Source organism: Manihot esculenta, chromosome 14 (assembly GCF_001659605.2).
Source record: "Manihot esculenta cultivar AM560-2 chromosome 14, M.esculenta_v8, whole genome shotgun sequence".
In the NCBI taxonomy this organism is placed as follows: domain Eukaryota; kingdom Viridiplantae; phylum Streptophyta; class Magnoliopsida; order Malpighiales; family Euphorbiaceae; genus Manihot; species Manihot esculenta.
This window is the reverse complement of record NC_035174.2, coordinates 19,136,629-19,208,717: the sequence shown is the minus strand read 5'-3', so window position 1 is coordinate 19,208,717 and position 72,089 is coordinate 19,136,629. Positions and strand designations below refer to the sequence as shown.

At 39.6% G+C, this 72,089-nt stretch overlaps 1 protein-coding gene across 1 annotated transcript; it reads left to right on the top strand.

Moving 5' to 3' along the window:
• Nucleotides 1-35,619: 35,619 nt before the first annotated feature.
• Nucleotides 35,620-60,291, top strand: LOC110600552 (protein ACCELERATED CELL DEATH 6). The gene is made up of 6 exons (XM_043950123.1): nt 35,620-36,392; nt 36,951-37,456; nt 42,872-42,946; nt 44,406-44,864; nt 58,077-58,222; nt 60,099-60,291. The coding sequence occupies exons 1-6, from the start codon at nt 35,798-35,800 to the stop codon at nt 60,250-60,252; spliced, it is 1,935 nt and encodes a 644-aa protein (XP_043806058.1). The 5' UTR covers nt 35,620-35,797; the 3' UTR covers nt 60,253-60,291.
• Nucleotides 60,292-72,089: the final 11,798 nt, after the last annotated feature.

Sequence of the window (72,089 nt, the reverse complement as noted above, 5' to 3'; positions counted from 1 at the left end):
GGACTACTGGTGACAAGTCCATCCTTGATGTGATTTGTCTGTGATGTGATGCATTCCATTATAGCATATGTTTTCAATGTTTTATTATTCTGCTCACTGGACTCTAGTAGCTCACCCCACTCCCTTAATCCCCAAGTTTGCAGGTATGGGATAGGCCAGGATGTCAAGAAGAGTAAAGTTATGTTTATGTAATAGTTAGATGTGGACATGATAAATTGTAAAGTATTGAATAGTCATATAATAATGATATTGAGGATTAGAATTGTGCTTGACCCTATGTGTATGGTTATCCCCTTTGATACATGATCTATAAAAATATTTTTATGATGTTCATGCTTAATGTATGATATGTTACCCCATTGGAGTATTTGATGAGGACTCCAATGTGGGGTGGATGTTTATACTCATGAGTTGTGCATGCACAGGTTGAGTTTGGTACATGAATGAGAAAAGTTCAAAAGTTTTTTTATGAATATGTTGATCATGCTTGGGATTAAACATGTATACAGGTTGTATGTTAGGCTTGCTACGGGTCCCGGCGGCCTTAAGCCGATCTGGATCCTAGCGCCGGTAGCGGTTCGATTTTCGGGTCGTTACAGATTGGTATCAGAGCCCTAGGTTCATATGGTCGGACCTAGAGTGTCGGACTCATAGGTGTTCTAGAAGGTCAAACACAATAGGAAAATCATGTCCACTAGGATAGGATGTAGAGTCCTGTCTTGAATGATGATGTGTAATGCCATGATTTTATGCATGTGCATTGATGATATGATATGTATGTGATATATGTGATGCGGGTTCATGTGTTTCCACATGAACCATTTAATACTAATGTTTTACGTGATGTGTGCTGTTTTTCAGTAAGCAAGATGAGAGGAACTCGTCGATCTGCACGATTGACTGGAGTACCACCCCAGGACGAGGGCACGGATGCCCGTCCTCCTGTATTGCCTAGGGCAATGTCCTACAGGTCTGGCAGGGAGAGGACATCAAGGGACCCTAGAAAGTCTTTTGATGTGAGCAGAAGGGGAACATTCAAGGTAGAATGTCAGGAGATGTGGGGAATGATATGGATGTGGACCAGAGGAGGGATGGCAGTCTTGGAGTGAATATGTCGGAAGAGGGTATGGGAGAGTCTCAAGGAGGCACTCAGGCCTCGGGATTTGTTCAGCCACCCCAGTACCCACCCTTTTCACAGAATCCTGGGTATTCAATGGGAGGTACATCGGATTACCCCAGCTTTAACCCTTATCACTCTCACATACCATACCCACCTTTCTACCCACCATACCCACCTTTCTACCCACCATACCCACAGTACCCTATGTACCCACCCCCATCTTTCTACCCAGGTTCAGCAAACCCTACCCCAGGGGATGCTGCACCTCCCCCACCACTAGCAGAACCTACTGTCCCAGAAACCCAAGTACCTAAGCCTAGCTCATCTGGAGGGAGCAAGGTCAAAATGACTGATTACATGAAGCTGGGTGCTCCCCAGTTTGAAACAGGTGATGACCCGTTTGAGTACCTTGGAAGGGTCAAGATGATTACAGATAAGATAGGAGCTGATGACAATAGAGCCATTCAGATGGCTGGGTTCACACTGAAGTGCAAGAAGGCCCGAGAGTGATTTAAAAACTATATGAACCCGAGGTTGGATAGCCTATCATGGGAGGAATTTGCCAATGAGTTTGCAGGATGGGCTTTCCCTGACAGTTCAAGGGAGCTGAAAATGATCGAGTTTGAGCAGTTGAGGCAGACAGAGGAGATGAGTGTGGATGAGTACACAAACAGGTTCTTGGAGTTGTTGCCGTTTGCTGGGCAGAATCTAGACACAGACCAGAAGAAGTCAAGGAGGTTTATCATGAAGCTTCATTCAAGGTATTCCTCCTTGATCTAGTCAGCAGAGAGGGAGAGTTTCCATGCCATAGTGGATATGGCTCGGAGGATGGAGGCTAGTGTAATAATCGATGGAAAAGTTAAGCAGTCAATGGCACAGCCTTCTAGTTCCAAGACCCCAGGTGGGGGAAGGGTAGACCCTTCTTCTTTGAGTTCAGGCAGTAAAAGTTGGAGCAGTACCACCAAGAAGCCAAAGAAGAACAAGTTTTGGAACAAGATCAAGTCAGGTCTGGGATTAGGAAGTGGCTCGAGCTCAGGTGCAGAAAATGCAGCATGTATAAAGTGTGGGAAGCCACACAAAGGAGTATGTCGGTTTGGGACGACAGCCTGCTTCAGATGTGGGCAGTAGGGACACATGGCACGGGAGTGTCCTAGAGCAGCTTTTATGGCACAGTCTCAGCAGACAGCTTCTGGTAGTGTGGCTCAGCCAGTAGCTCCAGCCGCGACTCAGGCCAGTGGCAGAGGCAGAGGGAGAGGGGCAGCATCTTCTTCAGCGGGTTTTTGGGGTGAAGGTCCATCAGCTCCAGCACGGATCTTTACGATGACTCAGCAGGAGGCAAATGCATCAAACACCGTGGTGTCAGGTAATCTCATCATTGGTTGTTTAGATGTTTATGCCTTAATGGACTCTGGTGCTTCTCATTCTTTCATTGCTCCGAGGGCCGTCGAGAGGTTGGGTTTGATGGTCTCTGGGTTAGAGTGCCCCCTGTGGGTCAGTGGACCCAAGTGTGACTCGTCAGTGGCAGAGTCAGTCTGCCAGTGTAGTCCAGTTTTCGTTGAGGGGAGATGCCTTTCCACCGACCTTGTGGTTCTAGACTTGACAGATTTTGACGTCATTCTAGGGATGGATTGGCTATCTACCCATGGTGCTACCTTGGACTGCAGATACAAGGTAGTCAGGTTCAGATGTCAGGATGGATCAAAGGTTGTCTTCAGAGGAGATCGGAGGGGTACACCTAGAGGTTTGATATCAGCCCTACAGGCTCGTAGGTTGCTCAAGAGGGGTTGTCGGGGTTTTCTAGCTCATGTGAGAGAGCTGGATAGTCATGTCAGAGAGCCCGCCTCAGTGCCCGTGGTCAGAGAGTTTTTAGATGTGTTCCCAGACGAGCTGCCAGGTTTACCACCTGCTAGGGAGATAGAGTTCGAAATAGAGTTAATGCCTGGAACAAGACCGATCTCTATCCCTCCCTACAGGATGGCACCAGCAGAATTGAAGGAGCTTAAAGAGCAGTTGCAAGAGCTGGTAGATAAGGGCTTCATCCGACCAAGTACCTCACCTTGGGGATGCTCCAGTGCTGTTTGTGAGAAAGAAAGATGGATCCCTTAGACTTTGTATCGACTACAGGCAGTTGAACAAGGTCACTACCAAGAATAAGTACCCATTGCCAAGGATCGACGATCTATTCGACTAGCTAGCAGGAGCAGGTTGTTTCTCCAAGATAGATCTGAGATCCGGGTACCATCAGCTGAGGGTAAGAGAAGAAGACGTGCCGAAGACAGCATTCAGGACCAGATATGGGCACTATGAGTTCCTTGTGATGCCATTCGGGTTAACCAATGCCCCTGCAGCATTCATGGATCTCATGAATAGAGTGTTTAGTCAGTACCTGGATCACTTTGTTATTGTCTTCATAGATGATATCTTAGTGTATTCCAGGAATGCAGAGGAGCATGCGCATCATCTGAGGTTAGTCCTGTAGACCTTGAGGGAACATGGCTTGTATGCCAAGTTCTCCAAGTGTGAGTTCTGGCTGAGGAGCATTTCATTCTTGGGGCATGTGGTGTCAGAAAATGGAATAGAGGTGGACCCCAAGAAGGTGGAAGCCGTAGCTAACTGGCCTAGACCCACTACAGTGACAGAGATCAAGAGCTTCTTGGGTTTGGCAGGTTACTACAGGAGGTTCGTTCAAGACTTCTCTAAGATTGCAGCTCCCATGACCAGACTGACTAAGAAGAACCAGAGGTTTGTGTGGACCGACCAGTGTGAAGAGAGCTTTGAAGAGCTAAAGAAGAGGTTGACGTCGGCACCGGTGTTAGCTCTGCCAACTAGTAATGAAGACTTCACAATGTATTGTGATGCATACCGTGTGGGACTGGGTTGTGTGCTGATGCAGAACGAAAGGATGATCGCTTATGCTTCTAGACAGCTGAAGAAGCACGAGTTGAATTACCCTACACATGACCTAGAGATGGCAGCAGTAATCTTTGCATTCAAGATGTGGAGGCATTACCTTTATGGGGTTAAATGTGAGATCTTCACAGATCATAAGAGCCTGCAGTACATCTTGAGTCAGAGAGAATTAAACCTGAGGCAGAGAAGATGGGTAGAGCTGCTTAGTGACTATGATTGCAAGATCCAGTACCATCCGGGTAAGGTGAATGTTGTGGCAGACGCCTTAAACCGGAAATCACTTGGCAGTTTGTCCCATATTTCAGCAGAGAGGAGACCAGTAGTGTGGCAGTTCTTCGAGCTCATTAATGAGGGCTTGCTGTTGGAGTTGTCTGGTACAGGTGCTTTGGTAGCCCAAATGAGAGTGGCACCCGTGTTTCTGGAGCAGGTGGCTCAGAAACAGCACGAGGACCCAAAGTTAGTGAAGATTGCCAGGACTGTTCAGTCAGGCAAGAACGAATAGTTCATATTTGACAGCAAGGGGATCCTCCGCTATGGGAGCAGATTGTGTGTAACAGATGACGTAGGGCTAAAGGGAGACATTATGAGAGAGGCTCATAATGCCAGATACAGTGTTCACCCTGGAGCCACCAAGATGTATCAAGATTTGAAGAGAGTGTATTGGTGGCCAGCTATGAAGAGAGAAGTGGCACAGTTCGTGTCAGCCTGCGAAGTATGTCAGAGGGTGAAATTGGAACATCAGAAGCCGGCTGGAATGCTTAACCCACTATCTATTCCAGAGTGGAAATGGGAGAACATAGCTATGGACTTCGTAGTGGGGTTACCGGCAACGTCCAACAGATTGGACTCCATATGGGTGATTGTGGACAGACTGACTAAATCTGCTCACTTCATCCCTGTCAGGAGTGGCTATTCTGTGGACAAGTTGGCGCAGATGTATGTTGATGAGGTTGTCAGGTTGCATGAGGTTCCTATTTCAATAGTGTCTGATAGAGGACCCCAGTTCACCTCCAGGTTTTGGCGAAGTCTGCAAAATGCTATGGGTACCAGGTTGGATTTTAGCACTGCTTTCCATCCACAGACGTACGGACAATCAGAGAGGACCATCCAGACAATAGAGGATATGCTCAGAATGTGTGTGCTAGATTTTGGCGGTTCTTGGAGGCAGCATCTACCTTTGGTGGAGTTTGCCTACAATAACAGCCATCATGCTAGCATCGGGATGGCTCCATATGAAGATTTGTATGGAAGGAAGTGCAGGTCACCTGTCTGTTGGGAAGAAGTTGGAGAAAAGGCCTTGGCAGGGCCTGAGCTAGTAGAGATCACCAGCAGAGTGGTGCCCATAATCAGAGAAAGGATCAAGACTGCTGCAAGCAGGCAAAAGAGTTATGCAGATGTCCGCAGAAGGCAAGTAGAGTTTTAGGAGGGGGATTTGGTATTGCTCAAAGTGTCTCCAATGAAAGGGGTGATTCGGTTCGGGAAGAAAGGTAAGCTAGCTCCACGGTACATCGGACCCTTTGAAATCTTGCAAAAGATCGGGAATGTATCGTATAAGCTGGATTTACCTGCTTCAATGGAGAGAATCCATCCGGTTTTCCATGTTTCCATGTTAAGAAAGTTCATGTCAGATCCGGGCAAGGTTCTTAGTGAGCCTGATGTGGAGATCCAAGAAGATCTCACCTATGTTGAGCAGCCAGTACGGATCCTAGATACCCAGATCAATAAGCTAAGAAACAAGGAAATCCCGATGGTGAAAGTCCTTTGGAATCACCACAACGTCGAGGAGTGTACTTGGGAGACACGGGAGTCCATGCTCCAGCAATATCCTCATCTCTTCTAAGGTGAGTTTTATGTGCTTTGTATGTATGTTCATGTTTTATGCTATGCATGTGTTGTTTGGTGAACATTCGGGGACGAATGTTCTTAAGGGGGGAAGAATGTAATACCCGGCTAGACTCCGGTATCGGAATTCCTACCGTCTGGTAGAATCTCGGATGTTGAAAACCTCTAGAAGGGTAAAATCATGTTTTTATAAAATGTTTTAATGTATTTTATGATTTTAAGTAAGAAGGAAATTGAGTTTTGAATGAAAAAGACCATGGAGGCAATTCCAGGTTCGGCCGCCAAACCTCAAGTTCGGTCGCCGAACATTGGATAGTTTAGGGGGACAAGTTTGGCTTCCGAAAGCCGAACATTGGATAGTTTAGGGGGGCAAGTTTGGCTTCCGAAAGTGGCTCAGGTTCGGCCGCCGAACCCCATGTTTGGCCGCCGAACTTGCATGAGTTTTGGAGGCACTTTAGGCTGCCGAAAGGTGGTCTGACAGCCCCTATATAAGGGCTCCATGGCCGAAACGGGCGAGTGTTCTCCCCATTTTCGGCCAACGGTGAGTCCATGCTCTCCCATGGTAGATTTTTGATGTTTTCCTCCAATCTTTCAAGTTTTAACAAGTTTTATCTTGGTTTGAAGATATTTGAGCAAGTTTTGGAGCTTGGAGACCAAAGAGTTGAGTTCTCCCCATCTCCAAGCTAGGATCGTCTCTCCTCTAGATTTTTAAGAGGTAAGCTTAGATTCTATCCTTCTTGTATGTTTTAAACAAGTTTTATGAAAGATTATAGGGTAGAAATGCATGTTTAGGTTAATATTGAGTTTTTGGTTAATGTTGTGTTTATGAACAAGGTGAGTTTTATATGAATGTTTGATGTGTTGTAGTTGGGGTTTAGGATAGTTTGAAGCTCCTAGGAGCTTATGTATGTGTGTGTGCATGTTGTGGAAGTGTTGGTATTGAGTTGAATGGTTTGGGAGGCAAATGTGCTTGGTGGAGGCTGAGTTCTGCCCTTTGGAAGAACTCAGGTTCGGCCTTTCGGCCGCCGAACCTGCCTGTGGAGGCAAGCCTTTGGCTGCCGAACCCTGCCCCCGAAAGTGGACTTTCAGCTCTGGAAGGGAGTTTCGGCCACCGAAGGTGCCGCCGAACATGCATAAGTTTCGTCTTTGGAAGGAACCTTCGGCCGCCGAAAGTGCCGCCGAAGGTGCATGACTTTCGTCTCTAGATGGACTTTTGGCGCCGAACCTGCCGCCGAAAGTGCCCTATTCAGCCTTCCTTTGCATGATTTTTATGATTGTTTTGAGGTGTTTTAGGGGGTTTTTGGGGAGTATTTTAGAGTCATATTCATGTATGTTTGGTCCCTCATTTGAGTCCACCTGTGTAGGTTCGGACCCGAGGAACCGAGGACCCCAGCAGTGAGTTAGCTGCTTCAGTGTCTTGTCAGAGCTAGCCAGAGGTGAGTAGAATGACTCCTTATGTTTCAAAGTAAAATAATGAAAGTTTTAGCATGATTTACGCATCATGAATGCCATGTAATATTCTAAGTTGTTTGCATTAGAATTCACGAATATTTTGCATTGCATTATTTGATCTTGATGTGGATGGATGTTGGATGATCCTTTAGTCCTCGTATGATATGATATGATGATGATACGATATGGAAGATCAGTGAGGCCCATTCTACGCCCCTGGCACAATGTAAGAGAATGACCAGTGAGGCCCATTCTACGCCCCTGGCACAGTTGAAATGTTATGTTATGTTATGTAAGAGAAAGACTAGTGAGGCCCATTCTACGCCCCTGGCACAGTTGGACTATGTAGAGGACTACTGGTGACAAGTCCATCCTTGATGTGATTTGTCTGTGATGTATGCATTCCATTATAGCATATATTTTCAATGTTTTATTATTCTGCTCTCTGGGCTCTAGTAGCTCACCCCCACTCCCTTAATCCCCAGGTTTGCAAGTATGGGATAGGCCAGGAGGTCAAGAAGAGTAAAGTTATGTTTATGTAATAGTTAGATGTGGACATGATAAATTGTGAAGTATTGAATAGTCATGTAATAATGATATTGAGGATTAGAATTGTGCTTGACCCTATGTGTATGGTTATCCCCTTTGATACATGATCTATAAAAATATTTTTATGATGTTCAAGCTTAATGTATGATATGTTACCCTATTGGAGTATTTGATGAGGACTCCAATGTGGGGTGGATGTTTATACTCATGAGTTGTGCATGCACAGGTTGAGTTTGGTACATGAATGAGAAAAGTTCAAAATTTTTTTTATGAATATGTTGATTATGTTTGGGATTAAATAGGTATACAAGTTGTATGTTAGGCTTGCTACGGGTCCCGACAGCCTTAAGCCGATCTGGATCCTAGCGCCGGTAGCGGTCCGATTTTTGGGTCGTTACACTTTTGTTACCAAAGGTTTCACTAATTGGAGAAAAAAGGAAAGATTAATAGAACATGTAGAAGACCATAATAGCAATCATAATAGATGTCGTTTAGCTTCTCAAGATTTAATGAACCAAACTCAACATATTGAAGAGTTTATTTCAAAACAATTAGAAAAGTCAAAGATTGAGTATTGTTGTAGATTAAATGCATCGATTGTTTGTCTCCGTTATCTCTTGATGGAAGGTTTGACTTTTTGAGGGAGTGATGAGTCTGAAAAGTCATTAAACCAAGAAAATTTTATTGAATTGCTGAAGGTGTTAGCTTCATGTAATGAGGAAATTAATAATGTGGTGTTGAAAAATGCTCTTGAGAATTTGAAGCTCATTGCTCCTTTTCAAAAATATATCATTAATACATGTGCAGTTGAAACAACAAATGCTATAATTAGAGATTTGGGGAATGATTTATTTTCCATTTTAGTTGATGAATGTCGGGATGTATCAGTGAAAGAGCAAATAGGAGTTGTCATTCGTTATGTTAATAAATTTGGATGTGTTGTTGAAAGATTTTCTGGTATTGTGTATGTCAATGATACTAGTGCATCATCACTTTAAAAAGCTATAGTATCTTTATTCTCTACCCATGGTTTGAGTGTATCAAGTTTGAGAGGCCAAGGATATGATAGAGCTAGTAATATGTGAGGGGAATTTAATAGGCTTAAGAGTTTGATTTTAAGGGAGAATTCTAGTACTTGTTATATCCATTGTTTTGTTCATCAACTCCAACTCACATTTGTTGCTATTGGTAAAAAACATTCAAGCATAAGCATTTTTTTAATACCATTGCACATTTATGCAATATTATTGGAGGTTATTGTAAAAGAAGAGACATGCTTTGGGAAAAGCAAAGAGAGAAAGTAGTTGAAGGGATTAGAATTGGAGAAATAGCAATTGGACAAGATTTAAACCAATAGATGCAAATAAAGAGACCAGAAGATTGATCAAACCAAAATTAGGACCATTTTTCATGTTATTCTTGATGTTAATTTACACATTTTCTATCTAATTCTGTGGATTTGATCTTGTTTTGTAGAAAATGGTGTAAAATAGTGGTTTGGTGAAAAATGGCCTAAAAACCACTCAAAGAGAATGGAAAGAGATCAAGCCTGGTTTGTCCAAGTCAATTTGCCCAAATCGAGCTGCAGCAGAAAAGGGAGAAGGATGAAGAATATCACAGACTCGCTGTTCGACCGGTTGTTTTCCCAAACAGCTGGGCAAACAAATCTCGCAGAACAAAGGCAGAATGACAGATAGCACCAAAATTGGCTATTTGATCGACTGTTTACCCAAACAGTCGGGCAAATAGATTTTGAGACAGAAAGTAGCAGAAAGGCGAAAAACTTAAAATACAAACTTTCAAGAAGTCTATCCTATCCTAAACACTCAAAGACAACTCAGCAACTCACAAGGACAGCTCAACACACTATCCCGCCTATCAAGGAAGCCAAATCTCAAGAAGATTCAATTGCCATCAAGGAATCGAACTCCAAATTGGAAAAGAACTCCATCAAATCAAGGAAACTTAGGGCTGCACATTCAGATATAAATAGAGAGCCAAACCAGCAACAAAGAGACATCTTCTTTTTGGAAATCATCACACCAACAGCCGCCCAGCCGGCCCGATTCCATCGTTTTATTTTCTTTCTTTGATTTTCATGTTAGTTTCAGCCATGAGTGGCTGAAACTCTTTTTCTAGTTCAAAATTAGGTGAAATTTTAATTTGTTAATGGATTGAGAGATCTGAACCTATAATGTTTTTCTTTTATTTATCAATATTTATGCAATTCCATGCTTAATTCTATTGTTACCTTGTTGTTTAGATTAATAGGGCCCATTGATTCTTGATTGCAAAGTGATAATTCATTAGTTTGAGTATAGTTCAAGTCCATAATTGCTTGAATTATTCAAACACAAGAACTCTTAGTGTAAAAACCGAGGAGATTGCATAATCTAGCAAGATCATCATACGTTTGGGTAGCTAGAATTAGGTCTCTCGATTTCTTAATGCCATTGACAGTTGAATGAATGTAAATCCCCAATGACGTTCCTTGGCAACTTGTTGATTAGTGATTAATTAGAGAACTTTTCCTAGTTAATCTATGCTTAAGGAGGGATATGGTGGTGAGAAGCGTCTTCCACCCCATAACTAATTTATTGAGTCAAATAAAAAAATATAAGTGTCAATGATCAATCCCAATAACTGAAGTGAATCTAATACTTCAACTAGACTTTTCTCGTTATTGAATCTCCTTTACTTTATTATTTGCTTTACATTATTACTTTTAATTCTAGTCTAGTTCATCAACTTCAAAACTCCCATTTTATTTTATTTTCAGTTTATTTACTCGGTCTTTGATAGAAGAATAGGTAAGTATCAATTCCATGTGGATTCGATCATTTTGCTACTATCTACAGTTGTAAAATTGTGAATAACCAAATATGTTATTTTTGACCGGTCTCGATAACCGCATAGTCAAAGATACTCGTTGGAGTTCTCATTATATTATATTAATTAATTTGATACATTTATTTTCATCTGTGTTTGATATTCTTAAGTATATTGGTGAAAATAAGAATAATGATCCACAAAAAGGTGAAGAAATTGAGTTGCTAGATGTTATGAGTCGTTTTGAATTTGTTTTTGTATTGCTTATCATGAGAAAAATTTTGGGTATCACTCATGAATGATCACAAGCTTTGCAAAGAAGGGATCAAGATATTGTAAATGTTAAGCAGCTAGTTAAAGTTTCCAAATGTCATTTGCAAATTGTAAGAGATGATGGTTGATAGTCTTTACTACTTGAAGCAGTGCAACTTTGTGGTAAATATGATATAATTATGTTAGAGATGAATGATTTATATACAATGAGAGGGAGATCGAGAAGAAGAACTGAAAAGATGATAAATCTTCATTTCTACCATGTTGAGCTATTCTACTTTGTTATTGATATGCAACTTCAAGAACTCAATAATCATTTTGATGAAGTGAATCTAAATTTGCTTTTATGTAAGGCATATCTTGATCTTAAAGACTCATTCTCTGCATTTTTAAATCTCAACAATGTTAATTTGCATATAAAAATAACAATAGTAATAGTAATAATAATAATAAGTGTAACGACCCGAAAATCGGACCGCTACCGGCGCTAGGATCCAGATCGACTTAAGGCCGCCGGGACCCTTAGCAAGCCAAACATACTTCCTGTAAACCTATTTAATCCCATACATGATCAACACATACATAAAAATTTGAGCTTTTCTTTTCATTCATTCCTTCTTTCATTCATTCACCAAACTCAACCTGTGCATGCACTAAACATAGACATAATCATAAACATTAACCCCTCCTTGGAGTCTCATTAATGCTCCGATGGGGTGACATAACATGTATTGAGTTTGGTTCATATAAGCATCATTACACATCTAAGATCATGTACTAAAAGGGATTTACAATATACTATGGTCAAGCACAACTCTAACATCCATAAACATCATTACATAGCATTTCTATACTATACTTTTACATTACATCATATTTATGTCCACAACTATCTATTACATACAACAAGACTCTACTCCTGCTGACCTCCTGGTCTACCCTATACCTGCAAACCTAGGGGGTTAAGGGAGAGGGGTGAGCTATAAAGCCCAGTGAGCAGAATAGTAAAAACATATATTAACATTCATGCTTTCATGAAATGCATCACATCACAGACAATTCACATCAAGGGTGAACCTGTCACCAAATAGTCCCAGCATCATATCCGTGCCAGGCCGTAGAATGGGGTCCTGGTCTTCCTGTCATATCATAACATTACTTACCATTGCCCCAGGGCCTCATCTGGCACCTGGTCTTCTCGTTCCATACCGTGTCAGGCCGTAGAATGGGGTCCTAGTCTTTTATACCGTGCCAGGCCGTAGAATGGGGTCCTGGTCTTTCCTCAGGGACTAATTGGATCATACAGCATTCACCCACATCCTCAACAAAGAATGCGGTGCAACATATTCGTGGATTCTAATGCAACAACCTATTATATCTCATGGCATTCGTGATGCATGAATCATGCTGAAACATTTATTATTTACTTTAAAACATAAAGAGTTATTTCACTCACCTCTGGTTAGCTCAGACCAGACACTGGAGCAGCTGACTCACTGCTGGGGTCCTCGGTTCCTCGGGTCCAAACCTACACAGGTGGACTCAAATGAGGGACCAAACATCTATGAACATGACTCTAAAAATACTCCCCAAAAAACCCCTAAAACACCTTAGAACATCCATAGAAATCATGCAAAGGAGGGCTGAACAGGGCACTTTCGGCGGCAGGTTCGGCGGCCGAAAGGCCCTCCAGAGCCGAAAGTCATGCACCTTCGGCGGCACTTTCGGCGGCCGAAGGTTCCCTCCAGAGACGAAACTCATGCATGTTCGGCGGCACCTTCGGCGGTCGAAACTCCCTTCCAGAGCCGAAAGTCCACTTTCGGGGGCAGGGTTCGGCAGCCGATTCATGCTACCAAAGGCAGGTTCGGCGGCCGAAAGAGCCTTCGGTTGCCGAACCTGAGTTCTTCCCAAAGGGCAGAAACTCAGCCTTTACATGCATAAAAACCTCCCAACTCATTCAATCATGTATTTTCCTATTCTACAACATGCATACTCAAGCATACAAGCTCCTAAGGGCTTCAAACTATCCTAAACCCCAACTACAACACATCAAACATGCATAACCAACATACATTATTCATAAACGCACAGTAAACTCATAAACTTCACATAAACCTACACATGCATTTCTACCCCATAAAACCTCATAAAACTTACTTAAAACATGAAAGGAACTATGGATCTACTCTTACCTCTTGTAGAATGAGAGGAGAGACGATCCAACTCGGAGATGGGAGAGATCCGCTCTTTGGTCTCCAAGTTTCCAAAACTTGCTCTTTTTGCTCAAATCTCTTCAAATCAACATAAAGCTTGTTAAAACATGAAAGATCGGAGGAAAAACATCAAAAATGAACCATAGGAGAGCATGAACTCATCGTGGCCGAAAATGGGGAGAAAACTCGCCCGTTTCGGCCATGGAGCTCTTATATAGGACTGGCAGACCACCTTTCGGCAGCCAAACGTGCCCCCACATCTCATGCAAGTTCGGCGGCCGAACATGAGGTTCGGCGGCCGAACCTTTGAGACTTTCGGAAGCCTAACATGCCCCCCTAAACCATCCCACGTTCGGCGGCCGAATCTGGAAATGCCTCCTTGGCCTTTTTCATACAAAACTCAATTTCCTTTTTACTTAAAAACATAAAATACATCAAAACATTTCATAAAAATACGGTTTTACCCTTCTAGAGGTTTCCGACATTCGAGATTCCACCGGACGGTAGGAATTCCGATATCGGAGTCTAGCCGGGTATTACAATAAGAGTAAATTGTACTTTAGTCTCTGAGTTTTAACATAATTAACGGATCAATTCTTTTATTTTTAAAACCAAACACTTAAACCCCTGTATTTTTATTTCGTCCAAACTGGAGGTCCTTGTTAGGAAATCTAGAGATTACTGCAACCCAAAATCTACGTAGTGGAAAATAAAAATCTTTGTTTCCCCTTTCAAGATCCGAGTGCTTCATTTATTTCGAAAGAAAAGATAAGAGACTAATCTTTTAGACTTGACGAGAATAGACAATTCCGGACTGATGGTACTGCTTCTGAAATAAACACCCTCAATGGTATCCACTCGAACATTTTCCGTCTGGAGTGTTAGCCCTCTCAACGGATGGATAAGCTATGTGCTCCCCAATTTGCAACCTGGAAAAATGATTACTCCAAAAAACTTTGCTCCCGTGATTGGAAGAAGGTTTTTTATTTGTTTTCAATCTTTTTGTATACTTCTTTTCATAAAAGAGTTGTGTTCATAATCAACTATCACAATCTCACAGATACTCGAATATCTATGTGATAAGTCCTTTTTGAAAAGGAAAACGAAAATTTTTTTATCTGTAATAGTTATAAATAGACTGCAAATATTTTAAATATTATTATCTTATAATAATAAATAATTAATATTAATAATAATATCTTTATTATTATTAATTATATTAATAGGCTTTTAGCCCATTAATATGACATAGCACATCAACAACGTCCTTTTGTGTGTGACCCAATAGGCTCACATTAATTGACAATAGACTTAGTCCCACAAGGCTCATAAATCATAAACAGTCTCTAGTAAGACATTATGACTACCCAATTAATATGAAGATCGATAGTGTGATACAGCCTAATAAATAGAACATGTATTAATTCATTTGTCACATGATATCTAGTTTGAACATAAGTCATTGTTAATGTCAAACTTATAATGTTCGAATTTATGATTTCTCGATCTCTAAGTAGACTGATAAAACCAAATGATATTGATCACACTATCAATTCATTTGAGCATGACCCTACATTTTTCAGTCTCACTTATCAAGGGGTCCAGAAGATATCTCTCTCAAAGATAGAGACAAATTCTATCTTCATTGTTTAATATTTTCTACATAATTTCTATTATATTCAATTATAACCTTTATGATTATCCGATTAAAGACAATGTTCGGTTATGTCAAAACATAACATTCTTTATGCTGAAAACTATGATAATCTCAAGTCAAAGGATTTAAACATAACTATCTTGAGATTCACTTATAACAATAATGCATGTAATGATCTCAATATGAGTCTATTCAATACTTTTTTCTCTAACAAGTATCTATGATTATTGAATTATATCAACATATACATAACCATCTCATCATTATCAATCAATAATCATACTAGTCATATTTTATTATCATCACCATAATAATAAGTAACCAGTGATGTTAGTCATTGTCATGTAATATGCAAACAAATAATAATGATAATAAAACCTTTTTTTTATTAATAACCAAAATGACATACAAAAAGGTCCAAGATAATGGTCTAAGACAAATACACTCACAGTCCTTCCATCTTAAATTCTGTTAAAAATGAGAGATAAATAATTTAAATTCCATAAATACTCTTACTATGCATCAAAAGGCTTATTCCATTGCCTTTCATCCTTCTCATATTCTTTTCCCTATCTAGATTTCGACAATCAAGTACTCTCTATTACCAGTTTCACTACTTGTTTCTCATTTTTTGTTGCCAATCTAAACCCGTCAATCTATTGGTGGCGGGGTTGCATTTGTCATCTCACCGGACTCCGATATTATTGGTGTTGTCGGCACGTATCTCGGACTCCTTAACTCTGATGGTTCTATGACTGTGCGGTTGTCGAAACCGATCAAAAATAATCTTTTTGGTTATCCACAATTTTACAACTGTAGATAGTGGCAAAAGGATCAAATCCACAGGGAATTGATACTTACTTATTTTCCCAATCAAGACCAAGTAAATAAATAGACAAAGTAAATTGGGGGGTTTCGAGGTTTGATTACTAAACTAGAATTAAAAATAGCAAAGTAAAGCAAGTAATTAAGTAAAGAGAATTCAATAATGAGAGAAAGCCTAGTTGAAGAGTTGGATCCACTTTAGTTGTTGGGATTGATCATTGATGCTTATATCTTTTATTTGACTCAATAAATTAGTTATGGAGGTGGAAGACGCTTCTCACCTCCATATCCCTCCTTAAGCATAGGTTAATTAGGGAACGTCCTCTAATTAACTACTAATCAACAAGTTTCCAAGGAACATCCTTGGACCTTTGGCATCTAACAACTATTAATTGCATTAAGAAATAGAGAGACCTAATTCTAGCTACCCAAACGTATGGTAATATTGCTAGATTATGTAATTTTCTAGGTTTTTACACCAAGGGTTACTTGTGTTTGAATAATTCAAGTAATTACGGACTTCAAATCATCCAAACTAACAAATTATCACTTTGCAATCAGGAATCAATGGGCCCTATTGATCTAAATAACAAAGCAACAATAGAATTCAACATCAAATTGCATAAATATTGATAAATAAAAGATGAACCTAACATATTCAGATCTCCCAATCCATAAACTATTAAAGTTTCACCTAATCTTCAACTAGAAATAAGGGTTTCAGCCACTCATGGCTGAAACAAACATAAAAGAAAAGAAAGAAAGCAAGAAACAACAATGGAAGGGGCCGGCTGGTGCGGCTGGAGGTGCGCGGGGCTGCTGGAACTCTTTCTCCCTGATGAGAGATGATTAGAAGATCTTTCTTTGCTGGTTTGCATGTCCTTTTATAGCTTGAAGAGGCTGCCCTAGGTTTCCTTGTTGAGATGAGACTCCTTTTCCTATTTGAACTCATGGAAGGCATTTGTGTCTTTTTGATATTTGGCTTCCTAATTATGTAGGAGAGACTGCTGAGGTGTATTAATGAGTTGTTGAGCTGTCCCACGTGATTGGAGTGAAAAAGGACTATTGATGACTTGGTCTCCAAGTTTGGCGAATCTGCTATCTGCTGGTGCTGTTTGCCCGAGTTGTGTGTCTTGATATTATAGGAAGAAAACTGTTTTTATTTTCTTACCTCTTGTGTAGTAAGTTACAAAGTTTAAATAGTACATAATATGAACAATTAGACCTTTGATTGTGCCCTCAATTATGTCCTAGAATCATGCTAAGCTAAACATGGTAAGATTTGATCACTGATTGATTTACAATCATGACAGAGGATCACTGATTGATTTACAATCATGGCAGAGGATTCTTTCCAACACTCCCCCTCAAGTTGGTTCATGTGGATCTAGCCTACCCAACTTGCCCAAAACCTTATGGAATATTCGTCCAGCTACTGCTTTGGTTAGGATGTCCGCCCATTGATCCTCTGATCGAACAAACGGTAAAGATATCAGACCACTGTCCAACTTTTCTTTGATGAAATATCGGTCTATTTCAACATGTTTTGTTCGATCATGCTGAACTGGATTTTCAGAAATGCTTATTGCCGCCTTGTTGTCACAATGGAGTTCAGCTGCATCCTTTGATGGGAATCCAAGCTCAAACATCAACTTTCTGATCCATAGGAGTTCTGCCAGTCCTTTTGCTATTCCCCTAAATTCTGCTTCAGCACTTGACAGTGCCACCACTTTTTGTTTCTTACTTTTCCACGTTACCAAATTTCCTCCGACAAAGGTAAAGTATCCTGAAGTAGATCGTCTGTCGGAGAGATCTCCTACCCAACTTGCGTCCGTATATCCACTGATACTGAAATGACCATTCTTTTTGAACAACATGCCCATCCCAGCTGTTCCTTTCAGATATCGAACGATTCTCAATGCTGCCTCCATATGGTCTTGTTTTGGATCATGCATGAACTGACTTACCAAACTCACAGCATATGCCACGTCTGGTCTGGAGTGTGATAAATAAATCAGTTTTCCTACCAGTCTCTGGTACCTCCCCCTGTCTGTGGGTCCTTCTTTTGAGTTCTTGCTCAACTCGTGATTGACCATTACCGAAGTATCGACTGGTTTGCAATCTATCATTCCTGTTTAAGTTAACAGATCAAGAATGTACTTTCTCTGTGATATCAAAATTTCCTAGTCTGACCTAAGAACTTCGATTCCAAGAAAATATTTTAGCATCCCCAGGTCTTTCATCTCAAATTCTTGGAATAAGTTATCCCTCAGTTGTTTGATTTCGTCCACATCGTCTCTAGTTATAATCATGTCATCCACGTATATAATCAAACACGTGATCTTCCTTCCTTTCCTCTTCAAGAATAGAGTGTGATCGGAGTTACTCTGTCGATATCCATTTTTCTTCATTGCTTGAGTAAATCTCCCAAACCATGCTCTGGGTGACTGTTTCAACCCATACAAGGCTCGCCTCAATCGACACACTTCTCCCCTTCTATATCCACTCATGAACCCTGGTGGAGCATCCATGTATACTTCCTCTTCTAGATCACCATGCAAGAAAGTATTTTTCACATCAAATTGGTGAAGTGGCCAGTCTAGGTTTGCAGCTAGAGAGAATAGGACCCGTATTGCATCAATTTTTGCTACTAGAGAGAATGTTTCAGAATAGTCAACTCCATAAGTCTGAGTATATCCTTTTGCTACAAGTCTAGCTTTATATCTGTCCACTGTTCCGTCTGACTTATACTTTATGGTAAACACCCATTTGCATCCCACTGGTCGTTTTGGGTAGCCAGCATTTTTTCCAAGTCTTGTTTTTCTCCAAGGCATCCATCTCGATCTCCATTGCCTCAACCCATCTTTTGTCCTTCTGGGCCTCTGTGGCATCCTTTGGTATCCATTCTGAGCAAATGTTTTTCTGTAGGTTGACCAACTGAGGTGATAGTGTTTCTCCTCTGGTAACGTTTGCCACAGGGTATCTGGACCTGGCTTGTAATACCCGGCTAGACTCCGATATCGGAATTCCTACCGTCCGGTGGAATCTCGGATGTCGGAAGCCTCTAGTAGGGTAGAAGCATGTTTTCATAAAATGTTTTAAGGTATTTCATGGTTTTAAGTAAAATGGAAATGAGTTTTTGCATAAAAACAACCTTGAAGGAAAACTCAGGTTCGGCCGCCGAACCTCAAGTTCGGCCGCCGAACATGCATGCCTTCGGGAGCGCCTTTAGGCCCCCGAAAGCATAAGTGAGGAAGTCCAGGTTCGGCCGCCGAACCTCAAGTTCGGCCGCCGAACATGGCATGCATGCGGAGGCACATTCGGCCCCCGAACGTGGCCTGGCCAGCCACTATAAAAGGGTCCCTTAGCCGAAAACGGGCGAGCTTTTCCCCATTTTCGGCCAAGGTGAGCTTTCCGCCGCCCCTCACCGATCTTTGATGTTTTTCCTCTAGATCTTTCAAGTTTTTCACTAGTTTTCATCTTGTTTTGAAGATTTCCGAGTTTGAGCAAGTTTTGGAGCTTTGAGGTTCAAGAACTCAAATCTCTTCCAACTCCAAGTTAGATCGCCTCCACCCTCGATCTTCAAGAGGTAAGAGTCGATCTCTAGCTTACACTGTGTTTTAAGCAAGTTTTATGCAAGTTCATGGGGTAGAAAATGCATGTGTAGCTTATGTTGAGCTTATGGGTTTTTGATGTGATTTTGAACAATGTGAGTTGCTTGTGTGTTGTAGTTGGGGTTTTTGATGGTTTGATGCCCCTAGGAACTTGTATGTTTGCTTGTGTATGATTGGGAATGTTGTAGAACAGGTTTATGCATGTTTGGATGAGATAGGAGGCATAAATGCATAGGGGAGCTGAGTTTCTGCCATTCTGGGAGAAACCAGGTTCGGCAGCCGAAGGAACTTTCGGCCGCCGAACATGCTTGTGGAGGCAGCCTTCGGCTGCCGAAGCTTGCCCCCGAAAGGAGACTTTCGTCTCTGTCTGGGACTTTCGGCCGCCGAAAGTGCCGCCGAACATGCATGAGTTTCGCCTCTGTCTGGGAGTTTCGGCCGCCGAAGGTGCCGCCGAACCTGCCTGACTTTCGGCTCTGGAGGGACTTTCGGCCGCCGAACCTGCCGCCGAAAGTGCCCTGTCCAGCCCTTTCTTGTATGTTTTTCTATGATTATTCTATGATGTTTTAGGGGGTTTTTGGGGAATAGTTTATGTAACGACCCGAAAATCGGACCGTTACCGGCGCTAGGATCCGGGTCGGCTTAAGGCCGCCAAGACCCGTAGCAAGCCTGACATTCATCCTGAAAACCTGTTTAATCCCATACATGATCAACAACATACATAAAAATTTAAAACTTTTCCTTCAAACATCCAACTCAACCTGAACATACACTGTACATAGTCATAATCATAATCGTGATCCCTCTGTGGGATCTCATCAATGCCCCAACGGGCGATTCAACATGAGATGAGTTGGCTTTCATGAACATTATAAAACATTTTTGATCATGTAATAAAAGGGATACCTCATACACAATGTCAAGCACAATATCTAATCCTCAATATCAATACATGACTGAAACTGTACTTTTACATAACATTCATACATCTATCATGTCCACACTAACTATTACATACACGTGACTTCATTACTCTTGTAAACCTCCTGGTCTACCCTGTACCTGCAAACCTGGGGAAATGGGAGAGGGGTGAGCTACTAGAGCCCAGTGAGCAGAATAGTAAAACATTTAAATCATATGGATCATGGAATGCATCACATCACAGCTAATCACATCAAGGATGAATTTGTCACCAATAGCCCTCTACATGGTCCAACTGTGCCAGAACGTAGAATGGGTCCTGGTCTTTCTCTTACATAGTGCCAGCGAACGTAGAATGGGTCCCACTGGTCTTACTTTCCGTACCGTACATATCACATCGTCATATCATAGATCGAGGGCTATGGATCATCCAACATTCATCCATATCAACATAAAAATATGCAATGCAACATTATCGTGAATTCTAATGCAAGCAACCTAATTCATCACATGGCATTCATGATGCGTGGATACATGCTAAAAAGTTCATTCTTTGCTTTAAAACATAATAAGTTATTCCACTCACCTCTGGATAGCTCTGACCAGACACTGGGGCAACAGACTCACTGCTGGGGTCCTCGGTTCCTCGGGTCCGAACCTACACAGGTGGACTCAAATGAGGGACCAAACATACATGAACATAACTCTAAACTGTCCCCCAAAACCCCCTAAAACATCATGGAATAAACATAGAAAAACATGCAAGAAAGGGCTGGACAGGACACTTTCGGCGGCAGGTTCGGCGGCCGAAAGTCCCTCCAGAGCCGAAAGTCCCTCCAGAGCCGAAAGTCAGGCAGGTTCGGCGGCACCTTCGGCGGCCGAAACTCCCAGACAGAGGCGAAACTCATGCATGTTCGGCGGCACCTTCGGCGGCCGAAAGTGCCAGACAGAGACGAAAGTCTCCTTTCGGGGGCAAGCTTCGGCAGCTGAAGGCTACCTCCACAAGCATGTTCGGCGGCCGAAAGTTCCTTCGGCTGCCGAACCTGGTTTCGCCCAGAATGGCAGAAACTCAGCTCCCCTATGCATTTATGCCTCCAATCTCATCCAAACATGCATAAACCTATTCTACAACATTCCTCAATCATACCCAAGCAAACATACAAGTTCCTAGGGGCATCAAACCATCAAAAACCCCAACTACAACACACAAGCAACTCACATTGCTCAAAAACACACCAAAAACCCATAAACATAACTATGACCTAAACATGCATTCTACTCCATAGATCCACTTAAAACTTGCTTAAAACATGAAATGAGCTCAAGATCGGCTCTTACCTCGTGGAGATCGAGAGAGACGACCTAAACTCGGAGAGGGGAGGGGTTGAGTTCCCTTGAACCTCAAAACTCCAAAACTTTGCTCAAAGCTTGAAAATCTTCAAAACAAGATGAAAACTAGTGAAAAACTCGAAAGATCTGAAGGAAAAGACTCAAGATCGGTGAGGGGTGGCGGAGAACTCGCCTTGGCCGGAAATGGAGAAAAAGCTCGCCCGTTTTCGGCTAAGGGACCCTTTTATAGTGGCTGGCCAGGCCACGTTCGGGGGCTGAATGTGCCTCCGCATGCATGCCATGTTCGGCGGCCGAACTTGAGGTTCGTCGGCCGAACCTGAGTTTTCCTTCAAGGTTGTTTTTATGCAAAAACTCATTTCCATTTTCTTAAAACCATGAAATACCTTAAAACATTTTATGAAAACATGATTCTACCCTACTAGAGGCTTCCGATATCCGAGATTCCACCGGACGGTAGGAATTCCAATACCGGAGTCTAGCCGGGTATTACATTCTCCCCCCTTAAGAACATTCGTCCCCGAATGTACCTCAACTAGCACATAACATGGCATAAAACATAACATACATACATAACACATAAACACATAGAGATCTAACCTTAAAAGAGATGAGGGTACTGCTGGAGCATAGACTCCCGTGTCTCCCAAGTGCATTCCTCCAAGTTGTGGTGGTTCCACAGAACTTTCACCATCGGGATTTCCTTGTTCCTTAACTCTCTGATCTGGGTGTCTATGATCCGTACTGGCTGTTCAACATAGGTGAGATCCTCTTGGACCTCCACATCAGGCTCACTAAGAACCTTGCTCGGATCTGACACAAACTTCCTCAACATTGAAACATGGAAAACCGGATGGATTCTTTCCATTGAAGCAGGTAAATCCAGCTTGTACGACACATTCCCAATCTTTTGCAAGATTTCAAAGGGTTCGATGTATCGTGGGGCTAGTTTACCTTTCTTCCCGAAGCGAACCACTCCCTTCATAGGAGACACCTTGAGCAATACCAGATCCCCCTCTTGAAACTCGACCTGCCTTCTGCGGATGTCTGCATAACTCTTCTGCCTGCTTGCAGCAGTCTTGATCCTTTCTCTGATTATGGGTACTACCCTGCTGGTAATCTCTACTAGCTCAGGCCCTGCTAAGGCCTTTTCTCCAACCTCTTCCCAGCAAACAGGTGATTTGCACTTCCTTCCATATAAAGCTTCATATGGAGCCATCCCGATGCTAGCATGATGGCTGTTATTGTAGGCAAACTCCACCAAAGGTAGATGTTGCCTCCAAGAACCGCCAAAGTCCAGCACACACATTCTGAGCATATCCTCTATGGTCTGGATGGTCCTTTCTGATTGTCCGTTCGTCTGTGGGTGGAAGGCAGTACTGAAATCCAACCTAGTACCCATGGCATTCTGCAGACTCCGCCAAAATCTGGAGGTGAACTGGGGCCCTCTATCTGAGACTATCGAAACAGGAACCCCATGCAACCTGATGACCTCGTCGACATACACCTGAGCCAATTTGTCCACAGAGTAGCCACTCCTGACAGGAATGAAGTGAGCAGATTTGGTGAGTCTGTCCACAATCACCCATATGGAGTCCAATCTGTTGGACGCCGCTGGTAACCCCACTACGAAGTCCATAGCTATATTCTCCCATTTCCACTCTGGAATAGGTAGCGGGTTAAGCATTCCAGCCGGCTTCTGATGTTCTAGCTTCACCCTCTGACACACTTCGCAGGCTGACACAAACTGTGCCACTTCTTTCTTCATAGCTGGCCACCAATAAACCTTCTTTAAATCTTGATACATCTTGGTGGCTCCGGGGTGAATGCTGTATCTTGCATTATGAGCCTCTATCATAATGTCTCCTTTCAGCCCTATGTCATCTGGTACACATAGTCTGCTCCCATAGCGGAGGATCCCCTTGCTGTCGAATCTGAACTCACTATCATTGCCTGACTGAACAGTCCTGGCAATCTTCACTAACTCCGGGTCCTCATGCTGTTTCTGAGCCACCTGCTCCAGAAACACGGGTGCCACTCTCATCTGGGCCACCAAGGCACCTGTACCAGACAACTCCATCTGTAGACCTTCCTTAATGAGCTTGTAGAGCTCCTTCACCACTGGCCTCCTCTCTGCCGATATGTGGGATAAACTGCCGAGTGATTTCCGGTTTAAGGCGTCTGCCACAACATTCGCCTTACCCGGATGGTACTGAATCTTGCAATCATAGTCACTCAGCAGCTCTACCCATCTCCTCTGTCTCAAATTCAAATCTCTTTGACTCAGGATGTACTGCAGGCTTTTATGATCTGTAAAGATCTCACATTTAACCCCATAGAGGTAGTGCCTCCACATCTTGAGTGCAAATATTACTGCTGCCATCTCCAGGTCATGTGTGGGGTAATTCAACTCATGCTTCTTCAGCTGCCTAGAAGCATAAGCGATCACCCTCTCATTCTACATTAGTACACAACCCAATCCCACACGGGACGCATCACAAAAGACTGTAAAGTCCTCATCACTAGATGGCAGAGCTAAAACTGGTGCTGAAGTCAACCTCTTCTTAAGCTCTTCAAAACTCTCTTCGCACTGGTCGGTCCACACAAACTTCTGATTCTTCCTGGTTAGTCTGGTCAAAGGAGCTGCAATCTTTGAGAAGTCCTGAACGAACCTCCTGTAGTAACCTGCCAAACCCAAGAAACTTCTAATCTCTGTCACTGAAGTGGGTCTAGGCCAGTTAGCCACAGTTTCTGTCTTCTTGGGGTCCACCTCAATCCCATTCTCTGACACTACATGCCCCAAGAACGAAATGCTCCTCAGCCAGAACTCACATTTAGAGAACTTGGCATACAAGACATGTTCCCTCAAAGTCTGCAAGACCAACCGCAGATGATGGGCATGCTCCTCTGCATTCCTGGAATACACCAAGATATCATCTATGAAGACAATAACAAAGTGATCCAGGTATTGGCTAAATACTCTGTTCATGAGGTCCATGAATGCTGCAGGGGCGTTGGTTAACCCGAACGGCATTACAAGGAACTCAAAATGCCCATATCTGGTCCTGAAGGCTGTCTTCGGCACATCCTCATCCCTTATCCTTAGCTGATGGTACCCCGATCTTAGATCTATTTTGGAGAAACAACCCGCTCCTGCTAGCTGGTCGAATAGATCATCGATCCTTGGCAGAGGGTACCTATTTTTGGTAGTGACTTTGTTCAACTGCCTGTAGTCGATACAAAGTCTAAGGGATCCATCTTTCTTCCTCACAAACAAGATCGGAGCACCCCAAGGTGAGGTACTCTGTCGGATGAAACCCTTTTCTACCAGCTCTTGCAACTGTTCTTTCAACTCCTTCAACTCGGCTGGGGCCATCCTGTAGGGAGGGATAGAGATCGGTCTAGTTCCAGGCACCAACTCTATCTCGAACTCTATCTCCCTAGCATGTGGTAAACCTAGAAGCTCGTCTGGAAAGACATCCTGAAACTCTCTGACAACTGGCACCGAGGCTGGCTCCCTGACCTGACTACTAAGCTCTCTCACATGAGCCAAATACCCTTGACATCCCTTCCTAAGCAACCTACGAGCCTGAAGAGCTGATATCATACCTCTAGGTGTACCCCTCTTGTCTCCTCTGAAGACGACCTCTGACCCGTTCTGATCTCTGAACTTGACTACCTTGTCTCTGCAGTCCAAGGTAGCACCATGGGTAGATAGCCAATCCATCCCTAGAATGACATCAAAGTCTATCAAATCTAGAACCACAAGGTCGGCGGAGAGGCATCTTCCCTCAACAAAAACTGGACTGAACTGGCAGACTGACACTGCCACTGACGGGTCACACTTGGGTCCACTGACCCATAGGGGACACTCTAACCCAGAGACTATCAGACCCAACCTCTCAACGGCTCTCGGAGCAATAAATGAATGAGATGCACCCGGGTCCATTAATGCATACACATCAGAACACCCAATGACAAGATTACCTGACACCACGGTGTTGGATGTGTTAGCCTCCTGCTGAGTCATGGTGAAGATCCTAGCTGGAGCTGATGGACCTTCACCTCAGGAACCAGAAGAAGAGGCTGCCCCTCTCCCTCTACCTCTGCCACTGCCCTGAGTTGTGGCTGGAACTGCTGGCTGTGCCACACTACCAGAAGCTGTCTGCTGGGGCTGGCCCATAAAAGGCGCTCTAGGACACTCCCGAGCTATGTGTCCCTCCTGTCCACATCTAAAACATGTATTAGTCCCAGCTCGACACACTCCCCTGTGCGGTCTTCCACATCTCTGGCATTCTGTACCATCTGAGCCTGAGCTCGAGCCACCGCCAAATCCCAGACCGGACTTCAGCTTATTCCAAAACTTATTCTTCTTCGGCTTCTTGGTGGTGTTATCCCACCTCTTCTTACTTGAGCTCTAAGAAGAGAGACCTGGCCCTCCTCTGCCTGGAGTCTTAACCCCTGAAGACTGGGTCACTGACTACTTCACTGACCCCTCAACTATAGCACTCTCCTCCATCCTTCGAGCCATATCCACCACAGTGTGGAAACTTTCTCTCTCAGCTGACTGAATCAACGAGGAGTACCTAGAATGCAGCTTCATAACATATCTCTTGGCTTTCTTCGTATCTGTATCTAGAGCTTGCCCTGAAAAAGGCAATAGCTCCAAGAATTTATCTGTGAACTCCTCTACACTCATGTGCTCTGACTGCCTCAGTTGCTCAAACTCAATCATCTTCAGTTCTCTGGAACTGTCTGGAAAAGCCCATCCAGCGAACTCATTCACAAACTCCTCCCATGTCATACCGTCTAGTCTCGGGTCCACATAACACTTGAACCATTCCCGTGCCTTCTTGCACTTTAAAGTGAACCCTGCCATCTGAATGGCCCTGCTATCATTCGCCCCTAGCTCATCAGTTATTGTCTTCACTACTCTCAGATACTCAAAGGGGTCATCCCCTGACTTGTATTTGGGAGCATCCAGCTTGAGGTAATCTATCATCTTTACCTTGCTCCCATCAGCTGAGCTAGGTCTATGAGGTTGAGTAACTGGGGCTGCTGGTTCTGTAGGTGGTGGAGGTGGGGGTGCAGCATTCCCCGAGGTGGGGTTTGCCGGGTTTGGATAGAAAGGTGAAGGTGGATAAGCTGGGTACTGTGTGTAAGGTGGATAGAAAGGTGGATAAGGCATGTAGGTAGGGTAGGGGTTAAAGCTGGAAAAATCCGATGTGCCTCCCATCGGATACCCTGAACCCTGTGGGAAGGGTGGATAGTGGGGTGGAAAACCATACCCCGAGGCCTGAACGCCTCCCTGAGACTCCCCTGTCCCTTCTTCCTCCATGCTCACATCCAAATTCCCATCCCTCCTCTGATCCTCTTCCGTAACCTCCCTCACATCTGCCGAACTTCCTCCTTTATCAGTCCCCCTTCTGCTAGCATCAAAAGACCTTCTAGGGTCCCTTGACACTCTTTCTCTGTTGGCTCTACAAGACATTGCCCTAGGCAATGTAGGAGGACGGGCGCTCGTGCCCTCATCCTCAGGTGGCACTCCAGTCAATCGTGCAGATCGACGAGTTCCTCTCATCCTGTTTTCTGAAAAACAGTACACATCATACAAACATTAGCATCATATGGTTCATGTGGGCACACATGAACCCTCATCACATATACGTCATTCATATCATAGCATCAATGCACATGTATATAATCATGGCATTTCACATCATCATACAAGACAGGACTCCACATCCTATCCTAGTGGACATGATCTTCCTATTGTGCTTGACCTTCTAGAACATCTATGAGCCCGACACTTTAGGTCCGATCCTATGAACCTAGGGCTCTGATACCATTCTGTAACGACCCGAAAATCGGACCGTTACCGGCGCTAGGATCCGGGTCGGCTTAAGGCCGCCAAGACCCGTAGCAAGCCTGACATTCATCCTGAAAACCTGTTTAATCCCATACATGATCAACAACATACATAAAAATTTAAAACTTTTCCTTCAAACATCCAACTCAACCTGAACATACACTGTACATAGTCATAATCATAATCGTGATCCCTCTGTGGGATCTCATCAATGCCCCAACGGGTGATTCAACATGAGATGAGTTGGCTTTCATGAACATTATAAAACATTTTTGATCATGTAATAAAAGGGATACCTCATACACAATGTCAAGCACAATATCTAATCCTCAATATCAATACATGACTGAAACTGTACTTTTACATAACATTCATACATCTATCATGTCCACACTAACTATTACATACACGTGACTCTTGTAAACCTCCTGGTCTACCCTGTACCTGCAAACCTGGGGAAATGGGAGAGGGGTGAGCTACTAGAGCCCAGTGAGCAGAATAGTAAAACATTTAAATCATATGGATCATGGAATGCATCACATCACAGCTAATCACATCAAGGATGAATTTGTCACCAATAGTCCTCTACATGGTCCAACTGTGCCAGAACGTAGAATGGGTCCTGGTCTTTCTCTTACATAGTACCAGCGAACGTAGAATGGGTCCCACTGGTCTTACTTTCCGTACCGTACATATCACATCGTCATATCATAGATCGAGGGCTATGGATCATCCAACATTCATCCACATCAACATAAAAATATGCAATGCAACATATTTGTGAATTCTAATGCAAGCAACCTAATTCATCACATGGCATTCATGATGCGTGGATACATGCTAAAAAGTTCATTCTTTGCTTTAAAACATAATAAGTTATTCCACTCACCTCTGGATAGCTCTGACCAGACACTGGGGCAACAGACTCACTGCTGGGGTCCTCGGTTCCTCGGGTCCGAACCTACACAGGTGGACTCAAATGAGGGACCAAACATACATGAACATAACTCTAAACTGTCCCCCAAAACCCCCTAAAACATCATGGAATAAACATAGAAAAACATGCAAAAAAGGGCTGGACAGGGCACTTTCGGCGGCAGGTTCGGCGGCCGAAACTCCCAGACAGAGGCGAAACTCATGCATGTTCGGCGGCACCTTCGGCGGCCGAAAGTGCCAGACAGAGACGAAAGTCTCCTTTCGGGGGCAAGCTTCGGCAGCCGAAGGCTGCCTCCACAAGCATGTTCGGCGGCCGAAAGTTCCTTCGGCTGCCGAACCTGGTTTCGCCCAGAATGGCAGAAACTCAGCTCCCCTATGCATTTATGCCTCCAATCTCATCCAAACATGCATAAACCTATTCTACAACATTCCTCAATCATACCCAAGCAAACATACAAGTTCCTAGGGGCATCAAACCATCAAAAACCCCAACTACAACACACAAGCAACTCACATTGCTAAAAAACACACCAAAAACCCATAAACATAACTATGACCTAAACATGCATTCTACTCCATAGATCCACTTAAAACTTGCTTAAAACATGAAATGAGCTCAAGATCGGCTCTTACCTCGTGGAGATCGAGAGAGACGACCTAAACTCGGAGAGGGGAGGGGTTGAGTTCCCTTGAACCTCAAAACTCCAAAACTTTGCTCAAAGCTTGAAAATCTTCAAAACAAGATGAAAACTAGTGAAAAACTTGAAAGATCTGAAGGAAAAGACTCAAGATCGGTGAGGGGTGGCGGAGAACTCACCTTGGCCGGAAATGGGGAAAAAGCTCGCCCGTTTTCGGCTAAGGGACCCTTTTATAGTGGCTGGCCAGGCCACGTTCGGGGGCCGAACGTGCCTCCGCATGCATGCCATGTTCGGCGGCCGAACCTGAACTTCCCTCACTTATGCTTTCGGGGGCCTAAAGGTGCTCCCGAAGGCATGCATGTTCGGCGGCCGAACTTGAGGTTCGGCGGCCGAACCTGAGTTTTCCTTCAAGGTTGTTTTTATGCAAAAACTCATTTCCATTTTCTTAAAACCATGAAATACCTTAAAACATTTTATGAAAACATGATTCTACCCTACTAGAGGCTTCCGATATCCGAGATTCCACCGGACGGTAGGAATTCCGTTACCGGAGTCTAGCCGGGTATTACAGTTTAGAGTTATGTTCTTATATGTTTGGTCCCTCATTTGAGTCCACCTGTGTAGGTTCGGACCCGAGGAACCGAGGACCCTAGCAGTGAGTCTGTTGCCCCAGTGTCTGGTCAGAGCTATCCAGAGGTGAGTGGAATAAACCTTTACATTTAAAGTAAATAAATTTCAAAGTTTGAGCATGTTCATGCATCATGAATGCCATGTGATGTTTTAGGTTGTTCGCATTAGAATCCACGAATATGTTGCATTGCACATTTTAAATGTTGATGCGGATGAATGTTGGATGATCCATAGCCCTCGATCTATGATATGACGATGTGATATGTACGGTACGGAATGTAAGACCAGTGGGACCCATTCTACGTTCGCTGGCACTATGTAAGGGAAAGACCAGGACCCATTCTACGTTCTGGCACAGTTGGACACTGTTATGTTATGATATGTAAGGGAAAGACCAGGACCCATTCTACGTTCTGGCACAGTTGGACCATGTAGAGGGCTATTGGTGACAGGTTCATCCTTGATTGTGATTAGCTGTGATGTGATGCATTCCATGATCCATATGATTTAAATGTTTTTATCATTCTGCTCACTGGGCTCTAGTAGCTCACCCCTCTCCCAATTTCCCCAGGATTGCAGGTACAGGGTAGACCAGGAGGTTTACAAGAGTATTGAAGTTTCGTATTTGTAATAGATAGTGTGGACATGATAAATGTATTAATGTTATGTAAAAGTACAGTTTTAAGTATGTAATGACTTTGAGGATTAGAGGTTGTGCTTGACTATATGTTTAAGATATCCCCTTCAATACATGATCTTATATGTTTTATGATGAGTATACAAACCAACTCAACGTATGATGTATCGCCCATTGGGGCATTAATGAGATCCCACAGAGGGATTATGATTATGTTTATGTTATGTTCAGTGCATGCACAGGTTGAGTTTGGTTGATGTATATGGAAAGAAAAGTTTTAATTTTTATGTATGTTGTCGATCATGTATGGGATTATATAGGTTTATAGGTTTCATGTTAGGCTTGCTACGGGTCCCGGCGGCCTTATGCCGACCTGGATCCTAGCGCCGGTAGCGGTCCGATTTTCGGGTCGTTACATGGCTGCCTCGAATTCTGGATCATATCTCCTGGGTGGAATTCCTCTATTATTCCGAGGGGGTAGAACATATTGGCCTATTTCAGGAACCTCAAGGGAAATGGGTTCAGTAGTGAGGTTATTAGGAACAGGAGAAAGTTCAGATTCACATACCTCAGTTGTGTGTTCCTCAGGATATTCTACGGTGTCAGGTTCTGGTTGTGATGTTGAGGCCGAGGACTGTACTAGATGGTCAGTGTCTCCCAGTTCTGGTGTAGACTCAGGAAAGGAAGAATAACCGGTGTGTCCCAGTTCTGGTGTAAACTCAGGAAGGGAAGAATAACCGGTGTCTCCCAGTTCTGGTGTAGACTCAGGAAGGGAAGAATGACCAAGTTTTGGCCCCCCTGACTAAGCCAATTTGGTAATGGTGGTGATTGTGCCGCTGTCTCTCCCTCACTGCTAGTTGGCGAGGGAAAAAAATATTCCTCTTCCAGAAAGGTGCAGTCCATGGTGGTGAAGATCCGTTTAGAGATTGGGTCAAAATACTGATAGCCTTTTTATGGACACCATAACCAAAGAAAACACATTTAAGAGCACATGGATCAAGTTTAGTGCGGTGTGTTTTAGAAATGTGAACATAAACTGTGCAGCCAAAAATTTTAGGTGGAAGGTTGAGATGGGAAGGGATTGTGTGATGAGAGGACAAGGTATGCAAGGGAGATTGAAAATTAAGAACACGAGACGGAAGTCGATTGATGAGGTAAATGGACGTGGCAACTGCTTCAGACCAAAACTTAGGAGGAACTTGGGCTTCAAACAAAAGGGCTCGGGCTTCAAACAAAAGGGCTCGGGCAGTCTCAAGGATATGTCGATTTTTCCTTTCAGCGACCCCATTTTGCTGTGGTGTATAAGGACAAGTAGTTTGGTGAAGGATCCCATTATCCCGGAAAAAAGTTTGGAGGTGGTTATTGACAAATTCCCCCCTATTGTCAGATCGGAGGACTTGAATGGTCCTGTGAAATTGGGTTTTAATCATGCGAAAAAAATCACAGAATTTCTCAGCCACTTCGTATTTTTGTTTTAATAGGTAAATCCAAGTAACACAGTGCAGTCATCAATAAAAGTCACAAAGTATCTATAATCAGGGGAGACAGTTTCCGGGACAGGCCCCCATACATCATAGTGTATTATTGAGAAGGGAGTATCAGACTTATTTGTGGATATATGATAAGTACTCTTATGACTCTTAGCAAGCACGCATGAAGTACAAACTGGAATGTCAATGGATCTAAACTCAGGAAACAAAGTACGAAGATAATCACTTGAGGGATGGCCGAAGCGCCGGTGCTAGAGCCATAACTGTCGGGTTGGGGACCCTTGAGCTAAATGAGCTGACCCAGTACTTGAGACCTCCTCCACATAGTACAGTCCATCTTTCTCAGTACCACGGCCCAATACCGTGCCCGTATGAATATCCTGCAAAACACAAAAATGAGGATACATGAGTACTCTGCAATTTAACTGTTTGGTGATCTGACTGATAGAGAGTAATTTGCAAGATAAGGAAGGTACATAAAGGCTATTGGAGACATTTAAAGTGGGGGTTATAGAAACGGTACCACCACCGATGACCGGGAAGGAGCCACTGGTAGCGTTTAGAATATTGGATTTTGAGGGTGGGGCTGACACAACAAAATCTGAAGAATCATTAGTCATAGTGTCTGTGGCTCCTGAATCAAATATCCACCCACTAGCATTTTGTACCTTGTGAGCATGACCGATAAAATTAAGGGCTAACGATTCAGTTTTGAGATTACAAACAGACTTATCTAAAACATCCGGGACCAGGGATTTAATTTTACAAGAATTAAAACAAGCAGGGGCACATTTAGATTTATTTAAAGAGACAGGGGTAGAAAGGTCATTGTCCCTCCTTTCTAACCCTAAAATACCTCCTTCCCGATCATAAGGGACACCCGTGCCTCCTCCTTTCTCGGCTCCTTGTAGCGCCGCTGCAACCCCTGAGCTCTGTCCGTTGCCCGAGTTTTCCTCTGTTTGTCCGATCAGGTTGTTGCCGCAGGCAGCCTTTTGAGTGCCGCAGGCAGCCTTTTTTGTGCCGCTGATAGTGACCGCGGCCGTATTCCCTGCGCCTTGTCCCTTTTCTTTCTTCTTACGGATCTTGTTTTCCTCCCACCACTCCGGATACCCTATGATCTTAAAGCATCCATCCCGGGTATGTCAAGATCCGCCGCAATGGGTGCATTTTAAGCCTGATTTATCATTCTGGAGTGATGACTTGTTTGTGTCTGACCGGTTTTTAGCCAATAGACCGGCCCCCACGAGGTCGGAACCTACTGTCGCTGGTGATGGAAGAGGAAGGTGGATGGCACGGCGCAACTTCTCACCTAGGAGCCGAGAGTAGGCATTGTCCAAGGTCGGTAATGGCTCCTCGTTGAGAATTTCTCGACGGACTGGATCGAGGTCCGACTGTACTCCGGCCAAAAACAGGTACAGACGTTCCTCCTGGATTTTCCGGTTCCGGATAATGATATTGTTGTCTCCTTCGATTCTGGTCGGTTGTCTTTCATCGATCTCGGCCCAGATGGCCTGAAGATCGTTGTATAAATCTTCCAGATTGCTTCCTTGTTGTGTTAATTTGTATGCTTTAGACTGTAACTCGTAAATGATAAGTTTGTTACTACCTGTATTGAATCTGATCTTGAGGGCATCCCATAGTCCTTTGCTTGTCTTGTGCTGCAATAAATTTGGACGGAGCTTCTGCTCTACCATCTGGATTAACCATCCTCGGACAATGCTGTCATTAGTTTGCCACAGGTAAATTGCGGGGTCTGTTTCTGTCGGAGGGGAGGGAGTCCCAGTCAGATGGCTTGATTTCCCTCGCCCTGTGATAAACATCTCCATCATCTTTGCCCAAACAACATAATTGGAATCATTCAATTTTATGTTGGACGGTGGCTGTGCTGAATCAAGAGTGAATTGGTTTGCTGATTTCTGATTTCCATTTTGGCTATTCTGAATCAACTGGAATAGTTTTTGTGACAGGTCTGCTATTGGATCAATTATTGCCTAGGATTTGTCAGCCGGGCTGGGGAGGTCGGCCATTGTTGTTTCGGTGAGAGAAAGAAGTTGGGAAAGGTATCTGGTAGGTTGGTTTAGTGAGAGAAGGTCGGGAAAGGTATCTGGTAACGGATGATTGCATGACGGCTATAATTTTAGGCCGAAACTTGCTCTGATACCATCTTGATATTATAGGAAGAAAACTGTTTTTATTTTCTTACCTCTTGTGTAGTAAGTTACAGAGTTTATATAGTATATAATATGAACAATTAGACCTTTGATTGTGCCCTCAATTATGTCCTATAATCATGCTATGCTAAATATGGTAAGATTTGATCACTGATTGATTTACAATCATGACAGAGGATCACTAATTGATTTACAATCATGGCAGAGGATTCTTTCCAACAGTGTGGGCAAACAGACTGGGCAAGCTGTCTGTCATCTCTGCTGTCTGCGTGCTGTTCCTGCCTTGCTCCGCTGTTTGCCCAGTTTGCTTGGGCAAACAACCTGGTCAGTCAGCAATTCATTCTTCTCTTCATTTCAGCTTCACTTTGGTTTGGGCAAACAAATTGGGCAAACCATGCTTGTTCTCTTTTGCCCTCTTTTGGGCAAATTTAAGGCCATTTTTATCAAATTACGATTTTACTCTATTTTCTGCAAAATAAGATCAAAATCACAAAATTAGACAGAAAATGTGTAAATTAACATAAATAACAATATAGAAAATGAGTCTAAATTTGGCTCTATCATTCTAGCTCAGGCTTTGTGTTAGTCGAATTCGATACACTCATAGACGTGGAGTTCAAAAACATTAATGGGAACCATGTGGGTTTGGATCTAAAAAATATGATTTCTTCATAGGCTAGTGATTTAGGAGCTATAAATATCGATCTTAAAAGTGGTGATCTTGTTAATGTGTGGATCGAGTACAATGGGGCAAATCATAGTGTCAAAGTCTCCATTTCATACTCCAAGCTTAAACCTAAAGAGCCAATTCTCCGGATCGATGCAGGCGAGCACAGAGGTCCATAGCATTGAGTGGTAGAGTTTTAGTTCTTCCTTTGACTTAATTTCAGGTTCTGGGTCATCATCTCCGTCGCCTCCAACGGCTAGTTTGATGAACCCAACAGCTATTAATTTTGTGAAGCTACCGTCATCATCATTGGCTCCCACTAGTTCTGATTTGATTACTAGTTAGGAAAAGAACAACAAGTCTTCTTTATGTTATAACCAGCTCTGTAAGTAGGGACCAGAGGCGGTTGCATGGTGGTTAGCGCTAGTGCATTTTTAGCCGTGTTTGCTGGTGTTCTAATCTGGATAGTTTCCAAAAGGTACAAGCAACTGAAAAAGACACACTCTTTTGCACCAGAGATTATCAAAATACCGAAGGAATTCAGCTACAAAGAGCCACTATATGTTTTGATGAAAGGAAGATGACGAGGATGAAAGAAAATGGAATAAGCCTTTTTTATGCATAATAGGGGTGTTTATGTTTAAGATAGAAAAATCTCTAATTTAAATAAAATTTAAATTATTTCTCTCATTTTTTAAATATTTTAAGATAGAAAAATCTCTAATTTAAATAAAATAAAAATACAGGAGATTAAAGAGATTAAGTGTTTGGTTCTAAAAATAGAGGAACTGATTCGTTAATTATACTAAAATTTGAGAATTAAAGTGTAGGTTACTCTAATAATAATAACAATAATAATAATAACAATAATAATAATAATAATAATAATAATAAACAACGTGGTCCGTTTACTTTGACAACTTCAACGTCAACCGCTACCCCACTTAGTTGGCATGGAAAAAAAAGGACAGAGACCATATTAATTGTATGTTTTATTAATTAAATTAATTATTTAACTGTATGTACATTAAAATGAAATAAATAAAATGGTAATCTTAGGAGATGAGATCTTGAATGCTTCCCTTATTCTGAACTACCTTCAATCTGAGAGCAGCCCAGGTCACCCTTGTTTGAAATCTGCCACTTTAAATTTCTTCTTTTGGAGAAGTCAAATCGTACCGTTAATTGCCCGCACAAGAGATTCCCAACCATGGAAGTCGACTTACAGAAGGCAGCAGCAGAAGGCAAATTTGATCCATTCGAAGAACATTTAGATCATCTTGATTGCATAGTCACATGTAGTGAGAACACAATACTTCATTTTCATCTTTCCTTGTTAAGCGAAAGATCCACCGAGTTTATAAAACAAGTAGTTGGGAATTGCCCCAAGTTGTTGACGCAGGAAAATCGTGATGGTAATACTCCGTTGCACATAGCAGCTAGGCACGGGCACACTGATGTAGCGGAAGAGCTAATCAGACAGGCTGAGGCCTTACATGGAGACAACAAAGAAGCAGTGAGGGAGATGTTAAGGAAGGAAAATAAAATGAAAGAAACCGCCTTGCATGTGGCAGCAAGAAATGGAAGAAGTCTGGGTGTTGTGAAAGCAATATTGAGCAAGGAAGATCATGAGTTCAAATATCCTGCAAACGAATTTGGGGAAACTCCTCTTGATGTGGCAGTTGATAACACATGTACATATATAGTGGCTGAATTGTTAAATTCACAATCTCTGGATCTGGAGTATGGAGACTCTATTAATGGTGCAACGGTGTTACATAGAGCAGTTGGGCGCTGGAATACAGGTATGAGCAGTAGATCGCAGATTTACCAATTATAGAAGCCATTAGTTTAATATATATTTGCCTAATAGTGTCGGAAAATGAACAGCAAATCTCTTTCTTAATAATATTGTGAAAATCGCATTAGACCATCGTAATAAGTTCCAAACTGTATAAAGTAGCCGGCGAACGAGCAAAGAAGTCATATGAGAAAATTAGTCTTTGGTCTCTGTTGTGTGGAGAAAATCATTAATTGATTTATTGATTTTGAAAAATATATTAAAAAGTTTCAAAAAGTTTGCTTATTAATTTATTCATTAATTTTATAGCAGTAAGTGTTATAAAAAAATTTAAAATGTTCTTGATATAAAATTAATAATTTGTAGATATTCTTAACAAACTAAAAGATCAACTAACGAAGGTTTTTATACTATAATAATTAAAAAATATTTAATGATAAAAATTAATAAAATGATTAATTAATATATTTTTTAAATATTAAAAATATTTTAATATATTTTTTAAAATCCATGCTTAGTTGCAAGTTGACTACAAAATTTATTGTTGTTGACTTTGTTTCAGAGGTTGTACGTATGCTTTTGGAGAAACAGAGTAGTTTGTCCAAAACACAAAATCATCAAGGACAGACTCCACTTCATATTGCTGCATCTGAAGGTTCTAGCTCAATAGTGGCAACTTTATTAGACAAGGATAAATCTATAGCGTGCAGTGGTGCTGATCTTTGGAGCGTGACAGCTCTTCACATTGCAGCCTTAAAAGGCTTTAAACACGTAGTGAAAGAGATTACTTCTAAATGTCCAGAGTGTTGTAAACTCACTGACCGTAGCGGCTGGAACGTTCTTCACTATGCAGTATTTAGTGAAAATGATGAAGTACTGGAAGCAATCCTTGAAAATTCATCGTTGGTAGACCTTATAAGTGGAAAAGATAATGGAGGGAACACGCCTGTCCATCTATTCAAGGCTTTTAATCTCCCTTTGCCTTCTTTCATACTTGATGGAGATACTGATGCCTTCATCCTTTGGAAGAAATTATACAATACAATCCCTCGAGATTTTACGATGAAGGTTAGTTATCTATTTCATACCTTGTTCATCATCATATTTCTTACCCAGATATTCATTAATTTAATTAAGGGCAACTTACAAAAAACAATTTATATTTTAAATTAAAATTAATCCCTGTCTTAATTTCTTTAAATTTCCCTTACCTATTATAATTACTAATGAGTATTTATATTTATAAATTAATCTCTATTTATTAAATTTAAATATCTTATAAATAAAAAAAATTAAATAAAACATCTGTAATTTATTTTCTGTGCTAATTGAATTAAGTAAAATCGATGGGGAGGGAAAAGTTAAATAAATAGAGCCCACGAGACATCAACCTGAGAGTCGAATTCTATAAGAACACCCTGCTTTGAACTCCATACATCTAGTCTAGAGGCAAGAATGGTAAGGGCTATTCCTTGATTCACACTTGCATACAAAAAAGAAGCAACTACTGTTTAAATCCAAACAACAACATGATGAAGAATTAAAGAACACAGAAACTCAATAGTAATCTCTTTATCATAAAAAAACTTTCTTATTTCACGATAGTATATTCACTACAGTATAACATAAGATAGAGAGGTGAATAACTTGTTTTGAGATTTTCTAATGAATATGAATTTTGTTATTTGTTACTCACCCTCCTAATAGAACTCTTTTTCTTAAATAGAGTGTAAAACTTATTTCTTAATAGGTGGAAAACTAGATAACATATATCTCTTTCTTAATAGGTGGAAAACTAGATAACATATATCTCTTATTATATGTTATTCCTAAACTCGATAAGATTTCTAATTAGATTAGGAGTGAAGGGTGTAAAACTATAAATAGAAGTATGAAGAGAGATAATTTAGCTTTATCAATTATGAAGATGGAGTTTTTGTCCATTATGATGCAATACAGCCTTGAAAAAGAGAAAGATTTCAACCTAAGGTTAAGAAGGGCTTTGCTTGTTGGACCCAGGAGCTAGGGTAAGTATTCGGTATGTTCGGTTTAAAATCAAACCGAATCGTATAGACCAAAAATCAAAATTTTAGTTTTTATGAAAATCAAACCGAATCGATTTTGATTAAAAATAGAATCGAACCGATCTGATTCAGTTCGATTTTTAATAAATTTTTTATTTTTTACACTCTATTTTTAGTAATTTAAAATTTAATTAAAATATTTTAATTTTAATATAATTTAATTTCTCCATATTATTGAAAAAAATATATTATTATAACTAATCGGTTCGGTTCGGTTTTCTAATCGGTTCGGTTCAGTTTTTTTAATTTTTTTATCAAAACCAAACCGAACCGAAATAACCAAAATTTTTGAAATTAAAAATTGAATCAAACCGAAATGAATAAAAAAACAGAACCAAAATTTTAAATTAATTTGGTTCGATCGTTTTTTTCGGTTTAAACCGAATACTGCTCAACCCTACCAAAAGCAGGAGCAGTTAATGCTGGGAAAATCTCACATCGTGCGGCCAAGGAAAAATAATGTAATATATAAATTCTAGTAAAAAATGACTAAATAATTTGGGTTAACTATTTCAGACTAAATGAAAAATAGATCTAAAAGTTATTCAGATCAATTTGAGCCGGACTTTTATGATTGGTATCAGAGTCACTTTGGGTCAGGAAAAAATTGTGCAGAGCTAGTGGCGCTGCGAGAAAAGAGCTACCTGTGCGAGACGAGGTGGAGCCGTATGAGACACTAGCGAACTACAATACCGAGGGTCTAGTTCTGACCTAACAATTGTATCTGATTCAACACAGCAAGATTGCGATGAGGACATCACAAGTTTAGCGGGAAAAACTGTGGGATCCAGGAGCAAGAGCTCCGCCAAAGAAAAATAATGCAATATAAAAACCCTAGTAAAACACTACTAAATAATTTGGGTTAATCATTTTAGATCAAGTGAAAAATAGTTTAAAAGTTATTTAAATTAGTTTGGGTCGGACTGTTATATTGTCCATGCAGTTGAAGACATCCTTTGTGATGTACAATATAATTATAGTAAATATATTGAGTTATTCCAAGAGTTGAATAAAAAAGACTAATTCATATATTTACTATGAGTAGTTTGTAGTGAGAGACAGATTAGGTATAATTAAGTTGATGGATAGATAATTTGCGCTTGTATTAGATATTTTTATTGAGAATAGTGAAAGAAGAATGTCTGTGGACATAATTTTATATTGAGAGAGTGGACCATATTAAAATTTTATATTTTAATTTTATTATTTATAAGTGTTGGTTATAAAAGATCTCAATATATAAGTAGGGAGATAAAAAAGTACTTCCACCAATTAAACAACAAAGACTAAATAAGCCATGACAATTTGCAATGGAGAATGATATAAGAGACCATTTCCTTGGCAGTAGTACGTCTTGAACAAGACTCTTTATAGGTGGTATAATGAGCCAAAGTAAAGTTTTAAATGCTCTTTTAGTGATACAAAATAAATATAAATATCATTCCCATTAGAAAGAAATATGCAAGATTAAATTTATTTTTTTCATTTTAGCATTGCAAGTGCAAGTACATGCTGTTTTTGTCACTCAATTTGCACCGGTCTATGCAGGATTTTGGCCAAACTTTATATTATACCCTTAACTTAGAACCTCACATTGGTTGGTTAAGGGTGTGGTACAACAACTTTTGCTCCATTATCTATGTTTCTAATCACATTCGTTGGTTAGGGGTGTAGTAGAGCAACCTTCTAGAAGATATATTTGTCATGTTCTTTGTCAAGTTGTGTGATGGGGTTTTTGATCACATGTTGGTTCTAGGTTCCGCATCAGTTGGTATCAGAGCATGGTTATAGATAAATTCCTATTTATCTATATTTATTTATTTCGTAAGTTTTTTTTATTATTTTTTTACTCTATCTTATTATTTTTGTATCAGTTTATCTTATAATTTCTTTTAAAAAAAAAACAAAGAAAAAAAATCAGATATATTTATATAAAACAAAGAAGAAATTTTTTTCTATTTTAGTAGTATGAGTTTTTTTTTTTTTTAAAAGTGAGATAAAAAAAGAGTGAAAAAAAAAATCGTTTCAGTTGTTTGATTTAGAAAAAAAAAAAAAAAAGAGGAGAGATGTCAATGTTTAGTGTTTTATTCGCAAACTGCCATACTAAATTTAAAGAGGATCCCATGTCTGTCGATTCTTTTCATGTCATTATGGTTGAAGATTCGAGGAAGAATCTTTTCGAAGAAGAAGAGAATGATACGAGCCAAGGAATAAAGATGATTTTATGAACAATATTTAGTTCTTCTCCATTTTTTAGCAATTTATTAAGGTTTAACCTTGTGACGTTCTAATATGGATCTCCTCCATGCTTAGCTAACTTATCAAGAATTTCTTGTGGCGTTATTGAAGCTGGAATCGCTTGATTATCTATGTTTTTAATCATAATTATTAGTTAGGGGTGTAGTAGAGCAACCTTCGTTTGATTATCTATATTTCTAATCACATTGGTTGGTTAGGGGTGTGGTAGAACAACTTTTGCTCTATTATTTAGATCCTAAGATAAATCAGAATTTACCTCACTTTGGCTCTAATACCAACTAACGTGGAATCCTATGGCACAAGCCTCAAACCCACATGCACAAGTAGATATGAAATCAAAAGATTTGATAAACCCACCTTCTATGGCACCCCACACTTAGAGAAGCTAAAACACAAACACCAATGATCGAAGGATTTAGATGAGAATCCGACAAACACCACAATGAATAGTTGATAAGTTAGCTAAGATTTTTGGTGCAATTGATGAAAGTAAATCCTCACTCTCACTCAAAGCAATACATGCCAAAGGTATGAAAAGAATTCTTAAAATTTTGATTAAAAGTTGTTTCTTACAAGTGTTTCTTATCCTTATATAGTAAGAAGAGAAAATAAAACCCTAAGACACTCCTTTTAGGTCTGGCCGAACTACACACAAGACCCAAGTCCAATCACACGCTAAAATAACACATCAAATACATAAGTATTAAAACATAAGGCTAAAACATGGCCCAACACTCTAAAACATAAAAGATAAAATATGGCCAGAATACAAGTTCAAACAAAACTAAAATAAAACAAGTGTTTAAATAATAAAACATAGTAGGCCCATCATAACAAAGTTGAATCTTCACAAAAGCGTTTCTTGATCTTCACTTTAGACTTTCCACAGTTTTGCCCATAGGTTTGGTTAGGCTCTCTAAGTCTATGATTGCAAGTGTTGCACCAAATTTGCCCCATATGAGTTGAAACACATTCCAAATATATATGGATCATATGAATATGATTTTGAACTCCTTTTAGATCCATTTGAATGATATAAGTTTGCTCTACACCATTCGAAGAAATTTATCCTATTGGATCCGTATCAGTTGCAAAGTGGAATCTTCTTTTGTTGTGGAGGTTGGAACAACAAATTTCTGTAAAACTAATGATTCATCCATGATATGATCAATCAGATCTTGACTCTCTACTAAACCTAGAATTTGTTCTCTCCATAATGGATAATTCGTTTGGGTGAGTTTCAAGGTAACAAAGTCATCAATATTCAAGGATAGATTAGACATTATCACAGGAGCTTCCTGCTCTGATACCAAGAAACAAATTGAGGAAGAACGAAAAAAAAAAAACTAAAAATAACTTTTAGTGAAGTGTTTTGAGACAATCAACTCTCTAGAAGTAATTCAATGAAAACTCTGTACTTATTATTAGTCGATATATTGGCCATATGTATAGGCATCGACTTACGGTACATAAACAAAATAAAAAAAATACAATTCTTATTGCTACGAAAATTCTAAAAAAAAACAAAACAGATAACAAAAACAACCGTTAAAAAGATTTGAACTACCATATGTGAAGAAATTGTTATCCTTAGATAACTTGTTACCAACATAAAATTTTTATGTTTCAAATTGTTGAATTTGATACCAACCTTATCACTCCAATGCTAAGCCTTAAAGTTAACAACCTTATCACTCTAAGCAGGGACTCCTTATAACTACATGAATCGATATTGTTATCATAATGTCTTTAGCACTTCATCTATTCTTTCGGTTTTACTAAAAGTAAATCTATTAAGTCAATTGGAAAGCTATATTTATTATTACTATTATTATTATTATTTTAAAGTGATTAAATAGTTGTTCATAAAATACTACCCCTCAACTTTTGACTAATAGGTTATTAGTTAAAATACTAATATTAACTGTTAGTATTGCAAAATATGGTCTAAGAAATCACATTATTAATGTAAAATCTCCATAGCCACCATTTTTTTTTTCTTTTAAATGAAAATGTACAATCTCAATTGATTTCCTTTTCAAAATAAAACTTTCTCTAATTGTTGGAAATCGGCAAAATGTGGTCTTTTCACATAACTTGCACTGTTTTGTTTACTCTTTTTCTTTGTCTTAATTTTCAGGATTTGGCAAAAGGTATTCCATATTTTGAGAATTTGACCATGGCTGATGAAGAGATTAAGGATGAAACTGCCGAGGTTAGAAACATTTGTTCTCCCATTACAATATTGTTAACCTTTTAAAATTAATCTAATCATTTTCTTAGATTAACTAGGGAGAGACAATACTGTTGGAGCAAATAAAAAAATTATTCTTATTACTATTATTAACCATAGAAATTGATATTTAAAACGTTTTGCATAGATTTATGTTAGTTTCCACTTATCTTAATTAAAATTAGTTATAATACCTTGTGCTAATCATGCTTTAATTAAGATCAGCGGGTGCTAATTAATAATATTAGGATAAAAAGAATCTTAAAAAGTTATAACAACAAAATATAAAATTTGTAAATGTTAACTTCCAAAGTTTGTATATAATGTTATTTTAAAAATATAAGAATTAGTATTTTCTTTTTGGAATCACTTCAATGCAGAAAAATTACTTTTTTTTATACATTCAATCATTTAAAAATCATTAAATGACTTTTTATAATAATATTCTAAGTGCCAATTTAATCTGATTTGTTGTGTGTATACATTCTAATGCAGGGAAGAATTACTCTTGGTCTCTTTTATTAACTAATTACTTCTATATTAATAGCATGAATGAATGATCGACCTCTCAATCGAATTAAAATTTGAGAATCTTTCATTTCCCATTTAATAACACATTACCTATTTAGTTTGATATATTTTACGGATAAATAATAAATAATTCATAGTTGATGAGTATTTTTTTTTTTTACTATAATCAATAAGTGTTGAAATAAGAATAATAACTATATTTGTATTTTTAAATATTCGATCTGATCGAATCTTAGTAGTACGAATTTGATTAATTATACTTGGTTTGAAATGAATTCAGATTTGAAAAGTAATATTTGATGGGTTGGGATTATATTCCAGTTTTATTTATAGAGTATTTACTATCCGAACTCATTTATATAAATAATTAATTTAATATAAAAATATATATTTTAAACTAATATTTTTATATTTTTATATGTTTTTATTTAAAAATTAAAATATAATTATTTTTTTAAAATATTAAATTTTTTTAAATGAAAATTATTAATAAAAAATATTTTCTTATATAAATTATTAATAATAATATATAACACTATGAGTTGAAAGTTTTATTTGAATAATAACAATTAGATTTGAACGGTTTCCAATAGTTTATATTAAATTTTAATTGAGATTGAGACTAATTTAAATATTGCTAATATAAATACTCATCTCAATTGTACAAAGCTGAGAGTTTATTTTTTATAGATAAATACATATTTGCAGAGGGTACTTTACTTAGATATGTTTTATCTCAATAAATTTAAATATTTGTGGTTATATTAAAAAGAAAAGTTAACCAATAAAAGTTTCATATACATGACTATGTAAATATTGAATTGATTAATGCATAAAGGCTATACTTAAGTTTAGAAATCGTTTTTCTAGTAATCATTTTTAAAGTAATCAATATTCCAATATGCTGCAGTTTGCTTACTCCTGGGACGTCTCTACAAAAATTAAAATTCTGGCGAAGAATAAAATCAATAATATTATGAAGCGTAGTTTGAAAAAGAAAGCAGAACTGATGATAGCTAAATCAGAAGAAGCCAGAGACTCCAATTTAATTCCTGCAGCACTTGTAGCAACGGTGACGTTTGCCGCAGGGTTCACTTTGCCGGGTGGTTATATAAGTGACAAAAATGATTCAGAGAAAGGAACATCCATTCTAAGCAGAAATTCAGCTTTTAAAGCATTTATTATAGCAGACACCATAGCTATGGTTCTTTCTACGTCTTCTGTCTTCATCTACTTCATTATGGTATTGTTAGGACACAGACCAAAATACTACTGGCTAATAAAAATTGCCTTCAGGTTTATCATCCTTGCTATGGGTGCAATGGTGGTTGCATTTGTGATGGGTACTTATGCAGTTCTAACACCTTCCTTAGTGATGACCGCTGGATTTCTTCACCCCAGAACAGGGGCTTGACCACAGCCAAAGGCCCATGACACAGAGGCCCACGTACTTGATACCCCCCAACAAGCCTGGCTCATTCCAGCTTCCGGGCCGGGCTTAACCAAGCCTCCTCACTCAGTCCAGCCTGATCCCTGACCAGCAGACCCCACTCAGGCCCAGCGTCCAGCCCAACTCTCGGCCCAGCCCGGGGCCCAGAACAGTACTCGCCAGACAGCCTGGCAGATCCGCTCGAACGTACGCATGAGGAGAATCAGAGGCCGTTACGCATGTAACAGGCAGCTGATACCCTAGTACACCCGAATCTGTATGGCAGAGACGCGTGGCCCATCCTGGAGAGACCTTTACACGTCACCAGCAAGCAAGACAATGTATAAAAGAGGAGTCCCCTCCTCAGAAAGTTTTAAGCCTTATTCTGTAACGCAAAACCCTGAAAAAACCCTATTCTATTGGATCTCAGATCATCAATTGGCGCCGTCTGTGGGAAACGAAGGAGATCTTTTCATCACCGGAGTTTTCACTTTCAAAAACCCACTGAGATCCACAATGGCAAACCACCAAGAAAGTAACCTTAATATTCCAAATGACTTAAGCTCCGCCCAAGAGGGGCAGCAGTTCTCTTTTTCTAGTCCTATGACGTTGAATAACCAAACACCCATCTCTCTTAATCCCTCGCCAGGCTTGGCAGGGAATACTCCCACCATGACCCTATCTAACCAAGACATTCAAACCATGGCTCTCCAGCTGCAAACCACTGCTCACTGGTTGGGGCAGATAATGCAACAGAGGGGGCTTAGCACCCCAGTAAACGTACTCCCAGTAGTGGAGGAGCCTAGAACCGATGAACCCCGACCTACCTCTATCCGCCTCCAAACTAACAACCACGATGCCGGAGAAGAGGAAGAACCGGAGGCCCGAATCCATGGGAGAAGGGCAAGAGAGATGATAGAAAATGAAGAGGTGGACGACTATTCTGCTGAAACAACCAGGGAAACGGGAACTGAAACAGAGGAGGAAGAATGTAGTTTGGGCAAAAGATCCAACCCAGAAGACGAGAAAATGAACCAAAAACTGAAAAGGTTGAAGGAGCAGCTCCTAGCCGAGCTAGGTAAGAAAGGTCAGAGTCAAACCTCCTTGCCTACTTCTTCTCCCTTCTCGAAGGTAATGCAGCAGGAGACCGTTCCCAAAAAGTTTATGATGCCACCGATGGCGGCCTATAATGGGGCTGGAAACCCGAGAGAACATGTCATGAACTATAAGACCTTCATGGAGTTGCAAACTCTGTCAGATGCCCTGATGTGCAAGGTGTTCCCAACAACGCTCTCGGGACCAGCGAGGGCATGGTTCAACAGCCTGGAGGCCGGAAGCATTAAAAGTTTTGGAGATCTTGCCCTCCGCTTCATCAGCCGGTTCGTAGCCGGGGTGCCAGCAGACAGGAAGACGAGCTATCTGGAAACAGTTAGGCAAAAAGCTGGTGAATCTCTCAGAGAGTATGTCGCCCGTTTCAATACGGAGGCCCTGCAGATTTCCGAGCTCGACGAAGGAAGGGCGGTAGAGGCCATGCAAAAGGGAACAACCTCTGCCGAGTTCTTTGGTTCTTTGAGCAGGAAACCTCCGACCTCACTGGCCGAGTTGATGAAGAGGGCGGAAAAGTACATAAGGCAGGATGACGCCTTAGTAACGAGTAGATTTGCCAAAGGGGTGGCAGGAAAAGAGAAAGCCCCGGAGGAAGGAAGGCTGGAGAAACACGAGAAGAAGCGTGGGAAGAGGCCTGAGCCATATAAGCAGGCCTGGGAAAGAAGGGATCAAAGGCCCCCCCTCCTCCCAGGGCTCATGAACCACGAGTGCTCCCCCCTTGGGTTCCTGAGAAGCCTACTCCCCTTAACGCTTCCAGAGCCGAAGTGCTCATGGCAGTCCAGGATAAGGAGTTCCTCCAGTGGCCTACACCCATGAGGACGGAAGCAGATCAGAGGAATCCTGACAAGTATTGTCAGTACCACCGGACACATGGCCACGATACAAATAACTGTTTTCAGTTAATCGCGGAGATTGAAAGATTGATAAAAAGGGGGCATCTCAAAAATTTTGTGAAGAAACCGGAGGGGCAGAGGCCTCCGCCCAGTCCGGCAGCCCAGATGCCCAGGAGAACCGGAGCTGGACCAGTGAATGATGGGTCTAGTGGGACTATTAATATGATTGTTGGAGGAACTGGAGGACGGATGAGCCGTCGAGGAAAGAAGAGAAACCGGGAAGGAGAGATCAGCAATGGCGAGGTCATGCAGATCGTTGAACACTCACCCATGGCCATCGTTTTCTCTTCAGAAGATGCACAGGGCATTCAGATGCCCCATGATGACGCGCTTGTTATTAAAGCAGTCATTCATAATTTTCGGGTGAAGAAGGTTATGGTGGATGATGGGAGTAAGGTCAATTTATTGCCATATCGGGTTTTCCAACAGATGGGAATCCCGGAGGAACAGCTGGTTCGGGACCAGTCACCCATCAAAGGGATCGGAGGAGCACCGGTATTTGTAGAAGGGAAGGTGAAGCTGGCCCTTACCTTGGGAGAAGCACCCAGAGCTCGCACCCATCATGAGGTGTTTTTGGTGGTTAAACTCCCACTGAGTTACAATGCGATTTTAAGGAGGCCGGCGTTGTTTAGCTTTGAAGCTGTCACCAGCATCAGGTATTTGGCACTCAAGTTTCCAACGGAAGAAGGAGTGGGAATGGTTCGGGGCAGCCAGGAAGAAGCAAGGACGGTATACTTGGCCACAGTAACAGAACCGAGCTCCACTGGAGAAGCACTCGACTCGGAAGTTCTGGAGGTCAGAGATGAAACAAAAGAAGCCCGGACAGAGCCAGTCGGAGAATTGGAGACCTTCCCCTTATCAGAAGCAGATGCAAGCAAGGTTTTCAGTCTTAACGCCAACCTCACCAAAGAACAAAAAGGTGAAGTCATGACTCTGATCCGAGGTCACGCGTCGACCTTCGCGTGGAAGCCCTCAGACATGCCAGGAATTGACCCCAAAGTGATGACACACCGATTGAATGTCCTCCCCGAGGCCAGACCAGTGAAGCAAAAGAAGAGAGTAGTAGGAAGAGAAAAACAGCAAGCCACCCGGGAGGAAGTGCAGAAGTTAGAAGAAGCAGGCTTTATTAGGGAAGTAATGTACCCACAATGGTTGGCAAATCCTGTGTTAGTCAAAAAAGCCAATGGCAAATACAGGATGTGCATAGATTTTACCGACCTAAATAAAGCCTGCCCCAAAGATTGTTACCCCCTCCCTGATATTAATAAAATGGTCGATTCAACGGCCGGATTTGATTATATGTCTTCTTTGGATGCTATGTCTGGTTATCACCAAATCCCAATGGAGAAGTCGGATGAGGAGAAAACCTCATTTATAACTGAAGACGGGACTTACTGCTACAAAGCTATGCCTTTCGGATTAAGAAACGCCGGGGCAACTTACCAACGATTAATGAATAAAATCTTTAAGAACCAGATTGGCAGGAATGTAGAAGTGTATGTGGATGACATGGTGGTTAAAAGTTCAACTTTTCAACAACACATAGCAGATCTAAGGGAGATATTTGGGGTGTTAGATCAATACAGAATGAAGTTAAACCCAGCAAAATGTGCTTTTTTCATCAGGGGAGGAAAGTTCTTGGGATACATGGTGAGTGGAAGAGGCATTGAGCCTAATCCGGAGAAAGTAGAAGCCATATTGAATATGCCAGAGCCGACCTGCGTAAGGGACGTCCAGAGATTAACCGGGAGAGTGGTGGCGCTTAACCGATTTATGTCAAAGTCAGCAGAAAAGTGTTTACCATTCTTCAAAAAGTTGAGAAAGGTACCAAACTTCGAATGGACGGAAGACTGCCAAAAAGCTTTCGCGGAACTTAAGAAATATCTTAGCTCGTCTCACGTGCTCAGCAGTCCCATAAAAGGGGAAGAGCTTCTGATATATTTGGCAGCCTCAGAACAGGCAATCAGCGCGGTACTAGTAAGGGTAGAAGGAGGAGAGCAGAAACCTGTTTTCTACATCAGCAAAGTACTTAGAGACACTGAGGTCAGGTACTCGAACATTGAAAAATTGGCTTATGCCTTGTTGTTAGCAGTCCGGAAATTCAAAGTTTATCTGGAAGGCCACCAAGGAGTTGTGATGACGAACCAACCCTTAAAGAAGATCCTACGTAGGCCGGAAACTTCAGGACGGATGTTAGCATGGTCCGTGGAAATCAGCCCCTACTGTCTGGAATACCGACCTCGGACAGCAATAAAATCTCAAGCGCTGGCTGACTTCATAGCAGAATGCTCATTCAACGAGGAGAAGGAAGAATCATCCTCGGAGATGCCTAGAAAGGAAGGAGAGCGAGAGCTTTCCCAAGAATTTAGCTGGAAGCTATATGTAGACGGAGCATCAGGATCTGAGGGCAGCGGCGCAGGGATAATGCTTAAGGGGCCGAAGGGCTTCAAAGTGTGTTATGCTTTACGGTTAGAATTCAAGGCTTCTAACAATATGGCCGAGTACGAGGCCTTGGTGAATGGGATGTTGGTAGCCTCGGAAGTAGGGGTAACCGACCTCGAAGTAAATAGTGACTCTCAACTGGTGATCAACCAGGTAACGGGGGTATATCAAGCCAGAGACCCCATCATGCAAAATTATCTTGATAAAGTAAAAGCCATAGAAGCCGAGCTCGCAGAACGGGGAGTTATTGTCAGATTTCAAAGAATACCTCGGGATGAAAATGAGGAGGCAGACCTGCTTAGTCGATTGACCAAAGAAGAATTAGAGCAGCTCCCTGACGAAGTATACATACAGCATATCCGCACACCTGCTTTCAAGAAGACAAACACGGTACTGCAGGTGGACCAGAGCCCAACTTGGATGAGCCCCTATCTGAAATATTTGGAGAAGGGCGAACTCCCTGAAGATAAAGACGAAGCCAGAAAGATAGCAGCTCGAGCTGCCAATTACCAAGTAATAAGGGGAACTTTGTACAGAAAGGGGAAGTCCAGCCCATGGCTCCGGTGTGTAAGTCCGGAAGAAGCTGCAAGGGTAATGGAGGAAATACATAGAGGCCTATGTGGGGCTCACGAGGGAGCAGGGACATTAGCTAACAAAATATTCAGGCAAGGATACTACTGGCCTACTGTTAAGAAAGAAGCAGAAGAGTTTGTCCGAAGGTGCGACGTATGTCAGAAATTTGCTAATGCCATCAGGACCCCTGCCACTCCTCAAGCAAGCATATCCAGCCCATGGCCTTTCTCACAATGGGGAATTGACATCCTGGGACCTTTCCCCAAGACTACGGGGCAAAGGAAATTTGTAGTAGTGGCTGTGGAATACTTCTCGAAATGGCCAGAGGCAGAAGCAATAGCAACAATCACAGCCAGAAAAATGATAGATTTTGTATGGGGGCATGTCATCTGCAGATTTGGCATACCTAGAGTGCTTATCTCAGACAACGGCAGACAATTTGACTGCAGCACCTTCAAAACCTTCATGACGAACATGGGCATATGGCATAAGTTCTCCTCCGTGGCCCATCCTCAGACCAATGGTCAAACGGAAGTCACTAACAGAGCAATCCTCCAAGGATTAAAAAAGCGGCTGGACGGTGCAAAGGAAAACTGGGCAGAAGAACTCAATAGTATCCTATGGGCACTCCGAACTACTCCCAGAGCACCCACTAAGGAAACACCGTTCGCACTCGCTTACGGTACAGAGGCCGTAGTTCCAGTTGAATTACAGATCCCCACTCATCGAGTTCAATTTCTCAGTGAGGACACCAATGGGGACAAGTTAAGAAGCAACCTGGATGCTCTTGAAGAAGTTAGGGAAGAAGCACAAGTCCGAACTGCTGCTTATCAACAACGAGCGGCAAGATATTATAATCAAAAGGTCAGAGAAAGAAGCTTAAAGGTGGGAGACCTGACTTTAAGAAACTTGGAAGCTACAGGAAAAAGAGCAGCCGCAGGCAAGCTAGCACCGACCTGGGAAGGTCCATTCAAGGTGACAAAAGTGGTTAAGCCCGGGGTATACCGAATTGAAGATATGCAAGGAAACCCCGAGCCCCACGCCTGGAACATCCAGCACTTAAAAAGGTACTTCCCTTGAAATATATGTAAAGAAAAATATTGTACTCTGAAAGGCACAAATAAATAAAATAACGCCATTCTTTACGCAATGATGTTATCTCCATTAAGAGTGTTACTTCTCTTTGAAAAAGAAAGAACAAAACTAGAAGACCTCCTTGAGACATAGAGACCTCCTGGAGGTAGAAGACCAGGATCCCCAAGATCTCCTGGCAAAAGAAGACCTCCTTGAGACATAGAGACCTCCTGGAGGTAGAAGACCAGGATCCCCAAGATCTCCTGGCGAAAGAAGACCTCCTTGAGACATAGAGACCTCCTGGAGGTAGAAGACCGGGATCCCCAAGATCTCCCGGACACAAGACCAGGATCCCCAAGATCTCCTGGCAAAAGAAGACCTCCTTGAGACATAGAGACCTCCTGGAGGTAGAAGACCGGGATCCCCAAGATCTCCCGGACACAAGACCAGGATCCCCAAGATCTCCTGGCGAAAGAAGACCTCCTTGAGACATAGAGACCTCCTGGAGGTAGAAGACCGGGATCCCCAAGATCTCCCGGACACAAGACCAGGATCCCCAAGATCTCCTGGCAAAAGAAGACCTCCTTGAGACATAGAGACCTCCTGGAGGTAGAAGACCAGGATCCCCAAGATCTCCTGGCAAAAGAAGACCTCCTTGAGACATAGAGACCTCCTGGAGGTAGAAGACCGGGATCCCCAAGATCTCCCGGACACAAGACCAGGATCCCCAAGATCTCCTGGCACTAGAAAACCTTACTGAGACATAGAGACCTCGGTGAGGCAGAAGACCAGGATCCCCAAGGTCGTCCCGGAATTACAAGACCAGGATCCCCAAGATCTCCTGGCAAAAGAAAACCTCCCTAAGACATAGAGACCTCAGTAAAGAAGAAGACCGGGATCCCGTAGAACTCCCAGAAAAACAAAATAAAGGATAGCCGGTGAGGCCCCAAGGTCACCCCGGCACAGCCAGGATCTCGTAAGACCTCCTGACGGTAAGAATAGTTGGTGAAGGACTTCAGGGCCCCCCCCCAAAAAAAAAAAAAAAAAAAAAAAAAAAAAAGAGGTCGAGCTCCCAGCTCGGACCAATAAGCCCACAACCGAGCTCCTAGCTCGGATAGATTCATTTCTTCAAAAGATCAAGATACGAAAGCCAAAAACAAAGGCCGAGCTCCCTCCATAGAAGAACTCATAAATCCTTAGGAGGATACTGAGGCTATAATCAGAAGCCTAAATCAGTTTATTTAAAATAAATATACAAAGTCACAACGAAGAAAGAAGGACTAGAAGTCAAAAACTAGCATGACAGTTGCCATCAAATGGGTACGAGATTTGATCTCTCAGACGACAGCTAAGAGCTGAACTCACAACTTAAGATTAATTTAGAGCTTCTGAATAAGCATATGCAGTCTACATTACACATACGAAGAGTAAAGATAAATGTCAAAGAATATGAAAAACAAAAAGGAAACTAAGATTCCATTAATAACTATTACAATTTATTTCTCCGGTGAGGAAGGAGGATGAATAGTCCTTAAAGGACTTACATCAATAAGAACACCCTCACTATTTCTATTTACAGCCACCCCTGAAGGAAGCTCGGTGTCCTTCGGACCAGAACTCTCAATAATAGGGGCAATTTCTGACCCAGGACGAAGGCCTTCTTTCACAGAATCAAGATCGTCCTCCTCCGACCCTAGCTCGGATCCCTCTGAAGAAGACTCAGCTGGCCGATCTCGGTCCCTCCGGCAATCTCCTCGGGGCAAAGGGAAATCATCCTCCCCGTATAGCACTGACTCGCCATCTGAGTCCACTTCGCGCCTACGAAGCTTAGCCAAAGGAATATCAGGAGCCTGTCTAGCTTCTCTTAAACCGCGATTGTAGCCAGTTACATACATGCGGTAGGCCTTATCAAAGATAGCTTGTTTCATTTCACTAGAAGCTTTATACTCATCAAGATGTTCTTCACAAGCCTCGGCTACAAATTCCTCAAACTCAGAAGAATCTTTGTAGTCCTGCAGATGAGCTTCACAGGCCCGCTCAATTTTACCCTTTAGCTCATCAGACTCCTGATACTCCGCTATGTACTGATCGCGCTTCAGCTGAGCCTTCCCTTCGGTATACTTTACCACCTCAAGCAGGGCTAAACATTTACGTTCCAAAACTCTGACTTCATTTTTCAGCTGTTGTTGGCGAAGGTCGAACTCTTCAGCCGAGGAAGTCAAGTCTCTGATATGATCAGAGCTTGTGCCCAACTCCTGCTCAAGGACCTGCACCCGAGCTAAGGCCATCTCTTTTTGAGCCTTTACTTCCTCCAGATGAGTCTGAAGTCCTTCGAGATCAGCCTTTAAGGCATCAAATTGGCACTGGACTTCAGCTTTCTGGCTAACGGCCTCATCTCTCTCCTTGAGAGCCTCTGTCATAGAGGACAGCTGCTCTAGCACTCCTCTACAGCGAACCTCCAAGGTAGCTGCCCTCTCATCAGCCTCCTGGAGAACATTGCGAGTCCGAGACAACTCATCTTCTAAGGACGAGGTATGCTTTGCCGTCTCGGCTGTTTTCTCTTCAGCCTTTTTGAGGGCCTCCAACGCAGAATGCAATTCCACCTGGAGGGACTGGATCTGCTCCCGAGCAGCTACCAAATTGCCCCTCGCATCACTGGTGGCCGATATATTCTCTTCTAGACGTGCCTCTTCAATTCAGCGATCCACGGACTCCCGAAGGGAGCGATCACGGATATCCACCTCCATCAAGAGGCCCGTCACCTAACATGAAAAAGCAACCGTCAAGAAAAAGAGACAAAGCAAACTGAAAGGAAGGGGACAAATGACTTACCATTAGAAGCATCTCCCTAATGGACGATCCGAGCTCCTCACGAGAGCGAGACTGGAAGGATGCTTGCTCCTTGGTAAAGCTGGCTAAAAGGCCGGTCAGAGCAAGAAGGCGTGGATCCGAGGCCTCTGTGGCTCCACCAAACATTTGCTCCCTAAGAAGGTCGGCAACAGCACTGGCCGGAGACTCGGATGTAATACCCGACGTCTTTAGAGAATTGCCAGGAGAAGGCAATGAAGGGTCAGCCGCAACACCTTTCCCTTTCCCAATGGGAGGAAGAGCTGGAGAAGATCCTGTGGCAACCCTGGACTTCTTCCGGGCAGGAGAGGAGGCAGATTTTCCAGAAGAGGCTGGGCGCTTGCCCCCGGTCTTTGTTGGAATGCCCTCAGAACCCTCAGGTTCAGTCCTCACAGGGGCAGGGGCACTTTCACCAGAAACCTCTGGACTTTGATCCCCTAGGAGGATGATCTCCATCCCCGTCCCAGAAGTCTCCTTGTCTTCAGCAGGGGACTTAAACTTTCCCCTCGACACCCCCTCAGTAGAATGGGCAGCACCCTGTCCCACTTGTTCAGTAGACTTTGAGCTCAACCCACCACGGCTAGAGGGCCGAGCTGATTTAGTGCTGTGAGAGCTCGGCTTGGAAGCTCTAGAAGAAGCTTTAACAGGAGGCCGGCTGACCTTCTCGGAGGAAGCGACCTGAGCTAGCTCCATAGCAACCTCAGTTACAGAACGCCCATCCCCGAAGGCGTCAAAAATTGCGTGCATATTCTCCCGAGACAACTCAAGGTTCTTGGGGAATTTGATGCCGTCCATTTTAACCTCAGAAGCTGCAAAAAACAAGAAGTTATACAGAATCAGCATATTATCTGATAGTCTTCGCAACGAAGAAACAGAATAGCCGGACAAAGCACTATACCCGTGTCCTGGATATCCCTAAGGTTGGACGCAAACATACACTTCTCGACATCATACTTCCTCTCAACGGAAGTCAGTCGAAGCAGCCCAACCTGCTCAATAAGACTCAATTCGGGCAGATCGTTACAGCCCGGAAAGATCTCCCCCCAACTTAGGTCCACATCCCATGATCGGCAGGACCCTAGTTTCAGCTCCGCCACAAGGAAATTCTCTATCCACCCCTTTATAGAATCCTTGTAGCCCGTAAGAAGAGATAGCCCATTGCGGGGGGAAAAATAATAGAAGTTCTGCTTCGCCCTAACCAGGCGGAAAAAAGTAACAAACAGACAGGCCGTAGGTGTGAAGCCCCAACACAGACAGATAGACTCGAAACAGGACATGAATAAAATAGAATTTGGGGATAACATTCGAGGAGTTACCCCAAAGTATTCAAAGACCTCAACAAAGAAAGGGGAAAAAGGAAACGGTAGACCAAATTCTCTCTGCTTTAGGAAAAACACTATGCTACGACCCTCTTGAGGATCCACTAAACTAGGAGGGGGAGGGTAGGGAAGAACTATCCTCTCATTTGGACGAGGTGCTCGAATAAAATACAACGGAGTGTCTAGAAGCCTCCGGGAGATGTAATCAGTTATATTGGAAGACGTAATACGCGACTCAAGGTTAACAACATCAGGAAGCTTTGAACTTGCCATTGAAGAACAAGGGAGCGTACCTGAGAATACAATAAGGTGAAAAACGCAAAGGGAGTCGCAGGAAGGCAGAGAGCAGAAGAGAGCTAATTTCTTCAGAAGACAGAAGGAATTCGAAATGAAAGGCAATGATGAGACGGAACGTTGATCTGAACAGTTTTGTCTTGGAGCGGCGCGATCATTAATTGCTCTCGAAGTTTACCCTCTCAACGGTTAAGCAATAACCGGAGAGAAGGTAAAGGGGCAAAAGAATGATCGATTGGGCTTGTCTACATCTATCAAGGGCCAGGTCCACAATGATAGCCCATCACTTAAAGGCCCAGGCAAGCCCAACTTGTTCAGACCTGATCTCCAGCCGAGACAACTTAACCCACAAGATTCATCACTTCACCAAGGTTAGACCTACTCATCACATAGAATATATAAGATTTGACTTGTTAAAACAAGGGTACCTCGGATCTATGCTGAGCTGAGAGCTTAGAGTTCAACTCATCAGAAGCCGAGCTCATAGGTCGGAACAGTCCAGCTCGGACAACATGACCTGAGAGCCCGGCCAGCTAAAGGAAACCCAGAGCTCATTTTACTAAGCGAAAGACAGAGCTCTCAGGTCGGCTAGTCTAGCTCGGACAACGCACCTGAGAGCCCGGATGAAGGAGACTCAAAGCTCAATTCATCTAAGTAGAGACCAAGCTCATAGATCGGTCAGGCAACCCAGTTTGGAAATACGAGAGCCCAGTTGGCTAAATGGATCCGAAGTCCGGCTCACGAGTACAGTTAGTTCAGCTCGGAAAAAACAAATTTCAGTTAAAGCTACGAAGAAAAGCAGTTTCAGTACTCCATCCATGGTAGAGAAAGAACAACTCAAGTATGAACGAAAACGAGAACTTCATTAAAAGAAAAGCACATTACAGCACGTTACAAAGGCCTACACTACGGGACGAAAGACTATCCTTAAAGGATTTACATAGCCACATGCATCATCATCAACAATTACATCGTTATCACCTATCCTACTACTTCGGCCTTCGGTTCGGAGAAACTCTCGCAGCTCGATATGTGAGTTTGGCAGAAAGAGCTGCAGAAAGCCAAGAAGTTAATCCTCATAAGCGTTTCCCATGGATCCTCTGTAGGTCGGCATTCGGTTGCCCAAGTGTGATACGCGTGACAAACTCACATGTCATATGCTGTGTGTATATCACGCATAAAAAAACACGGGCTTCAGATTACGACCTCAGAAGGATCGTCGGGCTAACATGTGAAGGTACCAGCAGAAGCTTGGCTGAGTGTAGCAGATCTTAGTCTCGCGTAATACTGGTACTTCACATCAAAGAGACTAATAATACTGGAGCTTCACATCAAAGAAAACAACAAGCCGAGCACTTGAGCCCTTTCCATTTATATCCAAATAAGGCAACAACGGGGGAGGTCGGCCAGAAGATCTGGGCAAAATAATTTCAGCAACTTGCCGAATGGTCCCACCCATCAACCGCCCTACCAGACGGATCCCCAAAGCAACACTCAAACTCCTTAGAGGTAATACCCACTCCTCTGAAATTTTGAATTGACTCATCTTCGTCTCAGGTACTACGAAAGAGTCCCAAAACAGAGATAAGTTAGCGCAATTCTCCGTCGAGATGATAAAAGTAAGATTAAGACAAATTCCTGGGGCAACACAGCAATGTAATATCAAGCTCGCCTTCGCCCGCTTGAAGAAGGCACCAAATGGATCCTTCACAGATAAAACAAGAAAATCTCTCTGTTCCAACAAAGTGCCTGGGAATAATAAAGAGGCGAGGTTGATATATATATCCAAAAGTTTATGTTTTGCAGGACAAGGTAGAGCCGAATTCTCAATTAATGCTGTCAGAATCCTTCAAAGATATTCATGAGAAAGGAAAGAAAAGACATGTCCAGATAACAATGACAGGAAAGCAAAAATAACCGGGAACGCGGAGAATAAAGCAAAGTCCGAAAGAGGAAAGAGCAGATAGGATTCAGAAACTGCGCAAAGATAAAAAAATGAAAGAGTATTATAAAGACACCTAGACACGAACAGGCGCGGCCATGATGGTTCTTGATATTCACCCCCTCGGCAGTTGGAGCAATAACTCCCGAGAAGGTGAAGGGGCAATTGATGACCGCTGGATTTCTTCACCCCAGAACAGGGGCTTGACCACAGCCAAAGGCCCATGACACAGAGGCCCACGTACTTGATACCCCCCAACAAGCCTGGCTCATTCCAGCTTCCGGGCCGGGCTTAACCAAGCCTCCTCACTCAGTCCAGCCTGATCCCTGACCAGCAGACCCCACTCAGGCCCAGCGTCCAGCCCAACTCTCGGCCCAGCCCGGGGCCCAGAACAGTACTCGCCAGACAGCCTGGCAGATCCGCTCGAACGTACGCATGAGGAGAATCAGAGGCCGTTACGCATGTAACAGGCAGCTGATACCCTAGTACACCCGAATCTGTATGGCAGAGACGCGTGGCCCAATCCTGGAGAGACCTTTACACGTCACCAGCAAGCAAGACAATGTATAAAAGAGGAGTCCCCTCCTCAGAAAGTTTTAAGCCTTATTCTGTAACGCAAAACCCTGAAAAAACCCTATTCTATTGGATCTCAGATCATCACTTAGGGCTTGCTATTACTACTTGTGCCATTGGTTTGAGTTTCTTCCTCATTTTGTTTTATATTTTTAGAAGGTTACTATATGATTTTCCTCGTGATAGCGATGCTGATGCTGATGCTGATGATGATGCCACAAGGATTTTAACTCTGTAAGTAGTCTTTTTTTTTTTTTTTTCTAATAATCATACCTACTAATTGTGTGTATGCTATTTATATTCAAAGAGTATAAATAGCTTTAGGAATTCTAGTCACACTTTGATTTGGAATTCCTTTTCTATTTTATATACCTCCTACTAGTCAAGAGCTGGATTCATACTGGGAGTCTATAACCAAATTTCAGAGTAACGTGTCCTTGTAAAGTAGATAGACCCAATCTCTAAATCTCTGGGTGATTTGAGTTGTTGCCCATCATGGATGACATGATGAGTTGTTGAGACCTAACGCTAACCATTCGGTTGGATTGAAGTGCGGTTAGGTCCAATATATATGCAACCTGTGTCTAGGGGTGAGCATTAGGGCTGAGCAATTCTCGGTCTAAACCGAAAAACCGAACCGAACCGATTAAATTCGGTTTATCAGTTTGGTTAGTCGGAAAGATCGATTTGGTTCGGTTAGTAAATTTAAAATTATTCGGTTTTCGGTTCGGTTCGGTTTAAATATGTTAAATAACCGATCAAATCGAAAAACCGAATCCAACCCAACCCAACCCAACCCAACCCACAGGCCAGCACCCCAACGCCCAACCCCCTCCATACCTTTCGCCGAACCCCTCCATCCCATTTTCCACATTCTCCAATCTCCCGATTCCCCCCACCCTTATTCTCCCGAATCTCGATTCCTCCCCTGGGCTCTCCACACTCTCATAGTCGAATCGGAAAGATGGCGACGAGGACGACGACGGTGACGAAGATGAGGACGACAAAGACTACGAAGACGATGATGAGGGGGGCGAGGACGACGAAGACGACGAGGTTCAGGTCTTACAATCCTCCAGAGGGCCACCGGTTCAGTCGGCGGATGACGACGAGGACGACGATGGTGAAGGCGGAGACGACGATGACGATGGTGAAGGCGGAGACGACGATGACGATGGTGAAGGCGGAGACGACGATGATGATGGTGAAGGCGGAGACGACGATGACGATGGTGAGGATGAAGACGGTGAAGAAGTCTCATCTGGGCTGCGAGTTTGCGAGTTTGCGAGTTTTCATCTGCGACTTCTGGGTGGGGGTGGCCATGGTTTTTAATATAATATTTATTAAATTATTTTGTTGAAATTAGAAATAAAAAATTAAAAAAAAATACAGATTTCGGTTTGAACCGAACCGAACTGATTTTTATCGGTTCGATTCGGTTCGGTTATACCTTCATAATCGGTTTTTTCGGTTTTATAAATTTTAACAAATCGGTTTTCAGTTTTATCGGTTCGGTTCGGTTCGGAACCGAACCGACCGATTGCACAGCCCTAGTGAGCATTCGGTCGGTTCGGTTCAAAACCGAACCGAACCAAATAAATCGAAAACCAAAATTTTAGTGTTTATGAAAACGGAACCGAACCGATTTTGGTCAGAAACAGAATCGAACCGAACCGGTCTGATTCGGTTTGATTTGATCGGTTTCAATTTTTAATTTTTTTTTATATTTTACACTTTATTTTTAGTGTTTTAAAATTTAATTAAAATATTTTAATCTTAATATGATTTAATTTCTCTATATTTTTGAAAAAACATATTATTATTACTAATCGATTCGGTTTGATTTTTTCAATTTTTTCTAATCAAAACTAAACCAAATTAAAATAACCAAAATTTTTGAAATTAAAAACTGAATCAAATTAAAATGTATAAAAAACCGAATCAATTTTTCAAATCGATTTAATTTGATCAATTTTTTTTGTTTAAACCAAATACTGCTCACCCTACCTATATCTAAATGCTTGATAAAGTATCAATAATTTTGTTCATTAATTATTATTAGTTTAATATTGAAGCCCATGGCTAATTACTCATATTTTTAATATTAAAGCGCTTGGATAAGTTGCGGAGGCTGGTGGTTGAAGGAGAATATCAAGGAAAGGCGTTGGCAACGGCTTATTCTGGTGACTAAAAGAATTTTTAAATTTTGTAATTTTTATAAATTTAGGCATTCAACAGGTCACAATTTTAATACAAGTGTTTAATGTATTAATTTCAAATAATATAAAGATGTAAAAATATATATATTTATTTGGACAAAGAAGAATTAACAAGTTGAACTGTTTGTTAATCTCCAAATTACATGAATAAAACCATCTATTAGCTTCTCAGTGCATGTATAGTATGTCACTTTCTAAAAAATGTTTAACATATGTATTATGAATGTCATGCATGTATTTACATGGATAAATTGAATACTTTTGGAGGATTGATGCTCAAGGATTTGCACTTAGTTTGAATAAATGGATTAATGGGTAAGGTAAGAAAAGCTTGTCCATCAATTCAAGATTTTTTTTTCAAATGGAGATTGAAAATTGAGGAAGTAGAATATGAGATCTTTCATGTTTATACAGATACATTTACACTAGGCTTCAAGGCTCTTTTATACTCTAAGAAAATATCATTTAAATTTCCATGCATTTCTCTTAGGCATGAGATTTTAATTTCATTACTCCCACTCCCATGTAATGTAATTTGTCTGTAAAATGATGAGGACAACTGAAATACTCGTCGGTATTAAAATTTAATAAATATTGAAATAAAATGCTAATTTAGAGTTTTGAATCTTTCAATAGAAAGAAAACAATAAAAAAATGAAATTATAACGAAATGGATTACTTTGATAATGTTGAATCACTTGCAACATGAAAATTGAGTTTAAATCCCTTAGTATTTTATTTTTTAAATAGAAATTAGGGATTGGGGGAGCAGAACCTGAAATCTCTCAGATTTACTCAAATGCACTCCCCACTAGACTAAATCTGTTAGTGCAAATCTCTCAACATTGGAAGTTGATTGATTCTCCTAATTTGAATTAACATTAGAAAAATCTATTATCGAGATAAAATACTTTTTTTTAAATTTAATATTATATTAAACTTTAACATAGTATAAAAGACAGGAAAATAATAAAAGGATTTAAATGGTATTTTTGTCTATAGATTATATCCACATATTCAAAATTTTGAAGTGCCAAATTTATGATTTATTTATAATATACCAGGTTTACATTTTGTACAGTCTGGTTCATTGGCAATAAAAAGATTTATTGACAAAAAAAATCTTAAATTACTTATTGATTTAATAATTAATCATAACATTGGTTCTCCTATATAATCATAGCTTGGTCATTATAAGGACTCCTTGTTTATTATTTGTACATGTTCTCAAGCTAATCTATCACACAATCGCTAAATTAGTAGCTTGAGTTAAATTTCGTTTATTTGCAGAAAATAGTTTATATTTAAAAAATATTTTTTAATAAAATAATTTATTTTTTATTATTTAATTTTAATATAAAAAATAAAATATATTAATAAATTTATATATAAAAATCTTAATAAAATTCTTAAAGTGAAAGAAAATAACTTTATATTTTGAAATGAGAAATTCTTTTAATTTTTTTTTAATTCAAAAAATATTTTATGTTTACTAAATTTTTTAAATATCTCAAATATCAGAAAATATAAAAAGTATTTATCATGAAAAAATATTGTTTGTGAAACAAATAAAGATTTAAACACTAAAAATTCACCTCTGCAATTGGCCATTACTTTCATATATATATGGTAAAAAGGAAACAAATAAAAATCACTAAAAAAATTTGAAGGAATTAAGATTGCATCTTATAAAATAAATCTGATAAAAAGATGAAAAAGTAAACAAACAAATAAAAAAAATAAAAAAAAAAATAGCATTTGAAATAATCTATGGTATTTCTAAAGTTAACTATTTGGATGTTTACCTAAAACTTAACTATATTACTCATTTTATATGGTTGCATCTGCATATTAATAAAATTTAATATAATATTATTTATCAAAGTTTTTTAAAAATATTTTTAATTACTTGTTTGCTGTATGAAATGATTCTGTTGACTTGGACATAATATAAACTTATTTGTTAATTTTTCCAGTTATTTAAAACTAATAAAATATAATATTTATTAAAAAAAACTATTTAAAGTTAATTATTGTTTGATTAAAGTATGGTGTATTAATTATTGTTTGATTAAAGTATGATGTATAAGTTTTTATTTGTTCTAACTACATCACTATTAAATTTTGGTTCATCCATTTTAATTTGTTCTATAACAATATTTTCACTACTATATATAAATTATCATTTCTTGCTTTCTTTTCTTTTTTCCCTATAATCATTTTAATTAAAATTATAAATTATGTGGTTTGAATTTTGAATCTATTTTTTTATGAACCGAATCATGACTCAATTGAAAAAGTTCCACACTACAATTTGAATTGGATAAATAAATAAAAAAAGAAAAAAAATTGTGTTAGGAGCAAATAGTGATGGGTCAATAAAAGATAATTGTTTTTTTCTTTACTCTATATTATGTGAGATATTGAAAAATACATTAAAATTAGGGTTTTAAGAGTTTTAAGGGATTGTATCACTCTCTTTTCATTAAAGTAGAACTTTATCTCTACCTTACCCATGGCCGTAAATCTTACAATCGAAACACGTTAATTTTCTTATGTGTCTCTTTCTAATATTGCGACTATGAGTCCATAGGTTCTTAATATTGTACATTTGTTTTAACAAACTAGGATCAGAGTTTCTAGAATGAACATATTGTGAAGAAATTCAATAGAGGTTCGAGCTTCAATTTGTGGAAGATCAAAATTAAATCTTCCTTGATACTATAAAGTTTATAGAAGGCAGTAGAAAATAATTTTCCTAAAGAAATAAAGCAGACAAATAAAGTAGATTTAAAGTAGAGGGCTTGGATTGCGATTTTCATGAGCATTACAAATAATATTTTGTCAGAGATAATTTGTTCAGAATCAACATATGATACATGAAAAAAACTAAAGGAGATGTATTTAATAAGATCATTGACAAATCACCTCTACCTAAACAAAATATTATACAATCACAAGACGAATGAAAGTATGCCTGTTGAGCATATGAATGAATTTAATTCAATCATTGTGTACCTAAAAATATTGCTATTGAAATTAATAGCAAGGTCAGATGTTGATTGTGTTATGTTCTTTACCTCTTATAAACCTTGATACTCTATTATATGGTAAAGAAGTATTTCATTGGACGATGTTACTAATTCATTAAAATTGAAGGAGTTAAAAAAGAATTTTTTTTTATAATAGAGATATGACTGGGTGAGAGGGTTTGGTGAGTAGGGCAAGAGCATAATCAAGAGAGAATTCTTCTAGTAAGGAAAAAATCTAAGGCTAGATCAAAATCAAGAATGAAAAATTAGCAAGGTAACTATAAAAGAGATTGTCCTAAGTTGAAAAATAAAAATGGAAAGAAACCTGAGAGTTCTATGAATATTGCTAATGGGATTAGTTTTGATGACTATGATAGTGCTCGAGAAATTTTATTTGTGAGTATTAAACATAAACAAAATTTCTAGATTCTTGATACTAGTGCTACCTTTCATATGTGTCTACACAGAAATTGGTTTGTCACTTGAAAAAAAGGTGAGTTGAAAGGTATATTTGGGGAATGATCATGCATTATTTGTGGGTGGCATAAGTAACATCAGATTGAGGATGTTTAATGAGGTCATGAGAATTATAGAGTGTTAGCATATTTTAGGATTAAAAAGGAACCTAATTTCTTTTGGACATTGGACTCTCACAGTTACAAATACCATGTAAAGAATAAATCATCAAAGTATGCAAGGGCTCTATGTTACTCCTGAAAGCAAACTTGGTTTTAGGATTATATATTCTTCAAGGTAGTACGATCTTAAGTTAAGAAAAATTGCATTAGCATTTGGAAGCATTGATCTGAATTAGACTTAATTATGGCATTTTTTTCTTGGACATTGGAGTGACGACTATCTATACTCAACAAGTGAGATTTGTTGGATAGTTAAAATAAAATATATAGGATTTTATGAGTACTATTTTTTTGGCAAACAACGCAAAGTTAAAAAAATAAAAAGGTAGAGCACAAGACTAAAGGTATAGTAGATTTTATCCATTATGATCTATAGGATCCAAACAGTCCCATCTGATAATGGTGCTAGGTGCTTCATGACTTTGATTAATTGCTCTCATATTATTTGGGTATATTTTCTAAAAATAAAATATAAGACATTTCCAATCTTTGTAAAGTGGAAGACATTGATTGAGAAGTAGATAGAAAAGAAGGTCAAGCATATCAAATTGATAATGGATTAGAATTCTACAATCATGAGTTTGTAGATGGATTAGAATTCTACAATCATGAGTTTGATGCAATCTACAATAATGAAGGCATAATGATACATTGGACTCGTGTAAGGACACCATAATAGAATGGGATTGCATAACGCATGAACAGAATGGCTTTATGACAAAGCACTAAGCATGCTCTCACACTCAGGATTGAGAAAGGATTTTTGGACTGAAGCAATTAATATAGCATGTTTCTTAGATAATCGATCTTCATCTATAGCTATTGAGTGTACAACTCCTTTGGAGATTCGGTCCGAATCACTTGCTTGTTACTTTCAATTAAAGAGTATTTGGTTATCTTACTTATGCTTAGATCAAGGATGGTGAGATTGAGCCGAGAATAAGAAAATGCATATTGTTAGGGCATGCATCTAGAGTGGAAGGATATAGGTTGTAGTGTAATGATCCAAAGTCTCCAAAATGTATCATCAGTAAAGATGAGATGTTTAATGAGTTTGCTTCGTTAGATAGTTAGAATGTGAAGTCAATAGCAAAATCAAATCCTAATGTGAGAGAATAGGTGGAGCTTAAATCTGATACTTCAGTTTAGAGATTTAAAAGATCACGTGAAAGATCCTGGCTAAGAAAAGGATGCAATTGAACAACAACAACAGGAGCAATATAGCATTGTAAGGGAGAGAAAGTAAGTGAAACCTCCACAACGATATGCATATAAAAATCTAGTTGTATTTTCCCTATTATTTGCTAAGACAATTAATTGGCATGAATCGAGTAATTACAAGGAAGTTATTTCTTATTTAGATGGATATAAGTGGATTGGTGCTATGGATGAAAAAATTGAGTTTTCTCACAAGAATCATACTTGGGAGCTTATTACATTGCCAAAGGGGCAAAAAGTAGTAGGCTGCAAATGAGTTTTTAAGAAAAAGGATGGCACTCCAAGAGTAGAATCACCTCAATATAAAGTATGATTAATAGCTAAAGGCTTCACTTAGAGAGAGGAGATAGACTTTATTGAAGTGTTTTTTCCAGTTATGAAGCACAGTTCTATTAGAGCCTTATTTGCTATAGTTGCACCTAACAATCTAGAACTCAAGCAACTACATGTGAAGACATTATCTCTGCATGGTGAGGTGGAGAAAAAGATTTATATATGTCAACCCAAACGATTTATTTTTCCAGGTATGAAAAACCATGTTTATTTGCTTAAATCATCTTTATATGATTTGGAGCAATCTCTTAGGCAATGGTATAAGAGGTATGATACAGTATTAGAGGTATGATACATTCATGGTTAGTAATAATTTCATTCATAGCTCATATGATAGTTGTACATATCATAGTAAGCTCTCAGATAATTTATTTGTCTATAAACTATTATATGTGAATGATATATATACTTATGACTACTAAAAGCTTGTCACATAAGTCTTTGAAAAAGCAGTTTAAGTGATGAGTTTAAGATGAAGGATTTGGATGTTGCAAAAAAATTTTAGGGATGGAGAATAGATGATGCAAAGTGCCAATTTGTTTGATCCATGATGAAAAAGTGGAATGCTTATATTTTTAATGTTTCTTTTCTAACACAATTTGGAGCATAGTTTTGGAAAAATGTGCCATCCATAAAGTTGGTTTAGAATGGCACAAGGAAGTTAGTTATTTTTCTCAATTACTAAGAAAAACAAGTTTCGCTGCTTATCGAATGTTGGTTTTTAATGTTGTTTATTTTATTTGGTTGGAGAAGAACGAGGTAATTATCAAGCTTGAAGAGGCAAATGTAGGGGTGTAATTGAATCGAGCTGAGCCAAATTCTAAAAAACTCAAACTCGATTAAGAAAAAAAAAAATTTTAAGCTCAAGCTAGATTCAAACTCTATTTTTGAGCTAGAACTTGATTCATAAAAAAAGATATTGTACTTGAACTCTGAACCCTAAAATAATAAGTAATCCTAAAAAATAGTACCATCATTGTTTTATATAAGTAATTCTACATAAAATAATAAATTAATAAAAGCTAAACAAACAGATAAAATATGCCTTACAAGTAGATGAAGAAACCCTAAAAAGAACCATTAACTAGAGGTGGTACGTATTAGTTTCTTATACAAGTAGATAAAAAAGTGACTACTTTTATACAAATAACTCAATTTTATTAGTTTCTTATATCTTGTAAGATACCATGAGGTACCATATAATTTTCCTAAAATTGGCGTTTGCTTTCTTTTAGAGGTGGTACGTATCTTATTGGAGAAACATAGTGGTTTGACCAAAAAACAAGACAATTTTGGATGGACTCCATTGTTGGAAAGGAAAAAATGAATTAGAGGAGAGAGAACTTAATGAAGAGAATAATTTTCAATATTCTTCCATTATCATGAAACACAAAATACATAAGTATATAAAGGAGTAAAAGTATGTCTCTTGAACTCTAGTACATGAATCCTTTCATGCATGAATCCTTATTAATGACTAATACATGAACTAATTCATACATTAAATTTTACATACACAATATTTTAAATATATAAAACTAATTAAATATCTCATATATAAACGAACTGTATTTAATGACTAATTAACAAGTTTATCCTTTTAACATCTGCTTTATATTGCTCCATATGAAGATTGTAGCTCAATGGTGGCAACTCTATTAGACAAGGACACAACTTTTGCCTACATTACACTTACTTATGGGAACTTAGCAGCTCTTCACATAGCAGCCTTACAGGGTTTTAAAGACCCAATGAATGAGATTATTTTTAAATGTCTAAATTGTTGTAAGTTCATTGATTTCAAACTTAAAACGCTCTTCACTTTGCAGTATTGGTTGAAAATGATGAAATATTGAAAGCTATCCTTGAAAATTCATCGTTAGAAAATATGATGGAGGGAATACACCTATCTACCTATTCAAGGCTCTTAATCTCCCTTTGCCTTCTTTCGTACTTGATGGAGATACTGACTGCTTCATCCTTTGGAAGAAATTATATAATACAATCCCTAAAGACTTTACTATAGAGGTTATTCTTCTGTTTCTTACATTACTTCATCAATCATTATATATTTTTAGGCAATTTTATTGTCTATAAATCTGTAAATGAACCAAACTATTCGTGAGCTATTCGAGACTCGACTCGATAAAAACTCGATCGATCTCGATTCGATTTCTAAATAAGTCAAGTTCAAACTTAATTTTTAGTCTTATTTATTAAACGAGTCAAACTTGAACTCCGTAGTATTTGGCTCGTTAAGATTCGTGAGTTGACTCGTTAAGAGATTCGTGAACAAACTCGTTAAGAGGCTCGTAACAAGCTCATGAACATGCTCATTAAGAGATTCGTAAACAAACTCGTTAAATGCTCGTCGAGCAGGCTCGATAAGAGAGTCGCCTTAATTCGATTACACCATTCTAATTAATTTATTTACCATATATATTGTTAATTTTTATATTTTTATTCCTTAATTATATAATTATATTATTAATTTATATATTTATTTTTCACTATAAGTAGACATTCTATTAAATCTCTTAATAAACTATTATCATTATTATTACTTTCATATGTTTATATATATATTTATATGATTATTTTTCTATTTAATTTTATAAATTAAAATTTTTATATAATTTAAATATAAATTAATATGATTTTATTGATAAAATTTGAGTATAATGTATATATATAATTATATAATTTAAATTAATTATACTTATATTAATATATTTATTTTATGTAATATTTTATATTTATATTATATGTATAGTATTTTTTATAATAAAATAATTTAATATAAATTATATATTTAAATAAAAATAAATAATAATATATGAATAATGAAATGATAATATACGAATAATCAATTATAATATATTAATAAATTTTATATAAAAGTGTTTATTGATATTAACAATAAAATTATACAGATTTAATTAAAATTATATAATTTAAAAAGAAATTCTCTCACCTATATAAACTGTTTATATATAGATTTATATATTTATTATATATATTTCAATTAATTTTTCATGGAATATAAATATTTAAATAAATAGTTATTAAATTTAGTAGTTAAACTTATATTAAATATATTTTATATAATTAATTAAAAGTTTATAATTAGTATTTAATAATAAATATTATTTGATGTTATAAATAAATAAATAAATATTTAAATAATAAAAAAATAAAAGATTTAAATATTAAAATTTAAATAATAAAAAAAAATTTAATCATTTATTGTTAATGGGAAAGTAATCCAAAACTTTTAAAAAACCATTTCAACTCAAAATCTATTCAAAATTAAAATTCAAGTAAAAATTATTTATATTAAAATTATAAAATTTAATATAAAAAAAATGGTGAGTTTTGAAACTCTAGTATATAACATAGTAAATAAAAATCTATATATATATATATATATATATATATATAAATCACCCATTCACATACGTATAAATTAATTTATTGATTTTTAATAATTAATCACAATATTGGCTTTTCAACATATTCATGAGACATTTATAGCTTAGTCATTATTTGGAACGAATTTGTATCTTAATATCAATAAGGACTCTTTCACAAGGTTAATAATCTTATCATTTTATATAGGGTTGTCCATTGTTACCAGGCTACTAAATCAAATTGAAGAATTATATTGAATTAACTGAAAAATTATATCAAACTGAATTAAAACTAATAGTATAGAAACTGAATCGTACTGAACCAAATTTATTTAGTTATTTGGTTTTGATTCTTTATTAAAAATTGTATCGGAATCAAACTAGAATCATATAGAACCGTATCAAAAAACTGATTTATATGTATATTTTTAAATAATTTATACTCATATTCTAATATATAGTTACAACAAAATGTTTCATATGTCCAAGGTCAATTCTTCTATAGGCACCATTACCAGCTCTAATTGAAAAATTCGTCACATGGTTAATGGAAGAAATCAATGAGAAGTTACCGAAGCTCATGAAGAATTGGCAAAGATTAAGAATAAACTGAAGAAGTTGAAGAAAGATTAAAGAAGCTTGAAACTATTGAGATTATTTTAGGCTTGTTGATAATAAGTAAGATAGTTTTTATATTTATTCTTTTTGTAGTAAGAATAAGAATATTTTATATTATAACGCCCCCAATTTAAAACTGTTATCACCGCTGAGGTTCAGGTTGATTTAAGATTATTAAAATCCATAACAAGTCTAACATACATCTTGTATATTTGGTAATATCGCATATAATCTAAATATATAAAATAAAGACTACTATATATTTAAAATTTTTGAACTGTGGTTACTTTTTGAATAGCAAATATGTTTTATTTGTCAAGCTATCTTTATTCTATAAGAGTTAAAACCGCTAAACTTTATAGATCCTAATCTCTATCCTTTTCTTTCTATTCTATCCACTCTAACAGAATCTATTTCATCCAATTTCTTAGCATTGTTGTGTGTTAGTGAGTCTTCTCAATCCAAACTCAATTCTTCTATTGACACCATTAGCAGCTCTAATCGAAGAAATCAGCCACATGATTGATGGAAGAGATCAATGAGAAGCTACTAAAGGTGAAAGCAACAATTGGTGAAGATTAAGAATAAACTGAAGCTGAAGAGAGATTAAAGAAGCTTAAAACCATTAAGGTTATTTTAGGCCTGTTAATAACAAGTATGATAGTTTTTGTAGTAGGAATGAGAATATTATATATTGTAACAATCTCAATTTGAAACTACTACTAGCATTAAGATTCAAATTGACTTAAAGTTATTGAAATCCGTAGCAAATCTAACATACATTTTGGATACCTAGTGATTTTCTACATGATTCCAACAAACGTTCATAAAACATATTCATTGATTAAAACACAATTATATAATATCTTATTAAATATAAAAATTTATATAAAACCCTCATCAAATGCTCTAATCATATAGTCTTTATACATGCCATAATGTTTAAATTCATAATTTTACTTAAATCTTTAAGCACATAAAGAGATCATGAATCGAATGGGATTTACAAACTAAAAATCTAGGTACAATATAATTTTTAAACCACATGTAAAACTCTGAATTTTTCTATGCATATTTCTTTGAAAATGATATAATATTTATATACAATATATCCTATAATCATGTATTCTAACTTAGAAAAGTATCCCTATAATTATGCTAATTTTTATTACATAGTTGACGTATTATAATACTCCCCCTCTAGTTAGAGCATATATATTTTTCATGTCCAACTTGTTATAAATGTAGTCAACCTTAGCCCCATTTAGAGCTTTTATGAAGATATCACCTAATTGTTCTCTAGTTTTGATATGTCCAATTCAGATAACGTGTTGTTGAATCCTTTTACAAATGAAGTAGTTGTCAATTTCAATATGTTTGGTTCGTTCATAAAACACTGGATTAGAGGCAATGTGGAGAGCTGTTTAGTTATTACACCACAACTTAGCAGCTCATGAGACCTTAAAGACCGACTTCATCCAATAATTGACATATCCGTATTACTTCACACACATACTAGGCCATATCTGATTCAACATTAGAATAAAAAACCACATTTTGCTTCTTACTTTTCTATGATACCAAGTTTTCTCCAATAAAAATACCATATCATATAGTTGATCTCCTATCAATTTTCGATTCTACTTAATCTGCATCTTAAATACTCAACATTTAAGTGTCTATGATAGCTATACAGGAGGTCGCATCCTATGCACTCTTCAAAAAATACAAAATCTATTCCAAAACTTCCCAATGAACAATAGTGGGGCAGGATATAAACTGTAACGACCCGAAAATCGGACCGCTACCGGCGCTAGGATCCAGATCGACTTAAGGCCGCCGGGACCCGTAGCAAGCCTGACATATAACCTGTAAACCTGTATAATCCCATACATGATCAACAACATGCATAAAAATTTAAACTTTTCTTTCATTCATTTCTCATACACCAAACTCAACCTGTGCATGCACTAAAACATAATCATAAACTTGACCCCTCTGTGGGATCTCATCAATGCCCCAATGGGCGATATACATGTGTTGAGTTGGCTAACATCTGTATCATCAAATATCTAAGATCATGCATCAACAAGGGATTACAATACTCATAGGGTCAAGCACGTCTATAACCTCAATATATCTCATTACATAACATACTGAAATCTCTTACATTACATCATAGTACAATTGTCATGTCCACAATCTAACTATTACATAGACATACTTCAAAACTCTGGCTAACCTCCTGGTCTACCCTGTACCTGCACATCTGGAGTTAGGGGAGAGGGGTGAGCTACAAAGCCCAGTGAGCAGAATAGTGAAATCATATATTAAAATATCATGCTTTCATGAAATGCAACACATCACAACAAATCACATCTCGGATGGTATTGTCACCAATAGTCCTCTACATAGTCCAACTGTGCCGGGACGTAGAATGGGTACAACCGGTCTTTCTCTTCACATAACATATCATACATACCAATGTGCCAGGGATGTAGAATGGGTACAACCTGGACTTTCTCTTACATCGTGCCAGGGACGTAGAATGGGTACAACCTGGACTTCCATACCATATCATGCCATAACATCATCATACCATATGAGGACTAAAGGATCATCCAATAATCAAT

Coding starts and splice junctions, on each gene's coding strand:
- LOC110600552 (XM_043950123.1), top strand. CDS start 35,798: ATGGAAGTCGACTTACAGAAGGCAGCAGCAGAAGGCAAATTTGATCCA. Junction 36,393..36,950: donor AGTTGGGCGCTGGAATACAG/GTATGAGCAGTA, acceptor ACTTTGTTTCAG/AGGTTGTACGTATGCTTTTG. Junction 58,223..60,098: donor GCCACAAGGATTTTAACTCT/GTAAGTAGTCTT, acceptor TTAATATTAAAG/CGCTTGGATAAGTTGCGGAG.